The 72089-nt window shown below is 38.8% G+C and overlaps 1 protein-coding gene across 1 annotated transcript; it reads left to right on the top strand.

Moving 5' to 3' along the window:
• The first annotated feature begins 23800 nt into the window (after positions 1-23800).
• Positions 23801-71499, top strand: LOC139718732 (ADP-ribosylation factor 6). The gene is made up of 6 exons (XM_071630196.1): positions 23801-23925; positions 48821-48970; positions 49860-50201; positions 65871-65974; positions 68216-68414; positions 70108-71499. Exons 3-6 carry the CDS (start codon positions 50120-50122, stop codon positions 70248-70250), a joined length of 528 nt encoding a protein of 175 aa, XP_071486297.1. The 5' UTR covers positions 23801-23925; positions 48821-48970; positions 49860-50119; the 3' UTR covers positions 70251-71499.
• Positions 71500-72089: the final 590 nt, after the last annotated feature.

Raw genomic sequence — 72089 nt, 5'->3', positions numbered from 1 at the left:
CGAGCTTGAAATTGTTGACATTTTAAGTCCCCAAACTGCCGTTGGCAGCTATATTTTTTCGCTTTAGAAATTAAGGGGAGGGGGCGCACCGGGCGCAACTGCTGGTAATTACTGGCAGCAACATCAGGAGAATTGCATAACGATTAAATGCGAGCGAGCGAAGCGAGCGAGCTTGAAAATTGTGACATTTTACAGTCCCAAAACTGCCGTTTGCAGCTATATTTTTTCGCCTTAGAAATTAAGGGGAGGGGGCGCACCGGGCGCAACTGCTGGCAATTACTGACAGCAACATCAGGAGAATTGCATAACGATAAAATGCGAGCGAGCGAAGCGAGCGAGCTTGAAAATTTTGACATTTTACAGTCCCAAAACTGCCGTTTGTAGCTATATTTTTTCGCTTTAGAAATTAAGGGGAGGGGGCGCACCGGGCGCAACTGCTGGCAATTACTGACAGCAACATCAGGAGAATTGCATAACGATTAAATGCGAGCGAGCTTGAAAATTTTGACATTTTACAGTCCCCAAACTGCCGTTTGTAGCTATATTTTTTCGCTTTGGAAATTCGGGGGGGGGGTGGCGCACCGGGCGCAACTGCTGGCAATTACTTGCAGTAACATCAGGAGAATGGCATATAACGGTTAAATGCGAGCGAGCGAAGCGAGCGAACTTGAAATTTTTGACATTTTACAGTCCCAAAACTGCCGTTTGTAGCTATATTTTTTCGCTTTAGAAATTAAGGGGAGGGGGCGCACCAGGCGCAACTGCTGGCAATTACTGACAACAACATCAGGAGAATTGCATAACGATTAAATGCGAGCGAGCGAAGCGAGCGAGCTTGAAAATTGTGACATTTTACAGTCCCAAAACTGCCGTTTGTAGCTATATTTTTTCGCTTTAGAAATTAAGGGGAGGGGGCGCACCGGGCGCAACTGCTGGCAATTACTGACAGCAACATCAGGAGAATTGCATAACGATTATGCGAGCGAGCGAAGCGAGCGAGCTTGAAAATTTTGACATTTTACAGTCCCAAAACTGCCGTTTGTAGCTATATTTTTCGCTTTAGAAATTAAGGGGAGGGGGCGCACCGGGCGCAACTGCTGGCAATTACTGACAGCAACATCAGGAGAATTGCATAACGATTATGCGAGCGAGCGAAGCGAGCGAGCTTGAAAATTGTGACATTTTACAGTCCCAAAACTGCCGTTTGTAGCTATATTTTTTCGCTTTAGAAATTAAGGGGAGGGGGCGCACCGGGCGCAACTGCTGGCAATTACTGACAGCAACATCAGGAGAATTGCATAACGATTAAATGCGAGCGAGCGAAGCGAGCGAGCTTGAAAATTTTGACATTTTACAGTCCCCAAACTGCCGTTTGTAGCTATATTTTTTCGCTTTGGAAATTCGGGGGGGGGGGGGGCGCACCGGGCGCAACTGCTGGCAATTACTTGCAGTAACATCAGGAGAATGGCATATAACGGTTAAATGCGAGCGAGCGAAGCGAGCGAGCTTGAAATTTTTGACATTTTACAGTCCCAAAACTGCCGTTTGTAGCTATATTTTTTCGCTTTAGAAATTAAGGGGAGGGGGCACACCAGGCGCAACTGCTGGCAATTACTGACAGCAACATCAGGAGAATTGCATAACGATTAAATGCGAGCGAGCGAAGCGAGCGAGCTTGAAAATTTTGACATTTTACAGTCCCAAAACTGCCGTTTGTAGCTATATTTTTTCGCTTTAGAAATTAAGGGGAGGGGGCGCACCGGGCGCAACTGCTGGCAATTACTGACAGCAACATCAGGAGAATTGCATAACGATTAAATGCGAGCGAGCGAAGCGAGCGAGCTTGAAAATTTTGACATTTTACAGTCCCCAAACTGCCGTTTGTAGCTTTATTTTTTCGCTTTGGAAATTCGGGGGGGGGGGCGCACCGGGCGCAACTGCTGGTAATTACTGGCAGTAACATCAGGAGAATGGCATATTATAACGTTTAAATGCGAGCGAGCGAAGCGAGCGAGCTTGAAAATTTTGACATTTTACCGTCCAAAAACTGTCGTTTGTAGCTATATTTTTTTCGCATTGGAGGGAGGGGGCACCCGGTGCGCCCCCTGGATCCGCCACTGGTAGTCAAGGGTGTCAGTTAATGTTCATGATTGGGGGAGGTATGACCAGCGAGGGGGCGTCGAAGTGACCAAGCGGGAGAAGGATGTCCAAAATCTGCACTTTTAAGAGCATCCCCTAATTTGTTTGTGTTTGTGAGTGTGTGTGTTTCATATAGATGGAAAAGTTAGGAAATAGCCAAGGTCAAGTCTTATTATTGGCAATGCAAGGCATTTTAATATAGACTAGTATGTAAAGCAACACTGCAAAATCAATGATCAAGCTTTGATAGCAAATGATTGTGTACAACCTATCAAACATTGCGCAACATTGCAGCGACTCTTCTTGCCATTCCGATATTCTGAGTACACTGCGCACATCCTGCTTGTATTCAAAATGCCAACCAGGAATCACGCTGAATCACAATCTTTTGTCGTCTCCGGGCTTTTTGAACAATGTTATACCTCTTTAATTATATGGTTAAAAGAAATCTTAGAAAAATATCTTTTTTTCTTGATCATCCTTTCATGTCGATTACCAAGTCCATGTGTTATTACTAATTACATTGAGTATAGCAAGTAACTTGCTACTTCCAGAGCTTCCAGAGCTTGCTGCTTCCAGTAGGCTACTAATATACTGACTGTACTTGGTAGTCAGTGGCGTATCTAGGGAAAACGGCGCCCGTGGCAAGCGCGAAAATTGCGCCCCTAATTTCTGAAAAAGTGTTCAACCCCAACCCCATCCCGGTAGGGACTTTAAAAGAGTCCTCATGATATGGTTTTTGAAGCACTTAAGAGGGGTCTTTTGAGGGTGATTTAAATGTAATAGGCAACCCTAAATTTTGATATATTTTTGCGAGCGAGCGCAGCAAGCGAGCCGAATTTTTTTTTATTTCAGCTTCATACATAACATGGAATTCTTGTCATTTTTGGTTATTAAATCTTCGAATTACAATTCTAATCATAGTGACGGCCTTAACGATTTGTACCAACAGTGTCCTACCCCATCCCGGTAGGGACTTAAAAAAAAGTCCACATGATGTGCTTTTTCAAGCACTTATAGAAGGGGTCGTTTGAGGGTGTTTTAAATGTAATAGATATTGAAGAATTTTGGCCAGCGAGTGCAGCGAGCGAGCCGAAAATTTTTGTATTTCAGCTTACAAAACATGGAATTCTTGTCATTTTTGGTTATTAAATCTTCGAATGACAATTCTAATCAAGATGTAGTGACGGTCTTATAGATAACGATTTATACCAACAGTGTTCAACCCCAATCCCATCCCGGTAGGGACTTAAAAAAAGTCCCCTTGATATGCTTTTTCGAGCACTTAAAAGGGTTTTTTTTGAGGGTGATATAAAATCTGATAAATTTTGGCGAGCGAGCGCAGCGAGCGAGCCGACAATTTTTGTATTTCACCTTAAAAAACATGGAATTCTTGTCATTTTTTGGTTATTAAATCTTACAATTCTAATCAAGATATAGTGACGGTTTCATAGATAACGATTTATGCCAGCAAACTAAGGACTTGGAAAATTACTTACTACGAGTGAGTGAGCCGAAATGTTTATATTTCCACGTCATCATTACGTTTTGTTCTTCTTATTTTTTTTTTTTTTTTGATAAATTTTGGCGAGTGGGCGCAGCGAGCGAGCCGAAAATTTTTATATTTCAGCGTTACAAAACATGGAATTCATGGAATTCATGTTTTGTTTTTATCTTGTTGATTTGGTTTTCTGCCCCCCCCCCCCCCATTCTCCTTCCCCCCCGTCCGGGCGAGGTTTTTTTTTTTTCTTCTTCTTCTTCTTCTTCTTCTTCTTCTTTTTTCTCGTTTTTTTTTTTCACGTGCCCCCTTGCCCCCCCCCCCCAGATACGCCACTGTTGGTAGTTGATACTACCGACTTAGCATGCAATGTGCCTATAATAGGCTGCAGCGCAGCATGCATTGTACACACATAATATTATGCATCATACACAATTTACGGTACCGCGTACGGTATAACACCGGTAACAAAGAGATTGTAATCTCTTTGACCGGTAAACAGTGAACATTATGCGCAATGTATCTTCGCGATTCGGTCAGAAAGCAAAGCAGGGATCGGGAATGTCTACTGTTTGCGCGTCAGCTTCGCGCGCGGTGCAGTAACGTAGTATTAACACGTACTGTACACGAGTTCTTTAGTGCGTATGATATAATGTAATGTTCTCCATAATGTATCATCATCCACACAAACATTAAAACAAGGAAGAGAGAGAGAGAGAGAGAGAAAATGAACGCAAAAGAAATGAAAGGCGGAATTCAAAACGGAAATAAAAGCCGTAAAGACAGCTTTTGTTTCATTTGTCAACATCTAAGCATTGCTGAAGAGGGGTGTTGAATAGCTCAAACACATCCCTTTTGCCCAAGGGGGGTGTTTGAACACCTTAAACACCCCCCTTTTGGCAAAGGGGGGTGTTTGAACACCCAAAACACCCCCCCCCCCCCTCGGTACGCCCTTGGCCACAGATGCAATGTTTTCATTGTAACAGCAGTTCCGTTCTTCTCTCATGTTATCTTGACCTTTGTCTTTGTGTGTATAGTGCACAATGTGTCCATCCATACGTATCTACGAGGCAGATCGGAGAGACTCACATCTGCGTATATTCGAGGAAACGCTTCTACTCTTCACGAACTGATCTCTGGTAAGCATCTGCTGGCAAGCCAAAACATGCAAAAGGTTATTAACCGCATAAGTTCCTTAAGATGAACACTTTGAGCTAAGCTTATTAGTACTTATGACATGCTAAAAAACAGTAAAATAGCAAGGACTACACATGACTGGACAAGAATGCAGCATTGCATTTATCATCACGGTTCACATGATAATGTCATAGCACTCGCTGAACGTTGGTCACAGTGATGAGAGCTCGGTTTGTTGCGATTAGACAGAAGAGTAACACAAAGTATTATAAACTGATAGATGCATTTTTACCTCCATTAAGTAAATAAATCATCCAAACTATTAAGTTACTATTAGAGCATACCTGCCAACTGTTCAGTTTTAATCTGAATATTCAGATTCTTCACTGAAGGAAAACGCATTAATTTCAGTGTGCTTTGATTTTTTGGAAATACTTGTTAATAGTAAAGTATATTATGAAATTTATGAAAGTTCAGATTTTTAAATAATTTTTCTTTGTTCAGATTTATTAAGTCTCAGGGTTGGCAGGAATGTTAGAGAGTTCTAAAACTGGGGGGTTTTCAACCTGTTAGAAAAAAATAATGGGCGGGAAAGGTTATCACATTTTCCTGCTGAGCACCCATATTGTTGGACATTATTACCAAATTTTGACAATTTTTGATTGCATTTTTGCACTTATGCTGCTGAGAAGGCGACGGCTCGACTTCGGCTCTCGCCGACAACCGCTGGCAAAATATGACGAGCGACCCCTACGACGGGCCTGCGTACCTGGTTGCTGATATCATGCGTGAGATTCAGCCTGATTCAAAACACATCATTGTCTTACGAGATCCCGTTCCGAGGTGATTTTAGGGCCATTGCCCCCTATTCTATGACATTGCAAAGTAGCATAAAATGAAAAAGAAATATTCAACCTCCACACCATATCCAAGTCAACTTTTACAGAATGGTAGAATAATTCTCCAATTCATTTAAGTATAGATGAATCGCTATAAAAAAAATATATATATATGGACATTTGTGACATTATTGGAATCAAATCTGTTGTTTCCTTCCATTACTTGACTGTCGTAGAGGGCGTTAATAGGTCTGTACTAATTTTCTAAAATCTTTGAGAAATTCGCAGACCGTAAACATTCAGCGTTGTTTATCCAAATCAATCATGATCAAATTTGAAAGCATTGCTACTTTCGAGATTTTGGAAATGTAACCAAAAGGTTAAGATTGCCCAAACTGTCATTTATTATCTCCTTTCATATATTTTTTTTCAGTGTTCATCAAATCACTGGCCTTCGCCATTCTACATAAAAGTAGATGAACCTTGGAAAGTTATTCCATTCAATGTTGTGGCAATCGGGTGTTTAGCTCTGTATTGTTATGCGTTAAATTTTCGTGAGTTTATGATTGATTTATTGATCGGTGACTTCTTCCCTTCTCGCAGGACATACTCAGACTATTTGTTCTTCAACGTTTTGCCGCCAATATATGGATTGAGATCTTCGCCGGAGACTTTTCATCGCTACGTGTCAGACGACATCGAAAGATTCAACAACTGCACACTTCATCGCAGCAAACGCGCCTGCGCGTACATCCACGGAAAGGGCGGTGTTGTAAGAACAAATTTTAATCTTTCAATTTCAGCGAAGCACATATTGTCGACAATCTAATCTCCATAATCATAGTTGTCATTGCAAAAATTGAATTGCCCAAATTGAAGATTTAATAGATGGTTTGGTCATTCTATTTACACTACATATTAACAGAATGATTTGTTTGTGTCTTTCAAAGCTATATACTGCATTTTCCTGATAAAGGATTGAGCAGCAAGAATGTGAAGAAATGTATCTGTGGTTATAGTTCCATCATTGTTTGTGTCATTGTGCTTTGGGGAGAGATAAATAAAGTCCTTGCCAAGCTTTTACGACACATTTTTCTTTTTATTTTATTTTTTATATCATTGGGCCCTCTGACATTTTAAATAGTGTTTTTAATAGCTATCATGGTTTTATTTTATCACTCTTGTTGTGTACCTCTACAGCGAACTCTGTTTGGATATTATGCCATTTATATTCGTGATTGGCTACAGCGTTTCCCACGTGACCAGCTGTACATACTACGAACCGAAGATTGGCATGCTAACTGCACATTCTATCTTCGGGATATACATTACTTTCTCGGTCTTCGTAAGTGTCTTTTCTCTTTGTTATTTGAAGATATGATGAATTTGAATTACAAAAAAATGATAATGATAATAATGTAAATATCGTTGCTCTATTCTTCAAGAGATCAGTGTGTATTTAGTCTAAAGATGAGCCAATCTTTAGTTGCAAACACGTGATCAACGCTTTAATCACTATGATCAATGATAACGCTCCTTTAATGAATACATTTTGTATGTATAAATATTCTGAGATAATTGAGTTGAAAAGGATCTGTGGGGAATGCAATCAGTTCCCACCCCATAACGGTGCTGTACGTAATTTGTGAAGCTACTTAGTGTTAAAACCTGTGATATTTTGCACATTAATCATTTCAGATTTCTTGCTGAGGATTTCTCTATGTTGATGTACCGACACTAATTTTATCTTATATACCATCACTTTGTTCAAACTTGAGGCGAGCTTCCTGAAGCTAAGCTGCAGGAGACGTGTAATCAAACAAAGAAGTTAATGAATAATTGGAAAACACGTGTCGTTGGACCAATGCTGGCTGAAACGGAGAAACTTTTACGCGATTTCTTCCGAGATAAGAATCGTGAGCTTAGCGAACTTCTAGATGATGAACGGTTTCTATGGCAACAAGAAGAGATCCGGCCGAAGATGATGCGTGCTCAATCACCACAGGCGCAGACGAGATGAAGCTTACAGTACTCAAGAGAACTTTGGAATGTCTTCAAGACTTTTTTTTTTCTCCAAGAGAGAGATCAGAGAGTTTCTTTGTAAAGGATCTACACATTATGGACTTTACGTCTTGAAACAAGGCTGAGAAATGGCAGGGCAGTAATTCGCACTTTACAACTCATTCAACTGACATAGGGCCTATATGTCAAATGCTTTTAAAATGCCAAATATTTACGATGTAATTCATAATGCATCGATCAGGTTGTGATGTTTGGCACCTGAGAAATTTGACCAGTGTCCATCATAGAGAAACATGACATTATACGGTACTGGAAGCGAATATGGTATAATAATATTCCCTCAGAAGTGCATGAAACATTTTGTAACTTCAGTTAATGTACAAAATATAAGTGGAACAATCTCTTTGAGATCAATCGTCCAATTCGCTTAACCTATGATATACCTAGATTTTGATATCCTCATAGACGTTATAGACGACACCATCCGAATTCATTTTAGAAGTTTGAGGAATTTTGCTGTTTTATTTGTTGTTTTCTAGTGTTTTGATGCCTTTAATCTTGGTTTGGCACCGATTGGTTGTTCCTTTGTGCATTACTATAGGATCTGAGAGTTCATGCGTGCGCGTTTGTGTGTGTGTGAGAGAGAGAGAGAGAGAGAGAGAGAGAGAGAGAGAGAGATACATTGTATAATAGAGAGATAGGGAGAGAGAGAAAGAACCATACCGAGCATGTCGAGAGGACATGGGAAAAAAAGCATACTTATGTATTATTATTATGAAAGGTAGTTAACGATAGAGAAGAGGTGGCATTTAACATTTCAGTTAACAGCGACACATCTTGCTGTCGCATTCCGTTATGTAAATCGTTCAATTAAATATTCCTCTTTTACTTATGTAATTATAAAAATGCTCCATCTCTACGTTCATGACTATCGACTTAAAAAGGGACATTTCAGCCAATTCATATAATTTCACATTGTGTAGTACCCAAATCGATATCGCTATGATTTGTGGAATTTCTTATGGTCCTTGAGCAAATAAACCAATACTCTGAAAAAATCTTTGCCATTGTGGTTTTGCATATTTAGACCCCCAAAACATTGTTATTCTTAATCTAAATCATTATAGATTCTGAAACTTTGTACCCAGTACAACTAATGAACAGATATTCAAATGCAAAAGTCTAAAAAATGAAAAAAAAAAATCCGGCAAGCAATGTCTCATTTAACCTCACTGTTGGTTGCAGACTTTATACGTTTCACCATTCATGAATGTATCTGCGAATGAGATGTGATGTCATGAAGAGATCACGTAAAGAATTTGGAAATGCGATGTAGTTCTGACCAGTTATTTTTTTATGCCTCCGCCACGAAGTGGTGCCGGAGGCATTATGTTTTCGGGTTGTCCGTCCGTCCGTCCGTCCGTCCGTCCGTCTTTCCGTCCGTCCGTCCGTCCTTCCGTCCGTCCGTCCGTCCGTCCGTCCTTCCGTCCGTCCGTAATGAATTTTGTGGACAGGGTAACTACCAAATCCTTTTGAGGTATCCTAATGAAACTTGGCATGTATGTGTATTAGGGGGTGAAGTTGTGCCTATCAACTTTTGGGTGCACATGCTCAAGGTCAAAGGTCAAAAGGTCAAGGTCAAATGCTTAAAATTTTACTATTTCCCCCATATCTATGCAATGCCTGAAGATATTTTCTTGAAACTTAGTGTATACATGTACTACCCAATTAAGATTCTCTGGTGAAAGTTTGGGGTCATGAGGTCAAAAGGTCAAAGGTCAAAAGGTCAAGTAAAATGTTAATATTTCACTTTTTTCTCTGTATCTTGGAAATTGTTCAAGGTATCTTCATGGAACATAGTATATATGCATCCACTGACTGGCAGTGGTTATCTAGGGAAATTAGGGTTCATGGGGTCAAAGGTCAGGGGTCAAAGGTCAAGGGTAATACTTCAAAATTTTATTATTTTCCTTATATTTATGCAATGCCAGCAGGATTTTTTGTTTTAAAACTTGATGTATGCATGTATAACCCAATAGGGATTCTCTGGGATTTTTTTTTTTTTGCCAAGAAGGTCAAAGGTCAAAAGGTCAAAGATCAAGTGAAAGTGCTGAACTTACTTCTTTCTCCATATCTCGGAAGTGGCTCAAGTTATCTTGAAACTTAGTACATGCTGGATTTATGTATGTTCTGCCTGACAGTGATTCTGTTATGAATCAAAGGCCAGATGAAAATGATAACAATTTACTATTCAATACAGAAATTGCGCTTTTTCTCCATACCTTGAAAATTACTCAGTGCATAAACTTATGAAATGGTCAAAGTCAAGTTAAAGTTCTTAAATCCCCAAATACATGCTCTCTTATTCATCCAATTAAACATAGGTCAAGGAAGGTAAACATTCAATACATTTGTGACAAACATGTCATTTTAATATTTTGCCAATTTTGTGAAAATGTAATCACACATTGTCCACATGTACTATAGACCTATTAGGAGAACCATGCATTATGGCGGAGGCATACCAGTCGCCATAGCGACATTTCTAGTTTTTCTAAAAGTTTGTCCCGAGATGGTACTCCTATTACGTGACGTTACAAGATTGCTCACCCGAAGATGGTGTGATATCTTTTCCTCGTAATTACAATTTTTATGCCTCCGCCACGAAGTGGTGCCGGAGGCATTATGTTTTCGGGTTGTCCGTCCGTCCGTCCGTCCGTCCGTCCGTGCGTCCGTCCTTCCGTCCGTCCGTCCGTCCGTCCGTCCTTCCGTCCGTCCGTAATGAATTTTGTGGACAGGGTAACTACCAAAACCTTTTGAGGTATCCTAATGAAACTTGGCATGTATGTGTATTAGGGGGTGAAGTTGTGCCTATCAACTTTTGGGTGCACATGCTCAAGGTCAAAGGTCAAAAGGTCAAGGTCAATGCTTAAAATTTTACTATTTCCCCCATATCTATGCAATGCCTGAAGATATTTTCTTGAAACTTAGTGTATACATGTACTACCCAATTAAGATTCTCTGATGAAAGTTTGGGGTCATGAGGTCAAAAGGTCAAGTAAAATGTTAATATTTCACTTTTTTCTCTGTATCTTGGAAATTGTTCAAGGTATCTTCATGGAACATAGTATATATATGCATTTACTGACTGGCAGTGGTTATCTAGGGAATTTAGGGTTCATGGGGTCAAAGGTCAGGGGTCAAAGGTCAAGGGCAATACTTCAAAATTTTACTATTTTCCTTATATTTATGCAATGCCAGCAGGACTTTTCTTTTTTTTTTAACTTGATGTATGCATGTATAACCCAATAGAGATTCTCTGGGATTTTTTTTTTTGCCAAGAAGGTCAAAGGTCAAAAGGTCAAAGATCAAGTGAAAGTGCTGAACTTAATTCTTTCTCCATATCTCGGAAGTGGCTCAAGTTATCTTGAAACTTAGTACATGCTGAATTTATGTATGTTCTGCCTGACAGTGATTCTCTTATAAATCAAAGGCCAGATGAAAATGATAACAATTTACTGTTCAATACAGAAATTGCACTTTTTCTCCATACCTTGAAAATTACTCAGTGCATAAACTTAAGAAATGGTCAAAGTCAAGTTAAAGTTCTTAAATCCCCAAATACATGCTCTCCTATTCATCCAATTAAACATAGGTCAAGGAAGGTAAACATTCAATACATTTGTGACAAACATGTCATTTTAATATTTTGCCAATTTTTGTGAAAATGTAATCACACATTGTCCACATGTACTATAGACCTATTAGGAGAATCATGCATTATAGCGGAGGCATACCAGTCGCCATAGCGACATTTCTAGTTTCTTTTTAGTTTCTATGATATTACGACACCAATGTGTTACAAAATGAACGACGGGCACGTTACTTGATTCATAAATTATGTTTGTATACGTTGCCATTGTGATATTGTATTTTTGACTCCCCAAAAGTGCAGAAATCTGACCTCGCATATACATTCATGGTGTGTGAGTTCTAAAAAAATCTTGCAGACAAAGATTTTATCAATCTATCTACTTATTTATCTATCTTTTCATTTTTTGAAGCGCCATGAGCACCGAAAGGTGGACCTGTGCGCTATACAAGTAGACACTATTATTATGATTATTATTATGATCGTATTATTATTACAATTTTTATCAATATTTTTATAATTATTATTATAATTATCATTATCATTATTATTATTATTATTATCATTATTATTATTATTATTATTATTTTTTTTTTTTTTTTTTTTTTTTACAACTTAGATTGAGTCTCAAAAGATGTAATCAACATCTCAAAATGTTATCTTCTTACCGTTTACGAAAGCCTCAAGGATTCGGAGTTCTCTTCACGACGTCATTGCATCGGTTTATGGGTCAGGCAGCGATATTCGAATTAAAGCGAACATTTAAGGGCGTAATGACCGGAGTATTTAGAATACGATGTCATAACAAAGTCAAACAATGAGGTGTTTCATCTGTATGATAATGTGGACATGAAAAGAGAAATGCATAAAGAACAGTAAAAGTCTCTTGACGATAGAGCAAATTTTGTTTCTTGAAATCATTTTTTTTTCTGAAATGTTGAGAAAGTTGAAGGCTTTGCAATGAAACCGGTTTTCCTAGATTATCATTGTGATTATCACAGTCGATTTGTGGGAATAAGTCATGACAGTGATATCTTCGCTCGACAACTTTCACATTTGTTCGTTCAAATCATTTTGTTCATATAATCCCCACCCGGTTTGCAAAGACAATGCGCCGCTGGATTAGCAGCAATTAATAGGTTGTGCAATATGAGTTTATGAGAACTTGGTTCTCTTCATGTGTTGTGTTGATTTTAAGAAAAAAAAGTTAAAAACTTGAACTTTGAAAACAAAAAGATAAAATTGTAATACTTACTAAATGAAATTGTCTAAGCTGCATTATGTGTCAAGTGTGTGTAGAAGCTGCAGAACTCTCGTTTGATTTTGATAATTGCCTTGCATTCTCACCCAATTCGAGGTTAAGCAAACACGCGCACGCACGCACGCACGCATACACACATACGAATACACACAGACAACAACAAAAATACACAAATACACAAACATTCTGTCACACACGCGCGAGCACAAACAAACACATACATAATAAACACCCCACAGAATTCCACTTTCTAAGAATGGATTTACAACCATGGATTAATATGCCTTCGTGTATGCACGTTTTTAAACTCCGTAAAGAAAGTAAATTCGTAATAACACTGTTTTCCATTGTCCCTTCAACATTTCGCTTTTCCTTGCCTTGTAAGATTTTGTTTACTTATCTTCGCATTACATTTCAAAGATTTTCCCCAGTGAAAATGCAGGTAAAAGCAATCACGTCATACATTCTTTTATTCGGTCATAATACCGCTTTTCACTTTACGCGCACCACTTGCGCATTAACTATTATGACGTTTACAAGAACACGCGTTTGCATACCTTTACCATGGACACGCATACACAGCCATTCCATGTACACGGCATATTGTCTGATATCTTTGGATGTTTTACAATATCTTCCTATTGACTTTGCTTTTCCTGATAATTCCGGAAATTCAAAATGTCGATTGCGGAGACATTTCTGCTGGAAGTTATCCTTCTCATCTTCAAGAAGTTCTGTAAGAACGTTCTTGGAGAGGGGCGACTTGTGGAGGAAATTTGGTGAGTTTTTTTTTAATGAAGTCATCCTGTTTTTTACTTCCTAACAAATATCGGTTACTTAAACTCACCCGCGTATATCCACATGAGTACAGCGGTTGGAAGGTCTTACGTACGACGTGCACTCAAAGCCATATTCATCATTATACACCTCGTATGTATATACGTGCATAATTATGTATTATAGGGCTAGTTATCAGAATATTCGAATCATCACATTTATTTTTTCTATGTAGAATCTACATAGACATATGAGAAATCTATAAATTTGATGACTAATCGGGCATCTCTCTTCTATCAATCAATCTATCTATCTATCTATCTATCTAAAGTCTCTCTCTGTCTTGTCGATATGTCTTCCGTTTTAACGCTGTAACCTTAGTATTCATGAGACGGCTTTCAGAGCGTCCTATGTGTTGTACATCAACCAGCACCATCATGAACCATCTGTGTGTCACATTAATTACCTCTCCATAGGTTTGTGTGCTAAATCTGTGTACATTTGACTCATCGCCACAGAGAGGGTTAATTTTGTCCCAAATGAAAATGATGCAAAGACAGTTCATTGACGGTGTGGCGTTAGATTAAAAGTTTTCATCTCAACTTTCTAGACCGCTCTCCCCAAAAGCAAAGAAAAAAAGTTAAGCGCCACTCTCAACGCTCAAGTCATTTTGTGATTTAGATTACATTGTACACGAAATAAAGTTCTTCTTTTTTTTATTTGTCAAAAAAAAATCTGATTCGTGGGAGGCAGTAATAACGTATGAATAATATTGCTCTAACTTTGCTCAAAAATTATGGGATAACATTTAGGTTTTCACAACAAATAAAATACTCTAGGTTGCTGTTGAAAAAAAAACAACTGGCTGATACTTGCTCATTTGGGAACGTGACAGAGAAAGACAGAGAGGGAGATCTAGCACTTAATGGTCTTTAATGTTAAAGATTGTCAATGAGCAATATCTACATCACCTCACAATATAGCTGAATACATAGAAGTATTTTGCTTGTTTTGCTTGTTTTGCTTGTTATACCAAAGCAAACGTTTCCCGACCCTTGTGACCTTCGTCACCGGCTCACCCGACTTGGCTTACACAGAAAAGGAGATGAGAGTTCGGCAGGTAAGATACATAGAAAGACATGAAGAGCACGGGACAGTGATATATATGATTATAATTATATGTCAGGAGTGTGATATACTGAAGAGACTGGATTGGCGATATATATAATAATTTAACATAGATATAAGGGAGGGAGAGAGAGAGGAGGGAAATGAGAGAGAGAGAGATGACTTAGATTGCGTACATAAAGATGGATTGGCAGGTATAAGGTGAGCAAAAGAGAGATTTACAGGAAACGGGCACAGAAGCTAGAAGAGAGAGGGAGAGACGTGGGGAAAGCATTAGAGATGGAGAAGAGAGTCTGGTTCTGTTTTAAAAAAAAAATGGTACAAACTCACCAAAAAAAAAAAAAATACTCTTATGTCTTAATCAAGAGCAGTAAAATCACCAGTTGAAGATTTATTTTTTAACGAAATAACGAGTAGGAGGGAAGTGATATTGTAATCAGACACTGTTCCTTTTGGCGCACCACAGCAAACACAAACAAACAAACAAACAAAAACCGGACCGTTGCCGTTACCGTGCTTGGTGTGCGGAGGTCTTCAGAGAAATTGAAATGTAACGTTGATTGCAAAATCATGGGAGACTACCAGACTGGACCAGTCGTCAGAAGAGTTTGCAATGACTTTTTCAAGCGTTGACAGAAAAAGTAACATAATGATTTTAGCATTGTCTGCTTTCGCCCTGTCATTTCTTTACACTCAACTGTTCAATAGAAACTCTTGACAGTTCAGAAGAAGAGGCCAAAGCTTCTTGACCGAGCCAAGTCTTGGAGTGGGCAGTGGTTGTGGAAACTTCTTAGTTTCGAGGGTGTTGCGCCTGAGACCTGCGCTTCAGAAAGCTCGGGCTCGGATAAAGATGAACCATCAACGAGCAGCAGCAAAGGGTCAGCGACCTCTACAGACTCTTCATCCTGTACAGCGCCCTCAGGAGATCTCCTGCAGTCAGTGCGCCTGGAGATTTCTGTTCAGTCATCACTCATTCAGTCGTCAGAGAAACCCGTCCTGGCCGTCTCGGTGTCCTCCTGGCGTCACCGAAGAACTGCCTACGACTCTGACGATAGCGATACCGATGATGACTATGATCTCGGAGCACTAGGTCGACCTCAAGTGCCATGGAGATATTCCCCAAAGAGTGCCGCCAAGAGTGACATCAGCAAGGTGGCTGATCAGCTGCTGAAGTTCGACGTTTCTGAGAAACTCACCGACGGAGAACTGGAGAACAACGCAGCGTACTTTGCCACTCTGAAGCGATTGCAGCATTGCGATTACCCGATTCCAACGAGGGCAGATCGCAAACAGCAGCCAGGAGTGAAAAAAGGCGGCAAAGTGAAGCAGAAGACTGACCGAAGTATCGACGACTCAGATGCCAGAGAGACGAGGGCTGACAGCTGTCAACCAAAGACCTCTGGAACAGGACCAGCAAACCTGAAGACTGGCACCAAGACAGAGTTAAAGGGAATCCTGAAGATCACAGAGGGCGTCTATCTGAAAGGACACAGTACTACCACACGTCACGTGACCTTCTCCTTACGAGGAGATGCACCCAGCCGGAAGGGGGCGTCATGCAAGGTACAGCCAGCTCAGACCACTGCCGAGATTAAGCAGGTAAGACTTGCTTTCCGTTAAACAATAATGTTAAGCTTATACAAAGCTCTCACCAATTGTAGTTTTCATTCTGCCAAGGAGGTTTCACACCTCCTTGATTCTACTCGGTTGCTTACATTGCAACGTACTTTAAAAAAAAAAACATTGCCCTAATGTTGGCCTATACATAATATATACTATAGTACTCGTATGCAGGAATTATAAATTTGCTTTCATTTCCCGTCAGTCTTCATTGAAGATTGAATATTGCCAATCCTTAAAAATATGCTATCACCACTTGGCCCTTGACTATACGTCATGGATGGTATACGTAATCGATGGCTATTTATCAACTATTTGGGTTCGGTGGACACTCATGTGAAGTGGTCATCCAGCATGAGCCCTATTTGTAAAACAGCAAAGGTACATTAACCCTATTCATTGAACTTGGAAGTATTTTCCTTCTTCAATCTTCCCTTTAGACTGGTAGTGACAGTGACAAAGACCTCAAGGGGAAATCCCTGCCGTCTGAGACGAATACAAACCCTCCTCAGATCAACCCCGAGGAAGAAGTCAGCTGCCCACGTCCCGAATCGCAAGATGACAACCTTTGTCTAAAGAGGGCGTCCTGTAACATCTTGGCATCTCATGCGACTGATGTGAATGCCGAGGTATGTGACAACGTCATGATCTGTCCGCCTTTCTTTCTTCTTCTTCTTTGAAAGGAGATGTGTTGTGCTGCTATATTTTTCCATGTGGTATTGTTCTGAGTTATGCCGATGGTTGTGTTCAGCAAAGATTTTATATTCAAACGAACAAAAAAATTTCAAGGCAACTGTGCGTATTGCACTTATGTGATGAGTTAACACTCTCCTTTTCCTTGTGTCTCTTTGACCAGAGCAATCTCTGAAATCATCATTATTATCATTTTCATCATTCTTCTTGCCACCTTATCTACCATTAGTTTACGATGTTCGAGTGACATATGACAGTTTCCTTCTTAGTTCTTATCCAATTAGCTTTCAGATAATAATGCGACTGTACTATTTCACACACCTCTCTACTCCACAGCCGTGTATTCCAGCTCCTCTCACCAAAAGATATCGATCTTATCTCACACTGATCCCTCCGGCGGAAAAATCAACGACCGAACAACCACGTCATCTACCAACAGTGGGCGCACTTCAGGCAAAGTTCGCTAGACCAAGACGACGACCTTATGCAAGGTTGGTGTCAATCATCTCGATTGCCTGCAGAATAAAATCCTGGACATCTGTCTTGATTAAGTAATTTGTTTTATGATTTCACTTTTCTCGATTTCTTTGATTTTGATTCTTTGATTTTGCTTCTATAATTAGATTTTTAGCCTGCGATGTTTGGTCTGTGTTATTAGGGTTAATGTTGTTGTTTTCTTAACCTGTGCATGCACAACATAAGAAACTTTCCTTGATGTTTTTGGTCATCAATATTGATGTTTTACCTCAGATGAGAGATAAAACTTGTTCTATTGAAACTTTGAAATGTGTTGATATATTTTGCAAGTTGTCAGTACTGTATTTAATTTTATCTTCGTAGCCCTAAGTCTCAAACTCATGTCTTCAGTAGAATACTATTTTCTTCCCCTTTTATAATACTAAGTACATTCCTATTTAACGGAATGCAGTTGTAATGTATACTATGAAACGTTTCTTTCTTCTTTTGGTGAAATTTTGCAATAATCCATTTAGGCAGTCTTTGCTCGATGCGCTCGCCAAAATAAAACACATCATTCTTGTGACCAAAAGTTTAATAAAACTACACAACGTTTCTCAGGCGTATACTAAATTTACCTCGTGGTAAGTTTGCGTAGTAATATGAGTTTGGTATCACTTATGTACCTATGGTGAACAGGTCAAAGGCTAGAGCCGTCATCAAGCGGAAGTTCGTTGAAGACGATGGCGACGCTGATCCTCAAATATCCACCAAGAAGCAAAGACTTGAGGACAACGCACCAGAGAGTCATTCCACATTGAAGCAAGTGAGGACCAAGTCCCGATTGAGGAGGAACAGACGGCTGGCAAGGAAGCCTACTCGCCTTGATCATGTTGTCAGGGTGGGGCTACCAAGGGAGGGACACGCCCACTTGCAGACGGAGTGGGTGGACGTGAGGGCGCGGATGGATTGGGAAGTCAATGTGGTCAACACTCCACAGGTTCTGGAGTCGGACGAAATGGAATGGGAGAAAGTCGGCGCTTCAGCCATGGAATGGGAGACCACAATAGCGCCCTCTATGGGAATGGAATGGAGCAGTGTAGATGTCGCTACAGCTGCAGAGGAGATGCTTTGGGAGGGGGCCTCGGTGGGTAGCGGAGGAGGCTGGCTCGCTTCTTGGTAGGCGGCCAGCCTCAGGGGAGGGGAGGGGGAGAGTAATTAGAAGAAAGGAGATGCAGACTCCAGACGTCGTCTGCCATCCATCCATGACGTGCGTACTTAAAGTCTGCATCCGGGACAGTTGTCACCATGCACGCCCAAGACTTCGATCCAGACGACATTACGACCACATCGACTGGGAAAAGGAGACATACACGCCACCACGCAGAATAAAGATGCAGTGTACCGCTCTCTCAGAGTCATACAAAAGTTTTTCCTAAGCGGGAGAATGAAGCAGCCTGCTTCAGATTCACTTTATCTGTACACATTTTGGCCATAGAAAACACTGCATGGCTGCAAGATTCACCGTAACTATACAGTCTGTCTACACTTGCTCTAATTTTGCCGCAGTGCCAATCTGACACTCTCTGCAAATCAACGACAAGAAGGCCGGAGATACGAAGCATAACTCGTCACCATGGAAACTGGTCTTCTCCTTTTATCATCACACAACACCCATCAGTCACGGAATGACAAGAAGCATCTTCCCAATACTTATTGTAATTACGTGTAATCCCAGAGACGCGGACCATTAATATTCTAGATTGAAAGGTTTTCATCAAGAATTAAATTCCACATTCCTGAGTATCCAGCATTCCAGGAAAAGCACTCGTGCCTTGACCCTTCTAACGAAACGAAAATGTTCAAGTTCGGAGAAACTTGCACGTCTGCATTTATTGTACGTAACCGGATGAATGCTGAAGCGCTCTCACATTGCACATTGCGACACCTACTGAAATTCGAGTGATGGTATAAGAATTGTGGGTGCGATCGCTCTGGCATCACTGTTCGTCACCAGAATGGCAGTACGACAGAATAACGACACAGCAGACGTAGACTGTACTGAGCAGGAAGAAAAACATGTGCAAATGACGAGACAAGTCCTTACATCACGTGCTTGGCAGTGACTCCAAGCCTGCAATGGCAAAAGCAGGACAACAAGCTCTACCATCAGTGTCGTGACATTCATTTTGTGACAATCAGCTTTTGTGAACCAAAGGGAAAAATCAAGACGAGCGGCAGAAACCAATCACGTGAAAGATACAGTGACACAGTGAGATAGATGGGAAAGGAAGAGCATCAGTAATTAATTAAGTCGGGCAGATATAAGGTGGCAACAGGTTAAGGACGAACACAATGTGAGTGGGCCAGGAAAATGGGGTAATCCCCTCGGTGAAGATGACGAAACAAAATACAAAGATCAAAGCTTCGGTGAATGCAAACGAGGTGAAGAAATGGCGCCTGAATAACACATGCAGGATAATGCTCATGTTAACAGGAGGTGGACAATGAGAGGTGATGAAAAACAAAGATCACAAGATATCACATTACATTACATTAAAAACAACAGCAACAACGCAAAAGGAAGGAGACGTCAATATGAGAGAGTGACGACATAGTTACAGTCATGTGTAATGACAATAGTGGGTTTCCCTTTAAAGAAATATCTTATTTCTAATGATCTATGGGGCCGACGAGCACAATACATATTTAAAACACAATACAATAATGGATCGGGATAAAGGTCGGTTGATATCAAAACAAGGGAAGGTGAACCCAGGCTCAAGATAGAGCAACCTCCTATATAGATGAAGGACATCTTTTGTTCAGCATGACAAAGATTGTCATGTTGAATACAGTGAGAAGGGCCGAATTCAGTAGCAGATTCAACTCTTCAAGGAAGCAGAAGAAATCTCCGAAGTCGGCTAAACCATACAAAGAAAGGTATCAAAGGGATGAGAGAGAGAGAGGTCAAAAACAACAAGTAAACATCAATAACAACAAAGAAGATGAGGATGCACCTTGGAAGATTTCGATGGAGAACACACACACACACACACACACACACACACATACAAAGTGTAAGGGGTGGCTGCGGAAACATCTACAGCGACAAAAAGACCAGGAAGAATCACGTATTCATGTAGGCCCTAAGGTCGGAGCATGTAAGAAAAACAGAGGGGAAAAACCAGCTGACGCCCCCTTCAAACAGAGATGGAAGAGTCAACCGATGAAATTATGAACAAAACAATTAGAAATGCATTTGATTGTTCAAAGGGTATCTATGGAGAGATCTATCTACTTGCCAACTGTTCGTGCCAGAGAAAGCTGATCTCTCGGATGACAACGAAGAGCAAAACAGTGACTGCCAATCGTTTATAACATAACTCTGCACCAATATCCATCTATTGCGTGTATTATACTGAAGCCAGTGAATTGAATAATCGGCAGTACTTGAAACAGTTCAAGCTGGGACTGGCAGATGACGACGGATAGCACGCAGAGAAATGAACGGGGTGGTTAAACTGGACGCCGACGACAGAGGGCGTGAGGCTAGGAGGAGGGTGAGGGAGGAGTCGTATTCTCGAGAGAAATCGGCGGAATGAATTTCATCAAATTCCGGAATATTTCGATAGGGTTTAAAGGTACTTTGATTGTTCATTTTATGGTTTTGTCATGTTATGGTTTAGCTCCTTACATGTTTTTCTTGTGGACAGATTTTCTGACACCTTGCAATCAAAATTATTGATACAGGAAATATGCTGACGCATTGTATTTACTTCAACTTTACTTTTTTTCGAGGTTTCATTCGAAAGCATCCTTATAATGACATGGTGTATTTTAATTATCGTCTTCAAGTAACTTTGTTCACAAAATAATTCCTCTTCTGTGGCAGATTTATATGCTACTTTTCACATGCATTCGTACAGACTGCATATTGTTGTTGTTTTTATTTCCGTCTTCAAATAAAATATACACAATTTGCAAGAATATTAATTTCATAAGTCATTATTATTTGCAAAATACGACTGTTCTTCCAAGGGGTCCCATGCATGTTATTTTTAAACACTTCAATCACTGCAGCGCTATTGTTGATTTCTTCCCTCTTTTGCGGTTCTTTTTTTTTAATCGACAGGATATTGGTGAATTGGTGTTTGTGCCATTCCGTGACCAGTACTGTGTTGACGTTCAATAGAGCAGTGGAACGTCGCCCGCTATTGGCTATGGATGGGAATGACGCGGAAATGTCATGATTATTTTACATTTGATTATCTCTAATATGGCCTACCAGTCATGTTGCAGTTATGGTCATGGTTGATGATTATTCAACTCATCGTCATTTTAGAAGGAAAATGAGTTAGTCCAGATCGGGTGATTTTAATCAGCAAACACAAGTCTGCAATTATTCGAACTTTCCAAGACTACTTTAAAAATGCTCTCTGCGGACCGCATCGCGTAAGCGCAGATTTGTGCACTGTTTATACACACTAGCTATATGAAAAACAGAGTAATCAAATTTAATAATTGACTTTTGCAGAGTAATGTGCTCTAATAAATCATCGTGATAACAAATAAAAAAAGAAACAAATTGAAGTTTCGACCTTCCTGTATCATCATTTTCCTTTAAAAAAATCACTTGTCAGATACCTATGCCTTTCGGATGCGATGTAATGACAAAAGAAAGAAAAAAATATAGAAAGTTATAAAGAGAGGGGAAACCAATCCACCTATATGATGAAAAAAGAACAAAATAGTGTTGAATACAGACAGTTATAGTATGTAACCTCTAGTAGTCTCCTCATCCAGCGGTTCCAACACCAAAACTTTAAAAATTCATAACTTTTGCATCGATTGTCCAATTTTCCTCAAACTTTTACTGATGTGTTCTACTAATGTTGCTGCTTTCACTCAGTCCACATTTCTCTTGGGGTTTTGGTTTCCTTTAAGTAGAAGATTTTCATCGTAAGCCTCGACAACCAAAGTTACGCAACAACCAATCAAGACGTCCAGCAATGTCCTTTCGATAATTGTCCTTTAGGCCTAAAATAGTTTCCAACCCTCGGCTCTACTGAAAATAGTAGGCCGTGGCCCTAGGCATAATCTATCACGTATATAGCTATGACATGGGAAGCAATGAGACTCGGGATTGTCACAGGGCCGGAACCGGGGCGCGGGGCGGGCCCCCCTCTCCCACTTTTTTTTTTTTTTTTTTGCACCCGGTACAAAGGAATACATAAGGTGTCACCACTTCGGGCCCCCCCCCCCCCCATTTTTTAAAACCCCGGAAGTGCGTAAGTGGCACTAGAAAGAAATAGATAGAAACCTTGAAGTGAAGGCTATGTTGCGGTAAAGATCTATAACAAAAAAGCTATAACAAAAATGTTTTGAAGAATGTGTCTCAACCATGTGAAGCACGTATCCCATTAATTAGCAGGCTTATAGCTAGGCTGTATGTTATAGAAATCATGTACCGTACTGTGTTTCCGAAATTACGTGACAACAACTTATAGCAACCCCTTTCCCCTTTAAAGTCACCAGTTAATTGGTTATTGCAGCATCTTTTTAACTCCATGTAGGCATGCATTTTTTTTTCATTTAAAAATAAAAAATACGAAACTATGGTGCATATTTAGTTGTTTGCTGGTCAATGGGATACTAAAAAATGAGAGAGAGATACAGTATTTAGCATCTTTTCAATTTCATTGTGGCACTTAAAAAAAAGAAGAATAGACTAGGCCTATAGGCCCAACTGCATTTTGCTTACTGATTCACATGATTTGAAATACGCCTATTGGAACTATAGGGCTTACCATGTTTCATTTATATTCTATTGAAGTACAATATATCGAAAACAAATGCTAAAATTGTGTGTGGGAGAGGGAGGGGGAGGTGGAAGTGGTTTTACGGCCATCCTTTCGTCGGAAATAACTGCGTCAGACCCAGAGTTTGCCCGCACCCGCTAACTTGTCCTCTAAGTATGGATTCCCGTCCGCGACTGAAGATCAGGCCAGTTTGTAGCGATTTATTATTCGTCAAAATATGATAGTCGACTCTTTCAGGCCTATTATCACTGATCTCGTATAGAATTCAGTGCCTATAACGAACGATCAATGAATAAAAAAATAAAGATAATCACAACGTTCTGCCTTCGCATTTTTCATATTCGCATCGAACGTACTTCACAATCCACAGGTAGGTATAATCTCTTTGATTAAAACGTTCATTACTTGGACTATGTGAACGGTTTTTGTTAATTTTCGTGACTACACTAAATTCGATAGCATGGGACTATTCATAATAGAACAAGCAGCGAACGAGCCTACCAATAACGTCACCACACCCAGGGCGTTTCACATTGAAAAAACGAAAGTATCCATCTACTTTCATAATAATGCCTATAATGTGAAGTCAAGTCGCGAAATACGGATGTAAACTAAATTCCATAACTTTAAATGTGAAGAAGTTTTACCAACTGTGACATTTAAACGTAAAACGTGGGGTTCATGACATATATTTGTTGCCCTCTATTTTTTTCAGCGTAGTGTTTCACGTCGTGATGTGGCATCGTGCAACCGCGCATAATTGCTTGAATGTAGGCGACTAGAATTAACGTTTCCCGTGTGACCATTGAAGCGCAAATTGCTCTTCTTCAGTCGTTGTCAGTGGTATGAGGGACAAAATGTTGCGTTTTTCACCTATCTAGGTAAATATTTCATCTCCTGTGCTCTTTTTCTAACAATAGGTTTCGTTATATTTCACAAACGTTGATCTTATGTTACCCCGGAAGTTTGATTTACCGAGTGTGTCAATGAGTGAACGGTGCATAACCACGCACTGCGATGTGGAGCTGTGTGGAGTGGATGCCGTGATCCGTAGATTATTCTTTTACTGAGGTCTGTACTGACTGTGCTGTGCATGTGCTATATATGTGCTGTGCTGTTCGCCTGGCTGTATACTGAGTGTAGTAGTGCAGTGTAGTGGGATGGGAGGTACATTTTTAACGAGTGATACCGTGCACTGTGTGGAAAATGGCTCGCCCCTGAACTCCTTTACTATAAACATGACAAGCACATATTCTATACATTGTAAGTTAAATCACTAAGAACGAGGGGCAAGGCCAGGGCCAACAATCATTGTCAGCTCGTCAGATAGTATACAAATGACGCACAGGTCTGAGTGCGTCAGTTGGAATTGTGTGCATGCCATAACCATAAGGTAACTATGGAATGCTTAACCCACTGGGCTTCGCCTCGTGGGTTAAGCATTCCATAGTTACCGCATGCACACTATATTCCGACTGCCGCACGAAAAGACATGTGCGTCATCCGTTTTATAGAAATAAGAATGGGTAATCTTGCCAAAAACCCAATTTTCTATCGTTACCCGATGACAAATTTACTGGATGCATTTCCTTTTGGCTTGTCATAGACGAGAGACCGAAAACCATGCATCAGTTTTTACTGGACGCGTGATTTCTCCTCAGAAAAAACTGATGCATGGTTGTTTTAGCCAATAGGCGTCTCGTACTGAGTGCGCGAACCTTTGTTACAAGTGCGCGTGCTCTTGCTACAAGTGTGCGATAACATGTTTACCACTGTGACTCGGCGTGCGGCCAGTATAAATAAATACATAGCTCTCGACCAATGAGATCACAGGATTCTCGCTACCCATAGTAAAATATCCCAAATTACAATAGTGAATGGCCGCGCGTCGTTTGCGATGGTTCAAGATAAAAGTTAGAGGCGCTCTATTCTACGAGGCGAAGCGGAGTTGAATTGTGCGCCTCATCTTTCACCGAGTGCAAAATCGTGGTCCATTGCAAACGACGCGCGGCCATTCACTATTGTAATTCACTATTGTAAAGACCATACACTAGGTACCGGTACTAGACTGGCTATTTGTTTTGTACAACACCTTGTTTGAACATCAACAGATGTGGTCCACACAGCACAAATTCTTGAATTTAGCATAGAAATGGCAACTATTTTCCATGAAAGACGAATGAGTAGCTGCACAGTCACAGTCACCATGTACGCACTAACATGAAGCCGATCGGTTGAAGTTGTTTACAAAAATGAGTGACAAAATAACGCGCTTGTAAGTGGGCTTGTAATTGTTGAGTGCACGGGGCAAATGTTTGTTGATTGTGACCTCAGATCCATGCGATGGAGCAAAAACTTCGAGTCAATCGCGAGTTTTAACACGGGAGTCAATGGAAATGGTTGACATCAGCCATGCGCTATCCATTTTTGCTCAAACAAAATTACAAGGCTGACAGCCAAAGGCACAGCGTGCGATGGAACTTTTAACTAAATGTTGATTGTCATGTGATGGGCAATCGACCAATTGGATAGCTATGTTCTGACTTCTAATTAGGTGTTGTATAATAAGTAGGGCTGTAGGCTTTTTACTGCAGGTTATCAACTGCTGCACCAGCATGCGCAGCAGTGGTTTCGACAGCTACCTGGTGCAAATCCAAATGTACACTACAGGTGAATGTGATGCCAATGACAAATGACCAATCAATGATATATTTGCATGCCTGCCAACTGTTCAGTTTTAATCTGAATATTCATATTGTTTGTTTAGATTTATTAAGTCTCAGGGTTGGAAAGTATGTATTTGTGAAATGTAGTACTTAATCAGTGAGTAGTAGGAATAGTGTGTATTCTATAGGATGTAGAGTTTGCGACAGGGTGCCTATTTCTGACAGGGGCACTTTCATTCATCAATAAAACAGCCCATGAACAGCTGTACTTACACCTGTAGTCCTACTTAGTTTTAAGAATACAAGCAGTCCTGAGTTACTTGCAAGTGTTATGGAAAGTGACACATAATTGGGCCTTTTCATCAATGAATGAAGCTGCCCCTGCCGCAAATAGGCACCCTGTACAAGGCCTGCCGCTGCCGCAAACAGGGTTGTTCACTCTAGGCCATCGTCAGTTAAAAAAAAAAAAAATGCACACACACACACACCAAGCAAGGTTAGGCCTTTCGTTCCAAAATTCTATTGCGCACAAAAGCACAGGTTTCTAATTAATGTAGCCGGCGATCGAACCTTGGAAAGGACAGTGTTAAACTATGGTTGAATTAAAGGTGGCTTGCTTCTTCAACCACGTCATTGGATCGGGCATTTATATAATCCTATCCCTTCTTTGACAGAAATGTCAGTGTAGATTGTACTTTACATTAATCTATCTATTACTACAGTGTATCAGCTCCAGTTAAGGCAAGCACGCCATATGCGTCACCTTTGATTTTTCTACAATGTTGTGCGTGCTGCTTGAGTGTACCACTGCACGGCCAACAGTCTGACCTAATGAAGTACACTGATGACCATTTGTTATGGGTAATTTCTGCCTTTTTCCAAGGAAATAACCGACCATGTGGAGGGAAGTGAGAAACAATAGGACCCAGAAAAAGTTGCGGTATTCGGTACAAGGCATACGTGTAGATGATGTGTGAAGATGCACTGATTGTATTTTGCGGCAGAAATTTTGAAGGATTGCTGTGATACATTGTACTTTGTATAACTTAGTCTAGAATCCATTTATACATTTACTTTATCTTGTATTCCCATGTACAATGTGTAAGTTTTGCTGTGTGGCAACAAAAGCAATTTTTGACGTATCACACGGTGTTGTACCTTCTCATACCAGCTGCTGAGCAGTGACTGACTGTTGAAGTTCTTCTTCCCAAAATTATATTCCTTCTGTGTCCCAACTACAGATATGTGATCATTTGTAGCCGTTTGTGTATTAGCATTGTGCATGTGTGTACATTAATTATTGCAGTAATGTTGTTTACCTGGTGAATGCAATATATTGATTGGCAAGGACCAGGCTGTGGCTACATCGTAACGAAATGTTCCATGCAACACACCAGATACTATTTTGTCTTTCTGTTTCCAGTAAATCAGGATTGGATATGGTGTAATGCCATCAGATTTTATCCTGCTCATTTGCGGACAAAACTTTTCATGTAAAGTACTGTACAGTGCAACCATAATTCAAATGAAATTAGCAACCAGTTATCATGGCCAGTAGTACCAATGTCTGACTTTTTTACAACACTATGATGATATATATATTACAATGTATGTGTGCATACATAAGTACAGTTCATGTATAATTAAGTAATTTTTTTTTCAGCATCCATCGGTGTTATTGAAGACAAATCAATCAGTATTTTTTAACACACTATGCACACTGTTTGTATGGAGACTTGCTACAGATATCACTGACATCCAACTGATCAATTTAGGAGGATTGAGGTTCCATTGATGAAGCAATTCAGTGACATGGTTCTTTCAGAACACACAGCATACTCGTTAAAAAAACCCTAAACAAACAAACAAACAAAAGCAAAAAACAAAACAAAACAAACTCATAATCATTTATCAGAATAGTGAGAGTCATTGTTGTTTAATTGAGATGAAAGCTTCACTTAAAATGTAAGAAGAACTCTGGAAAGCACACAGTATGGAGTACAGGTGTTTTGTGAGGTGGGTGCAGCAGTAAATTGCATACCGGTAATTGTCACATTCGTGCTTTCATGTGTGCACTGTTAAATCTCACAGGAAATTTAGTTTCTGACAGTACTGCACACACACACTTTGCTGATGTGAAAGTCTGCAGATAAACTCTGTTGTACCTCGTCAAATTGCATGAAAACTTCAGGGTGAGGAGTGGCGCCATTGCAGTGCTGACTACAAGTGTTTATGTACAGTGCACTGTAAAAATAGCTTGGGTACCGGTATTAACCCTCTCTCTGCCAATGAGTAAGTGTGCACAAATTTCACATACTGGAGTTGCCCATGGACAGGAAATACTAAGTGTGGTACTCAGAGGGTTAATGAAGTTCTTTTGTGACTTCCATGGTAGTCCTGTTTTAATTTAGGCTCAATGGCCCGAATTCACGAAGGTGGTACAAATGAAACCATGGTTTAAACCATGGACAAAAACCATGGAGCGTCAAGTGTCGCACGGAATATTTCGTTACGAAATTGGTCATTTCATCGACAAAATTACCGTTTCGTTAACGAAATAATCATTTCGTGGATGAAATGTTCATTTAGTTTACACAAAATGTTGTCATTTCGTTACAAGATAATTATTTCATCGACGAAATGACTGATTTCGTAATGAAATATTCCATGCAACACTTGGCGCTCCATGGTTTTTGTCCATAGTTTAAACCATGGTTTCATTTGTACCACCTTCGTGAATTCGGGCCATAGGGTTGACATACATGTAGAGATGGTTCTTGCAGTCAACTCTTTGCAAGCAGACTGCACTGTGCTGTAACAGTAGACATTTACCCACACTTTTTTTTTTCCTTCTTATACATTACAATTGTAGGTTCTTGTTTACAATGTCGTTCGTGCTGAGTCAATCTTTGATAACTGCACTTCTTTGTAGATTCAGGGATGAGGGCAAGTCTGTACTTAAATATCTCCCAAAAATGTTGGCATGCTATTTGTGTGCAAGATCAGCAGGCCCAGAATATTGTGAACATCTCTGCACTACAGACTATTCCATATTGACAGTAGCCCAGCAATGAGGGTGTGCATATGGCACATCCAGTGACATTTCTGCTTCTAATAAGTGTATCCCATTTTGATGTTCTAAAGGAAAATGAAAAAGAAGCTTTAGTACCTGTAATGATATTACACCAATTATGCACATGTAGTTCATCTCCTGTACTATGGAATTTAGATTTTTAGTAACAGGAAGAAAATGTCTGTCAGATCATTAATGGCCCTCGTCTGTTTTGACTAGCATTGTGTTAGAGTGCATGTTTGAATTGGTCATGGGGGGACCAAATGAGACTTTTTTTATCTTTTTTTAGCAGTTTCCTTCAATTCAGTACCATTTAATTTCCTACATCTGGAGTTTCAATTAATTTATGAATGAGTAGCCTATGTGTCTGACTGTGAGTTGTCAAACACACTTGTTGTATTAGCCCGTCCCCCTGCTAAAAGAGAAAAAGAAAAAAAAAAAACCCTTGCTAAAGAAAGAGAAAAAATCCATTACAATTGAAACAGTAGACTCTACAGCAAACTGCAAATTCTAGGGATTCCAACAGAATGATTCACGCACCATGGTACACTTTGTACAGCAAGGCGGAACAGTCACAAGTCACATAGTGCATCATGGGATACCATCTATATGTTTTAATACATAGGATCATGTTTTACAGTGTATGACAAGCATTGGATTATAAAATGTATCATAGTTCCAGTTCCTTGGAACATGTGACAATACCATGAAATTTTTAGGAGAGAAGTTTACTGTATGATGTTTTGATTTACCGTATATTTTAGATGATCAGTGCGTCAGATGCATCCATTCACACACATTCAAAATTAAACAGGTTTTGAAATTTATGTAATATTTCTTCTTTTTTAATGCATGTTATCGGAGGCTAAGGAAAACTGATTTTTACATCAAGATGCAAAAATCGATCGAACTCTTGTCTGTATTAAAGGAATGTGACTCATACAGTGTTATAAATGTCAAAGAGGTGGCTTCAGGCAGTAGACTGCCATGCCCACTTTGGTGGAAAAAAAAAAAAAAAAAACTTTCTTGAAATTACTGTACCATTGTTATCACACTTTTTTGTTTCATTCTGTTTGATTTGTGTCATAATCATAGGCGTTTTCACATCAGCCCGATGTTTGGAAATAGCGCGCTATTTTCTGACTTGGGAAATTTTCCCGACAGCGAAATAGCGCGCTATTTGATAATGTGAACACAAAGTAGCGCGCTAATTGTATCGCTCTGATCGAGAAAATTTCTCGAGTCCAACTCGGGAAATTTCTGAAATAGCGGGATAGTAGCGCGCTATTTGATAATGTGAAAACGACTCGAGAAATTAGCGCGATGAATCCCATCATGCCTAGCGTGTGTGACTCGATCGATCGAGGCAAACTGCACACAAATCATGAGGAATTTTTGAGAGGGCACACACATTACTGATGCTGTTTGCACATACTCAGCTGTCGAATTAGCTCGACAAAAATTCGGGCTAATTCTCTTCGGGCTGATGTGAATAAGAAATGAAATGGCGCGCTAATTCGCAATCGCGAAAAATTTCTCGAGCTTGGATTTTTATCGGGCTGATGTGAAAACGCCTAATGATTGTACATTTAATAACTTAGGGATGGCACAACAGTATTGATTGAGGTGAGGCTTCAGGTTTCCAACGTTTTTCAGTTATGATTTTTTGAGATACATGTAATTAGAAACCTCTCCTGAAATATGACAGAAAATAATTCTAAGAGGTACGGTATTCAAAGTTTATTTGATAAAAACTGGTTTTGAAAGAGCTCAGGCTGAGATATCCAAAATAAAGCGATCTTAATAAAAGGTGGGACCCACCTTGTAATAGTGATCACTTTGCTTTACTTTGTTTTTGGACATCAGCCATTTCAAAACCAATTTTCATCAAATAAACTTTTAATTCCTCTTTATACTACATGCTCTTGAAATAACATTTCATAGAGTGGTTTTATAGTATATTTTTGCAGAAAGTTAAAAGCTGTATACTCACCGCAACCAACAGTTAAAGGGATCGTACAGTTTTGGTTGAGACCTAATTTCAGGTTTCTAACATTTTTTGGTGAGATAATGAGAAACCTCCTATAAAATATGAAAGAGCATGTAATTCTATGAGGAATTCAACGTTTATTTGATGAAAATTGGTTTTGAAATGGCTGAGATATCCAAAAAAGAGTGATTCTAATAAAGTGTGGGACCCACACTTTATTACGATCGCTTTGTTTTACTTTGTTTTTGGATGTTTCAGTCATTCCAAACCCGATTTTCATCAAATAAACTTTGAATTCCTCTTAAAATGGTATGCTCTGTACTATATCATAAGCGTTTTCTTGGTATTTCGCAAAAAGTTAAAAGCCCAATTCTCATCTCCACCAATACTGTACTATCCCTTTAAAGACCTAATAAAATGGTTTAGGCATTTTTTTCTCAATGATGTAATAATATTAAATGTTAAATTCTAAGTAATTCTATGGTTGTGCGGGGTTTTTTACTGTTCTGAATTTTGTTCTATATTTGTTAACATAATGGATGCAATTTCCTCGGTTTTGGAAAACTTGCTATACTTTCGCCGCATGCGGCGCACTATCACTTCTAAATTGTGATGACGTCTAAGAACGGAGTCGTTCACGACCAGTCTAGCCGTACCCTTAGCCAGCGAGCTGGCAAGGCTATGCTAGTGCTAGCGCAGCGCAGCGACAGCCGGCCGGCGGCTGCACTGGCTAGCGCTGGCGGGGGAGCGAGCTAGCGAGCGCATAGCAGGTACTGCGCTGCACTATTGCCATTGGCTAAGCCTTTAGACAAAACAATATTTAATGAACTGTATCGGATTTAATACTGCCAGTAATACAGATTACAACTGTGGTACGCTTGGATATCCATTATTTTCGGCAAACTCGTGAAATAGGCCCCACCACTGCGTGTCTGTACTAATAGTAATACTACGGCGACTCGCCTGTTTCAGCCCCACCGTGTGGCGTTCATCTCGGTAGGTAAGCACGGCGGTGGGGCTGCCTTCCACAGTGAATACTCGTGAATGCGGCGAAAATGACTTCATAATATGGCCCTCGACTAATTTAACGGCCAATTTAACCATAAATACAACCCTACCTAACCCTAAACCCTAGGAGGACCTACCCTTGCTTGCTATAAACGCACGGGTACGGTGCACGCGCACTGCGGTGGGGCCTATTTCACGATAGCCCCACGCGGACACCACCACTGCGTGTCTGTAGTAATACTACGGCGACTCGCCTGCTTAGGCCTAGACCTACGCGTGAATCCAGCCCCACCGTGGCATTCATCGGTAGATAAGCACGGCGTTTGGGCTTCCTTCCACATTATGATTTTTAGCATAAAACAAAAACTACTCGACCAAAATTGACGATAATTCTTGGTATCGTTTTTCTTAGAAAATGGCGCATCTAAATTATACTGATAACAAATGTTGCAGAAACTGACTATGGGAAACTGGTTAGGCCTTCTTTTTTTTTTTTTTTTTTTTTTTTTTTTTAGCCACGACCCACCCTGTAACAACATATCCCCCTAACCGTTAGGCGTTAGAGTGTAGCCTCTGTACTACTACCAAAGATTCTGCTATTACTACTTACTAGTCTACTAGACCTAGTGCCGTAGTGGTTTAGTACTACTACTAGTAGTAGTACTAGTAGACTACTACTACTAGTAGACTACTATAACTACTAGTAGACTGCTACTAGATCTACTACTAGACTACTAATGGTAGTTTAACTTGTAAGCGCCGGCCGACGGGCCAGGCCACGGCCGGGACGCTCCCGCTTGCTTGCTGCGGCCGGAGTAGCCGTTCACTTTGTGAGCGAGCTGGGCCTATTCTTCTAATCTACTTACTAGACAAACAGTTACAACTTACAATGTCAATCATGTAGAATACAGTATATCCTTTCTAACGTTAAACTATATGGGGGCATACCAGACATACCACTCTGTATTTCCCAGGCGATCGTTTCCGTGAGGTCTATTCTCGGGCTTGGTGCCATGTTCATACGCTCTTGTACTGGCAGCGGGGGAGATGCAGCCCCACGATACTGGTTCATCGGCTGCCTCTCCCTCCCCATCTTCCCCTTCAACTTCATGTGCCTCCTCTTCTTCTCCGCTATCGTCAGAGCTGCAGTCTTCATCATCATCATCAATGTCGAAGTTTACCCATATAGGGGAAGACATTATGCTCGAGGTACCAGGTATCTGTGCAAGCTAACTTAGTGATAATGTACGTGGTAATGCGTACATGTCGACAGTCAGTGGGTCGACCGGGAGCGCACATCCCGCGGGGCCCGGGCCTGGCCGGGCTAGCTATCGTGTACGCGCGTGTACCAAGCTAGTAATCTGAGTGCTTGTGCTGAGCGGCGTCTGCTAAACTGAGCACAACTCCGTGCTTATACGTCATCAATCGGTTCAGGGGTGTTGGTCACGTGACTATCTTTTTCGCAAAAGCTGCAACGGGGTCCTCCAAAAATGTGATATTTGGGGGAGTTTCTAGAAGCGATAAAAACCGGAACGACACTGACAACCTATTTACATTGATAATCATTACATATATTTTACATTTCTTTTACATATTAAAACATTTTGCAAGCATTTTATTAGGTCTTTAATACTGTACCATCCCTTTGTAATTCAAATGAAGCTGAACATGATGCTTGTGTCGTGGTAATGATGGCCTTTCCGCAAAGGGAACATACATGTACGTATGTGCTTTTACATTTCTATAGTAAATAGTTCCCACATACAAAAATGTGCAATGCATGCAGCATGGCAGTTGTTTGGGAAAAAACACATACAAGTACAATTGTATACATGTGGTTATGCTGTACTCGCTACTAGTACAAGTATGTGTTCCATTCTCTTTTGTATTGTTCATTTTGTTCCTATTCACTTTCGAGCTCATTCATGGTATGTGTCAGAATAGTGCAGTAATGAGTAATTCTGCTTCAAAGGTGGCTTCCACAGTGAATCTACAACTGTTACATGCCTTGAAATCTCTCTCTACTACAGTCATAATACAATTTGTCCACCTGAGGTGTGTGTGTATAGACACAATGTGCTATGGTATTGTGGCCATATTCAATGAGAAGTTTCAATGTGTTTGCTGTGTGGTTTTTCTGGAATGCCACTGCTTTGAGCATCGGATGCGCCTGAGTGACACAACCCTTATGAACCGGAGTGGGAGGGGAACATCTAAAGGAAGCGATTGATACAGGAATTCTGTGAGTGTCCCAGATAATCGTCAGTGCGACAGAACTACATGTCAGGATGGATTAGGATACTGCATGTCTATGTACAATGCACAGTATGTGTTCGCCTTTCAAAAGTCCTTGAGAACAGCCATTATTAAAATGTTTTGGTATTCAATGAATTTTTAGAATAGGAAGAAGAGAGGATATTTGGGACTACTAGTAGTTTGTACTTGTTTTCCTGTACTTCAGTGCTTCTTCGTTTATCACTTTTATGGCTGTACATACAGACGTAATACTGTACATGTAAACCGTACGTGTGTGCCTGGGCCACATTGTTCTGAGCACACTCTGAAAACTCTTTGTATAGACTGTAATCCTCACACTCTGAAAACTCTTTGTACAGACTGTAATCCTCATAAAGTTTTCTAAATTTGTAACAAGTCACAGATAAGTCAGACTGTGGAACTGTTTTTTATTTTATTATCAACAAATGAAAAAGGTTAGGGTTAAACACTAACCCACCAAGTACTTTTTTTAAAACCACTTTGCTAGACCAGTGGAAGGTCATTTTTCTGCAATGATACTGTAATACATAAATGGTCAATTCCATTGTGACTTATGGGACAAAGTGACAATTTTCAGCAATTTCAAACTAGTATTTTGAGAAAATAGTTGCATCAAATGCATTTTTCTCAGTTCATGGTTAGATCCATCATATCACAGTTTATGAAAACACCATACTTAGTTTGAAAAGTATCATTGCATTACGTACAGCAATGAAAAATTGCTGTCGTGACTTATGGGACATCTGAGGACCACCGTTTTTCACATGGGAAAGTAAGTTCTGAAATATTCTTACACACAGAGTCTCTGGAAAGATATTTTCTTTCCTGAATGTAGCAAAGGGTTGGTGCTTACCCTGAGCCAAGTGGTATGAATATCTACTCATTGGTACAGTAGCAGGATAGGGAAAACCAGTGTGACTGATGGGACACAAAAACGTGACTTATGGGACGCTATCAACTACCACATTTTGAGATTGACAGAATAATATTTACTCATGCCGGAACAAGTTCTAGAACATCATAAAACCAATCTATGACCTAAGAACATTCAGAAAATAAGCCTTCTGAGAATTACACAAGCTGTATTATGGTCATAATAGTGTATCAGAAATGATACATAAATTCTGCAAAAATTGGCAATTTTCATGAAAAATGAAGGTTTTTCGGACATAACTCCACTCCACGTTCACCGATGTTCACAAATGAGGTATCAAAATATCCATTGTGAAAGGTTGCTTTGAGTAAACAGTACCAGATCATCTAATTAAGCTTCATTAATCATCTATACTCAATAGTTTGATTTTCATAAAATGCAACCTTTCGGTGGAATTGACCAAATGTGATTTTCTCTTTGAGAGAGTCCTCAATGTTTATGTATGATGTTTGCTCGAAATTGTAAGTGAGTCAGTTTAGCAGCCATAGCACTGCGGAAGAGCCACTTCTTAAAGGGATGGTATAGTTTTGGTTGAGACCTGGCTTTTGTAGGTCTCTTTTTTTTTTGTGGGATAATTAGAAACCTCAAATATGAAAGAGTGTGTAATTCCAACAGGAATTCATTGTTCATTTGATGAAAATTGGTTTTGAAATGGCTGAGATATCCAAAACAAAGTGATACTAATAGAAGGTGGGACCCACCTTTTATTAGGATCACTTTGTTGTTCACATTTTCCATCTGTGAGGATGGCTGGATAGCCCATATTCAGCTACACTAAGCTGGTCTTCCATGGGGTCCAGTTGGATGTGGGGTGGGACCACTTCACCGGGTTAGACACCCTGCTCTTTTCGATGAATGAATGAAGCGGGATCTTTTACGTGCATGAGCTGTGACTCTCTCATACACGGGACCTCCATTTTATGTCCTATCCGAGGGACAGAGTGTTTTGCCTCTTGCTAGAGGGGACGGTATGTTTACACACAACATTGCTCAGTCCAGACTCGGGTTCGAACCCGGGCCGCGTGATCGTGAGGCAGACGCGCTACCGACTGAGCCAACTCACCGCCCTTGTTTTACTTTGTTTTTGGATATCCCAGCCATTTCAAAAACTATTTTCATAAAACAACCTTTGAATTCCTCTTGTAATGGTACATATGCTCTTTAACATTTCATAATGTGGTTTCTAAAGTACAGCTGTATTTTGTAAAAAGTTAAAAGCTCAATCTTCATCTCTACCAATACTGTACCATCCCTTTCAGTGTAATGTCACTGAGCTTTTAAGGTCATTGACATGAAATAGGAAACTATTTGTCACATGATACTATCTTATGTCTAGATTTCACTGGAATTTCATGCTAATTGATTTGTATACACTTCAACCTTGAATACCATGTAGTTTATCATCTAGGCGTAACAAGAGGAAATGGCAATTTGTTAACATAGTACTTGGATTTCACAATGTACAAACATGTAGAATTGTTCTGTAAATATCATATTGATATGACTGTGCATTATATTGATGTACACTGTTATGATACATACTTTTTATATCATTTTATTTCATTCTGTTATTTTAAAATGCATTTAAACATTTAATGACACTGTAAACATCACTGTTACTACACAGTACAAGTTTAGTACAGTATGTCACACAACACATGTAGGCCACTACTACACTGTACATACACTGTACAATTGTACATGTACTGTATTATGTACACTGTACAATGTACATAATGTACTTTGCTCATATATTTCAATCATTGTATCTGCAATGATTAAAAGAGGTTTTAATTGTGTATAATGGAAGCCTCTGTGATATTATAGCCCACAAACCAGTTCTGGAAGAGATTAAAAAAGTATATAAAAAGACCAAGGAATACAGTTGTACAGAAAGTGTACACGTACAATAAGTATATTACAAATGTACAATTTATCTACACTGTAAACGATATGGTACGAACAGTAATGCTAAATATAAAGCTGACAGCAAGTCCACTTATTGTACACAGTATTACATGTATGTATACAAATGTACTCGCGTGCCTGTATACATCATACAGTATGTATGATGTTCAATGTACTTGTGATGTGGGGTGGATGTGGATATGAGGTGATATAATCACACAAAAGGACACTCGTCTTTTCCTGAACCCTCCCCTCAGTAGCGAGTCATCGCTCAGTGACTGAATTAGCCTGTATCCTGTCTTACCAATCTTGTACAGCTGTGTGTGTGTGTGTGTGTGTGTGTGTGTGTGTATGTGTGTGTGTGTGTGTGTGTAGACAGAGAGATACAGTATGATGTAAAGAGGGATCCATTGGTACTGTATATCATACATTATTGTTTCTGAATGCTTCTTACACTGTATATTGATGAGCTGTTCATTTTGTCATACCATGGACTGTACTCATTTTTTATAAATATATTGACTGCATTTTTCATACAGCATTTTACATACAGTGTATGCTGTACGTGTACAGGCTCTGTATTTTGTACAGGGTTAGGAAGCAGTTTTTTGCTTGATGTTTTCTTCAACATGTAGTGTACAGTATGTGGGTTACACTGTATGTTATTGTGTTATTCTTTTTAAGATAGCTTACAACTTTTTTGTGTGTGTTTTTCATGAAAATATTTTTATCATGATTATCAACCCTATTTATAGTTTCCATCACGATAGAGTCCATTTTTGTACCGAGCTGAGTCAGACATACAGAATTGTGTGTCAACCGAGTCAGAGAAGAACAATGGGTACGTTCGAGCGCTCTCTTAAAGCGAACTGTACCGTACCGTACCCGCGCCAGAGGAGCGCTCGAACGCTCCTAAAGTGTACCGTACCGTACTGTACCGAGCCAAAAGTGGACCACCTCCCGAAATGCTTGACCTTTTCTAAAGATAACTCGTGAGGTACGCTTTAGTTCAGTTCGCTTTGGTTCGCTTTAGAGCGTTCAAACGCACCCAATGATCCTTGGTCGTAATGTTTTAATGATATGATGTATTGTGACAAAGAGCACACCATGAAAATACTGCAAATGATATCGGAAACACTACACGTATGACTACTACTGTTGGCTAGAAGCATGTATGAATATGTATGTACAAAATACCACAGCCACAGACAAATCTATGTACAGTCAAACCTGTCTATAGCGGCCACCCAAGGGATACGGAAAAAGTGGCCGTTATAGACAGGTGGCCGCTATAGACAGGTAATCCAACTTTGTGTGCATAGCCTACATGTACATGTATCATCGTTGTTATATATACGTGTACATGTACATTTATGTGTGTACGTATGCACACGTGTGTATCATTCATAGAACAATGCCGGTGTTTATGAAATTGTTGCACAGTACACTAGATGTAGCATGTGCACAGTCATGAATTAGTGCATTATTGTGACTGAATAAGTGGTGAATGCAACGGTGGCGATCACTGAATGTTGCCCAGAAATGACTGGCACGAATAAAAAGCAGAAAAACACCCTGAATTATCAGCTCGGCTACGGCTCCATCGGGTTTTTGGCCGCTATAGACAGGTTAAAATCTATCGCGGGAAACAAAATTTGTGGCCGCTGGCCGCGTTAGACAGGTGGCCGCTATACACAGGGTCTTTAACATGGCCATTTTTACAATCAGTGGTGTAAAACACGGTTTTGGCACTAATTGGTGTATAACTTTCTTATACACTGACAGATATGCATTATTTTTTCTCATAAACTTACCACCCACAGTGTCTACCTTGGGTACCTTAATGAACTTTCCTCTCTTTTTCTTTCAGATGTGGCATGCACTTACATGCTTGAAATCCAACACTTTTGGTGTATGCACTCTGACATGGTTTTTTTGTCAGACCTAGCATATTAAATTGTTCATTCCTTTTCATTATTTTTGTTGTTGTGGTGATAGACAGGTATCCAACATTAAGAACTATTATGTTTACCAGGTTCTGCTTTGTCTTCTTTAAAGACTGAAATTGTCCAAACTTTATGTTTCGGAGGTGACATTTTCCGTTAACAATTAACCCCTCTTTTGATTTAGCTCTTGCTCACAATTATAAAATTCAACTTTGCTAATTTCCATCAAAACAGAATAGTAATCAATCTGACTTAACTTTGATCCAAAGATTATTTGATTCAAAAAGCTTATCATTTTTTGGTGAGTGTTTATAAATTTATGCAACTTTTCCGTTAACTTTTCTGTCACCTCCGAGACAACAGATTTATGTATTTGATTTTTTTATTCTTGACATCAGTTATACATTACATTTACAAAAATGTAACATATCCCCTCACATTATCTCTGAAGGAAGGTAGTAGAAATATAGCCTGTTGTTTTCATTTCGGAGCAATTTACAATTTTCCGTTAACACTTGTCACCTCCGAAACAGTCGTCACCTCCGAAACAACAAGCGTATTATATTTGATAATTTCTCGAAGACAAAGCAATTTTGTTTGATTCTGTCCAATTGACAGGAATCTCTTTTGGATAAAAATAGTAATATAGCAACAGGAAGTGAGAATTTTCTAGAGATTAATAAAAGATCTAATAAAAACTAAGAATTACTGTTTCGGAGGTGACAAAACACTGTTAACAAGAGTTTTTGCTCATTTCTATTGAAGAGAAACCATATCATGTACACCAATGGTTTCATTTATTTTAGTAACATAAGTCTCAAAGTGGAGAAATCAACTAACACACTCTCACTCTTATTTTTATTACTATACTGTACGTTTTAGGGCAAATTTACATTTTTCCCCTTTTTTAACAAAGAGAATGCACAAAAGACACCCATCTGTTGTATACATAATATTGTAATCAAGATCAATTCTCCTGCTTTAGTTAAGTAAACATATAGATGCTTTCATCTTAGAAGCTTGATTTCCAATTTAAGCAATTTAGTTGTGAAGATTTACCAATCACAGCTTTCCATGTAGGTTGCTTTTTCTTGTGTTTCGGAGGTGACATTGTTTGTTAACACCATACTGTTATGTGATAGTGAAAGGCAAGACTTCAGTTCCTTTTCACTATCTATTAACATTTTCAAATACATTCAATATCTACAAAATCATCACAATAGAAGTGACTTTTGTATACCTAGCTCACCAGAATTCCCTTGATGCCAAAGTGATACATGTGGCAGTTCATGCATGCCCTAGTCCACAATCTTTAAAAAAAATTCATAAAATAATCAAACTCCACAAAAAGGCCACATGCCTATAGCTGGTGCACAACTTGTTCTTGAATTCTTAGTTGTTGTTTTTCCATGTACAACGTGGTAATCATTTATAAACAAAATTATGTGATTTTTTTTTTAAATATGACAAAAATTATTACATTTTTCAAGTTGAACCAACTGTTTATGACATTGTATTTTTTAAGATTATTGAAGTTATCTGACAACTAAAATGAACAGAGGAACAAGTCCCCAGGACTGGAAAGGGAAAGATCCAAAAACAAGATTTGTAATTCTATCTCAATATAATTTTGATGACGTGTTTACCTTGTTTTGTTATTATGTTTTATCTTAGAATTTGGCTTTAAGTACTGGAATTTCAAGGAAAAGAAAATGGTTTCTTAAAGGACAAGTCCACCTTCATATACAAACATGTGGATTGAGTGAATGCAACAACATTAGTAGAACACATTATTGAAAGTTTGGGAAATTGGACAATCCATTCAAAAGTTATGGGGTTTTTTTAAGTATCTATGCAATAACTGCTGGATGAGACGACTACGACAGTGTATGATGTCACATACATGCAACGATATAAAGAAAATATAAGTGAATTTCACAAAATTTTACTTTTTGAAAAAAGTGCACATTTCTTCAACTTGCTACTGATGTATGTTAGGGCAATATAATTCACCCTGCCTTCCAAAAGAGAGAAGTCAAGTGTTCTTTTGTTATGCTAGAAAAGTGAAAATATGTTGAATTTTCTTGATACTTTCTCTATATCCTTGTACACGTGTGACATCACAAGCTATAGAAGTCTTCTCATTCAGCTTTGACTGAGCAGAAACTTCAAAAATTCATAACTCTGGAACGGATTGCCTTATTTTCCTCAAACTCTCACTGATGTGTTTTACTAATATTGCTGTATTTACTCAACCCTCGTGTCTATTGAGGTGAACTTGTCCTTTTTCGGTCCCTTATAGGGTTATTTGAGACCAGTTTGTGTCCGGGACCTTCTGTGAAGTTGATAGGTAAAATTACTGAACAAAAAAAAAATTTCCCCATAAGTTCACACAAAAGCATTATGCTGCTCTCTTCAGCTGGGAAACACAAACTGTTGTCTTAATAACCAAACTGTAAAAACTTGCTAAAGATTAGTATGAATTACAATCTAAAACAAAATATGAGCTGGTATCCACTATCATGAAAGAGAATAACTAAACAAAATAAAAAGTAAGAACTGAAAGAAAGAGCTTATATTTGAAAATTAAAGCCATGAGGAAAGACATGAATGTTCACAATATATTAGTTACATTGTAACACCTGAGAAGTTGGGTTGTCTCTGTGTTGTGTCACCTCCAAAACAATAAAATGATTTTTTCTTATCTTATACTTTTTACTCTCAAAAGTGACTAATATATATGATTTGCTGGTAATTTTCAAGCAATTCAGAAAGATACATAAAATATATTTTAGTAATGTCAACAGTTTAAATGAATCTGGTATATAGAAAATTTATCCCAGATGAACCAAACACCTTTCACCAGTATTATAACATTTGTATGGTGGCTATAAAGAATGATGAAGAATTCATGAACATCCTTGAATTAATCTATTTATAATACTATGTGCAAACAAAAACATAATACAAGTCAAATAAGAATTTTTGCTTTTGGCATTCATAACCTATGTCCCCACCAAAAAATTACAATGGTACCCTCCGCAACGATAACTTTAAAGATAGTGAATCAATCTAAAATACAATTTGAGGGATTGAAACTATAACTCATTGCCCACACCTTACAGAAAACCCCGTTCAATTTGCTTCAGAGGTCAAAGAGAAATGAGGATTTTTGTAGAGCATGTCAGGAATCCCTTCCCTCCAAGTTCTGTATACTAGTATTGTGTTTACACATTAATATGCAGTTCCAAGAGCATCCAAGTGCTAAACTTGGAAGAATCAGACTCCTGACATCCTTTATAACAATCCACATTTCTTTGAGACCACTTAACCAAATTGACTGGGGCTTTCTGCAAAATAGAGCTAAGATGTTATAATTCAAGACCCCAAAGTAGATTTTAGCTGATTTAATCATATTGGGTGCTATCAATGCAAAAGTCAAATTGTATTTTTTTTTTTTTTTTTTTTTTTTTTTGGTTGGGGGGGGGGGGCATACTATATGAATACTTGAACACAATGTTAACATTGAATGTCACCTCCGAAACAAAGTTATTCTTTTCTGGTGTTGTGGAATAAAATGTTCTGAGAGCAAAGAAACATTACTAAAATGATCTTACACCCTCATTTCAATTTAAGGTAGAAAATGGAATGCCAATTTTCTTCAGGTTACAATATCTAGCTTATGTCTGTCATATTCTTACTGTAAATGAATATTTCAACACAATGTTAACATTGAATGTCACCTCCGAAACGAAGTGATTCTTCCCTGGTGTTGTGGAATAAAATGTTCTGAGAGCAAAGAAACATTACTAAAATGATCTCACACCCTCATCTCAATTTAAGGTAGAAAATGGAATGCCATGTTTCTTCAGATTACAATATTTAGCTTACAACCTTCGTCCAAATGGAAGGCAAATTACTGGTGCCCGTGCTAATTAATGAAGTGTAAAAAAACACTCGTTCTGTGTGGTTTATCTTCTTGAAACAGGAGTTAATTTCTTGTTCTCGAGTTATGATTATTAAAAACATTGATCAAAAGAAGAAGTTTTGTGTTATTGTCACTTATTCTCAAAAAAACTGAGTGTTGATATTAATGTCACCTCCGAAACATTCTATTATGTTAACTGTCACCTCCGAAACATCCATGTGTGAAAAATCCAAGATTTAAAGAAATGATTGGAATTTCATTTAACCTACATAGGAAGGTAGCCCTTCTTAAAGACTTGTTATAGTATAGAGTTTTACCTGGCTTGCCCTCCAATAAATAGTTAAAATCTTAAAAATTGCATGTCAATTGGTATTTTTACCAAAAATTTATAAATCTCATGTATTTTTTTTTAAATTCAATTTATATTCAACCCCCAAATTGTTTTGATTCACAAACTACATATTGTTGTTAACCATATAAACTTTGCATGGTGAAGTTTGACTACAGAGTTTTGTCATTATGGTGCAATTCATGAAAACAAAATTTTGCTTAAATTTACTTCAGGTGCCAGGGTTTTCCTTAAATTACACCAATAACTCTTCAGCTTTAAGGTCTGAAATATTATTTTTTCAAAAATTTGAATACTTTCCAACAGGAATCAAACAGAATAATGAAAAAATATTTTGTTTGAAATTTTGACCCTCTGAGTACAAAAGTTACACCACTGATCGTAAAAAAGGCCACATGGCTTTTCTCTCGGGGGGATTTTTCAGTGGCCGCTATAGACAGGTGGCCGCTATAGAGAGGTGGCCGCTAAGGCAGGTTTGACTGTACTGTATACACCAAGTTTTTATTTACAGCTGTACACTAATGACCTTTGCAAGTCAGGTACTACAAAGTATTCGCGAATTTAAAAACAACTAGAAATATCAACTCTGATCTCGACATGAATGTGACATGCACGCATTCTCCAGTCAGTACACTGTGCTCAACAACCACAAATTTAACCGAGCTCGCAATATTGTCGGAAAGTCCTGATTCGCGAAAAATTAGACTCGCTAATTATATAATGCCGTATACAGTATCGTACCTGCAGTCATTCAGTCAATCCCACGAATCTGCACGCAAGCACTTGCATGATATATTATAGATTTTATTTTTAGTCTGGTGCAATTGCATATTTTATGGCACTTTGACAGTGCTTTGTATGAACCTTTTTTTAAGACCAAGTACACGTGTACCGTACATGTACTGTGGTACATTATAAGGACTACATGTACATGGAAAATACATGATTGTCAAAACTATCAGGATCATGTAAAATAAGATACAATAGTGTACATTGTATTGCAGCAGCTACAGTGTATATTTTTCATTTCAAAACTCATTTTTAACTGAACAAGAACACATCAAGGTGCTACACACGTAACAGTATGCAATGTACATGTACGTACATTGTACATTGTACATTATACAGTACATGTACCAAATGGGGTAGTATGGGTGCAGGAATGCATTTTACCTACATTTGTACATGTACATGTATATCTCAAGATGTCTGAGGTTCTACAAAGTACACTGCTTGCAGCAAGTTCTAACTTTTTTTTTTTTTCAAACATTTACTTTCAATACATTGTTGACAAAAGCTGATGATACACACTTTGTACATTGTACATGTAGGGTCTCCTGTGTATAGTGCAATTTTTTTGAAGAAAAGAATTCAGCCTCTTGCCCTTTACATACAGGGCAATATATCCCCATAACCTGACATATAAAATGTGAACAATATGCATGTTGCCCATTTTTTACAATTTTAATTTTATTCAGAATGAATGACAAGAGATGTGATTGTCCATGCACACATTGTTCCTGTGTTTGTGGTGTATTCAAGGTCTTATGCAATGAATTCTTCAGAATCTGCTGTCCTTATTTGTCGATCTTCCAGGATTGTGCAATATTGAAACTGATATGCTGCTCAGATCGTCAGATGTGATACGATATGTGAATACATATCCATGCATTGCACAGAAAATATTTTACTATTTAATATCTACATTTGTATGAACATGAAGACAGCTCGTTGAGATGCTCATGGCTCGCATAGACACGACATGACTAATTTGGCAGCGTGACTAATGCAGTGCACATCTTTTGATTCCAAGCCAATTCTTGGTGGAAGAAAATTGTGGAGTATGTTGTGAGTTATCTATTATTCGTGGTTATTTTAGGGTTTTTTTTTTTTGGGGGGGGGGGATCCCTGGGGAGGTGGAGAAGATTTTTTTTTTTTAAGTACGGGAGTTACTTCTTTCTGTTAAAGAAATATGACACAGAGTTTCTTGATGTCACATTATAAAAGTAGAATAGCATTGGGGCATGATAAAGGATTTTGATTGATTATGAAAATTGTAATTCAGAAGTCTCAGTGATGGCAACAGGGAAATCTCTTGCTTTGGATGATAACAGTGTGATATTGTACCCTTAATAGTCAAATTGTACAATGTTCATGTACAATGTACATTGTAAGTGCGCTGCTGTCGAGGCTAGGCCAAAAAAGACAAATTATGACATTACAATGAAAGTATTCAAATGGTAATACATCGATGACATCACTCGCTTTTAAATAGAAACTGAATGTGAGGCCCAGGTTTTCTGAAGGTCCTCCTCCTGTTGTAGTCAAGGCCGTGTCACACCATAACGCGGGCTTGTGGGGAGGGGGAGAAGGTAGTTTCCAGCACGTAGAAGATTTTCAGTGGGCGAACAAGAATGTTTGCAATTTTCATTCATGCCTTGTCATACCGTACGGGGGAACTTCTGCGGCTTGACTTGCGGGGAAACAAATTTACTCCAAGGAGCTCTCCGCAGTTGGTCCGCACCTGACAGTATCTATCGCGTAGTTGCCCGGAGGTGCTCACGCAAGTCCGATTTAACCGCAGCCAAGTTTTGAGCATGACCAAAACTTTTTCCGGGTGAGTCACAGGAATGCCCGTAGAGGTCCACGCAGAACGCCAGTAGGAGACCCTTAGCGGCAGTACTTCCCAGGCAATTCCCACGCAGGTACTTCGCAGTCCCGTATGCAGCCAAGATAATGAAATTCTGTGAGATTTCAGCCATTCCATTAGAGGAATTCCTTCACTAAGTTGTCAGCCCCCACGCGACTGGTACAAAGGTCACACAGTATACTCGCAAGTATAACGCGTCCAGCAAGTAAGACACATGCGCTGACTCGCACAAATCCTTTTCCGCCCTCATGAATGTCCGGTATGCTAGAAAATCCCTACACGTAACAAGCCCGAGTAGCTTGCCCGGAAAGGTGTGACAGGGCCTAAACACGGTTGCGGGTAAAAAAATATGCGTGCGCACCTCCGGGCGACTACTTTTGAGATACATGCTTGGTACTGTCGTGTGCGGATATCTACGGGGACCTCCGGGTAGTCAAAATTGTTCTTTGCAAGTCGCACGCAAGGCTGGTGTGACACGGCCTTCAGAAATACATTGGCCCGAATTCACGAAGGTGGTACAAGTAAAACCATGGTTTAAACCATGGACAAAAACCATGGAGCGCCAAGTGTCGCACAGAATATTTCGTACGAAATTGGTCATTTCGTGGACAAAATGACCGTTTCGTTAACGAAGTTATCATTTCGTGAACGAAATGTTCATTTAGTTACAAAATAATAATTTCATCGATGAAATGACTGATTTCGTAACGAAATATTCCATGAGACACTTGGCGCTCCATGGTTTTTGTCCATAGTTTAAACCATGGTTTCATTTGTACCACCTTTGTGAATTCGGGCCATTGTGTACAAATATGTAGGCCGACACTGTATTGCCCTTGACTACTGCGTGTACATGTACCACCTGTATCTTTCGGTCAAATATAGAATTTGAAAATGAAGAGAAGAAGCAGGATAATTTCATACTAGAAATACACAGGACCCTCAACATGTGCTGAATGTCACATATGTATAATTTGCATTTCGACTGTCGCTTTGATACTGATTTATTGAGGGGATTCAGATGCAAGAATTTTTATGATTGTTGAACATTACGTTTTTGATTTTCAAACTTCCTATACATTGTTGTGTTGTACTTTGCACACACTATGTATACATTGTAATACAAGTTTTATATGAAAGGAGACTTTGCCATTCAACTGTGTCCGTAGTCCTCGTTTCCAAAAATGGTTTAATATTCAAGCCAATAGAAAGAGATATTGCTCCCACTTGCCCAACTGGGCATGCTGGCAAGAACCCCATACTCTGTGGAAGAGAAGAAGGCAAGTTCCCATTTATGCTCCTTGCCAGATAGTGAGTTTTACCGGTAGTTGCCCCTGGCCGGGCCATTATAAAGCAAGTGTGTTTGTAGCCCCCTGCCCCCTGTGCTGGCATAGAGCTGAATACTCTATAATACTTTGAAGTTTACTTTATATAATATGTTTATGTATCTCAGTGAAATAGTGAGGGATACATTGTACATGTTCTGTACAATGTGCACTGTTGTACTTGACTCGTTCTACAGCGAACAGCAACTGCAGTGCTGTACCACACAGCACAGCATACTGTTTTAGTACAACATTTTTTTTTGTCTGATTCACTGAACATGCTGCTGTGAATAATTCAACTGTCACAGTAATCGCTTCCAATGTGGTTCACATTCAGACTTCTCTCAGTGTAAAATGGAAGTGGACATGGTGACACACCTACATCCCACTTGTTAACTTCCTCAAATAAACATTGAGTTGGTTGAATAAAGGCCATTGTACTTCCACAGGAGATGTACCTACAGTCTGTACGTACAGTTGTACACTGTACATGTATGCCCAGCATACAGTGTACAGTGTGCAGTGTTCGTGTGTGCTTCTAAAAATGTGCATTTACCTGTTCCAAAGTACAGTTGTACATGTGCAACATGTACTATTAAAACGTACAGTGGATGTTAACTGCAGTCGTATTGAGAGTACCATACTGTATAGTGGACCATGTGCATGTACAATAGTACTGTAGGATACAAATGAAGACCGTGTGTGAAATTCCTAGTGGTACTGTTGAAGTATAAGGTACTGGTAGATACAGCTTTAGATACAACTCTCATAATTGAATACAAATTACTAATTGAAATAAAAGCACACATGAGTAGGTGCTTACTGAGATAATGAAAAAAAAATAGGAACGTCACCAATGATAGGAACATGTACAATTATTGTACTTGCACTCGCAGGAAGAAGTACAGTACATGTGAGATGTCTACTGAACTTGTAAACTAATGCAAGTGTGACTACTACACTGTACATCCATGCTTCACAGACTTTTATTAGTTCATTAACTTGCAATACATGTATTAACCTCTAGTGTAAGCCTGTACATGTACAACGTAGGTCTTTAATGTATTTCATGTTAATCACTCATGGTTTCATTCAAAAAGAACCTCTTTCTTTATATGAATATTCTCTCTTTGATATGCCTTTTTACATTTTTGTGCACTGACGGCTGTATGAAGGGAGTGATTTATTGTACAATGTATGTCTCTGTATGCACCATATATCACCCATCAAACCCAATCCAGGAAGCCATTTATTTGTGTGGTTAATGGTGTATCTCTTTGTTCAATGATTTCATCTTCCAGTACCAGTAAATTGATAAACTTTGGTAAGAACTTTGCAGCCATATTGTTCATTAAATGAAGATACAATTGTTTGTCTTAGGTGCACAATCATCAAAAGCCTTTGATGAACTACGAAGTCTAAACTTGATGTACACCCTGTGCATGCACAATTGATTTTAAAATAAATGGCATGTTATCTTCCCTCAATGAACTCTGTAGGATACCAAGTATACTGCAGAGGTGCTCACTTTTTAATGAGGACAAGATTATAATTTCTTCAGCGCGAAATTATGCCGGGAGTACATGTAGATGTGTGGTAAAGGCCACAAGGCTTGCGTGGTATGCCGGGCTGTGATATCATTATGTGCAATTATTAAAGTGATGTTGTCACTTTGACAGGATGTCACAGTCTAAATGACGTGTCCGTTCATTGAACACACAGGTCGTCTGGCACTGCTGGTGACACGGTCTTTTTGACGAGCCCTTTCCAAGGCGAGGGATCCCCCCCACGGAGTGTGACCAGTTTGTTTTCTCTGTCTTCCCTACCTTGGAAGGCTGCTTTTAGCTGTGGACAGCCAGCCATAAACCAGAGGTAACCTGTCAATGTAGACTTTTCCTCTTGTTCATCATTGTACTATTGTTTACGTATTGACAAGTGTAGAGTTCTCTGCAGGCATTTTATGCGTGCATTTTATTTTTATAATCAAAATTTGATGAGCATGATGATTTGTGCCTTTGAATGTGTAGGGCAATTTCAAGAGTTGTTGAATTCACCATTTACTATCCCTTTTGTAGAATCTATGTTAGCAATACGCCAAGGTGGAGATGATGTATGTTTTCCTTTGACACTGTACAGGAAGTGATTGAGAAGTTTCAGTGGGCTCCTGAAATAGAACAAATAGCATCATGTAATGTTTATGTTATAAAATAGGCTACACTGTACACATGTATGTGTTGTACTGTGTACAGTGCATGAAAATGTTCAAAGTTCACTGGTAATCGAAGTCTAAAATCCAGAGGCCAAAATATTACTTCGATTAGACTTGAGCAATCATTTGAGCCATTGAAGAGATTCAGTCAAAGTACAGTGAATGATATTGTATGAAGTACATTTCTAAATTAAGTTGCAAGTTTCACTTTGGGGTAAGCTCATGCTTGAATTATTCAGAAAGTGCCAAATTTTGGTTGGCATTTGATCATGTTAATAAGGCACATTATGTGGAAGGTGAATTTTTTGTGCATACATACAGTATGTAGCTCCTTACAGATAGTATCAATCTTATTGTATGTGGTGGCATACAAATTATGATGTGTAATCTTGCAAAGCCAGTTCCAAGCATTGATTTCTTGATAGAATTGTCAAAGTCAGTATGTACCATATGTACTGTAATATTTACCATTTTATGTACAGTTGCTCTAGTCCCATAAATAGAGTTTGATGTGCAGTTTGATTTTCTTTTATTCCATTCTTTACCATGCAGCAAATAGGGTAGTTGCAGAGGACCCTATCGAGGGCCGTCGAAGCGCTCAAGGAAGACAGGTGGCCCAGTGTAGGGAGGCGGTCTGCAAAGGACGTGTCACGCCCAGGGCCAACCTTGGGAAACTACACTGTGCAGGAAGGAGAGAGGACGCCCTTTTCCCTCTTCTTCAACTGGGAATCCCTCGTTCACACACCAGTGGATTCCAGTGTATATCACTGAACTCATTCTACTAAAAAGAAAAGGACTTTGAAGATATCACCATGGGGAAGATTATGTCAAAAATCTTTGGCAAGAAGGATATGAGGATACTCATGCTGGGGCTGGACGCTGCTGGAAAAACCAGTATCCTTTTTCTGTCTTTGCTGCATGACTGTTGAGCAGTTCGGCTTTTCATTTCAAAACATGCATTCACTGTGGAATTTATGTGGTAGCACAGTAATTTTTAGTCACTAATATGTCATTGAAGAAATACCACGGTTATGGCACGGTATTTCAGTTGGCATGGTTCTTATTCAAGTAATACTGTGATATTTCTGGCCCGAAAGTACACAGGTCTCTCCGAGGTGTCATTTAAACACCTTGCATACTGTAAAACACGATATTTTCGCGGCATGAAATTTTCGTGGATGGGAGCCGACGGCCTTGTTAGCAGCTTGAAATTTTCAAGAGTTACCTCTTACATTCAATGCATATAGTGTAGACAACATCTTTAGCGTGCATTTTAATTTTGCAAAACTTGGCTCTCGCAAAATTTGCAAAAGTAAAATGCGTGTGAATATTCCTCGTTTTACAGTATATTTCCCATGCTGAAAAGATAGGGGAGTATGTCAGGGCATGTGGGGAATGCACCCGCTGTCCGAAGTGTGGTATTTCACAACAGGATTCACACACAGTTGTAGCAGGCATTATTCGCGGGAACTTTGAATTACTATCCTAAATACCAAGGTATTTGAGGTATTGTAGTTGTGTTCACATTACGAAATACTAATACTACATGAATCACCGTATAGTGACCAATGCATCACTCTTTCTTGTAAACATGCAAAGCTTTTGAAGTTCTGTGATACTGTCAAGATGACAAAACCTTGTATCTCAATGATGTCAAATGTTCAGGAAGGGGCAGTCAAAGCACTGTGACAAATGGGATTTCCTTTTCCTTTAAATGCAATGGTGGCTTCATTTTGGGGGTAAGACAGCTAGGATTTAGACAAGACATCACTTTAATACCCGATTATCTGGCAATTAATCTAAAAAGTAATTTTAACAAAAATTCGAGATACATATGTACATTGTAAGGTTTTGTGACCCCAGCGCGATTATCTACTTTATACTTTCCCATTTCAATGTAGCTTCATCCACTCTGTTCATTTGATTTAAATGGTCGTACAGTGCATTGATTTCAAGCCAGTTGGGATATGACTTGCCTTTCAGGGCTCAGAACTAATGTTTTTCTCTCATGGCCTATTTGAGCCTCTAAGATATTTTAATATGATATTTTGATGGCCTGAGAAAGAAATGTAGCAGCCCAAAATAAAGGGAAATATAAAAAGTCATCTTTCACTTTAGCAGCGCAATCGGGCCACCATTAATGTTGAGCCCTACTTATGAAATATTGGTGATGAATATTGGCAAAAATTACAGTAATGATACAGAACGTCAATCCACAAATAGAAAGTAGATTCTGGGACTTTGTGGGTTGAAGAAGAGACTGCAACACTGTAGGTAGGGTACTTTTATGGTATGTATCACATCAGCACTCTTTGATAAAATTTCTCTTTTTAATAGTCACTCTGAAACTGATAGGGAAATGAAGGTACTTTCCATTGTGTTTGGTCACAAGACAGATACAATGTACATACCTGTACCTGTAAATAGTATGATTTTATATTTGTCCGTAGTACACTGTAGTACCTGTGGCCATTCTTGTGTGTGTGTGTGTGTGTGTGTGTGTGTGTGTGTGTGTGTGTGTGCGTGTGTTAGAATAGTTCAGGCATGTCAGGTGGAAAATATGTGTGTCATTTCAAAAGTGCCCACGTATTATTCTTGGCTTGTCATAAATTGTGTGCATCTCAAGTGCATTTGCATCTGTTTGTTTGTATAATGAGTATTTGCCTCTGCCTTGCATGCCTACAAACACAAATTAGTGTATAGTGCTGTTGAATAAACAAATAATACACAAAAACTACTTGATTATTGTACTGCCAGCTGATCGCAGAAACCACAACATTTTTTTTGCAAGTTTATGTGTATACTGTAAATGCAGAAACTGTCGCAGTACACTAATTTTCGCGTATTTGGTGCTACTTCTGGCTATGTACAGTAAGAATATATCTAAAGTTACAATTTTCTCCCCATATTGTGAATGGGTCAACAATCGCGCAGCACGAATTCAACAACCCACGAATATGTTTTTGAGCCACTCAGCCACTCAGCATGAAAAATTAATCATAGTAAAATATTGATGTTTACAGTACTGTTGTACATGAAAATGTTCAAAGGTTTAGTAATATTTGCAGTAACATCTATCCAATGTATTCAACTGACTTGCTGTAAGGAAAGGTCAAAGGTGATGGGCCAATTGGGTCATGGTCTGTCCAGTGCAAGTGTCGAAAACGTTGAAAAAAAAAAAGTTTTGAAAAAAAAATGAAACTAAATGAAATTCATGTACATCATTTTTCATCTCTAATCAAAACAGTGTGTGGAATTACTAACTTTTATGTGATGGTGCTCATAGTAGTGTCCTTGAATTTAACTGTCTACTATTGAAGGTTTGCTGTGTCAAAAGTCATCTAAGTAAAGGTTAGAACTAAAGAGGAAAACTGGTATGGAATGACATATTTCTTTACCAGAGTATTCTTCATTCTTACTATGAAAAGTGAAGTAGTGCTTATCGCTATTTTTTGTCAACCAAGTAAACAAGCTTTGTGTCAATGTTGTTTTTTAAGTATTCTTCTTTAGCATTAGTAAAGTATGTTGGTTTTTACCTGCACACGTACATACCATACACAGTGTAGTTCCTGTACTCTTCAGAGTTTTCAAACAAAACACACCAGTTCCATTACCAAATTGGGCGATACAAATGTATTCAACACCAATGACCTAGCTATACTGTGGCAATTGTCACGCTATATATACGTGACTGAAACTTCCCCCCTCCCCCCACCCTCAGGTTGACTATTAACTCACCATGTATGATGTTGATGTCACCATGGACCTAGATCAATAATATCTAAGTCCATGCTGTCACCAAGAGCTGTACTGTAAAGCATGTTGAAATGATGGACAGCAGTTGTACGTCAAAAAGGCAAAATGCCGTCTGTTATTTAGCTGGATATACTGGCTACCTTGTTGTAGTTAATGCTCATTTAAAATGCTAATATCTGGTTTCTGCAGCAGGGTGGTCCACGAGGGGTTTTAGCATGTCGCTGCAACATGCTAACATTCTTGTGCAACATCCTAAAAAGCCAGCAACATGCTATGCAACATCCTCAAGAATTTGCAACAAGCTTCAAGTAAAAGTATTCAGAAATGTGCAAAACATGTGCATAACATAAGAAACATCAAACTACCAGGTACTTTAGATATTTGTGTGCAAAATATGAGAAAGAACATTGGAATGTAAGCAGCACAAAGAGAGATAAGCAGCAAAATATTGCGTACTATGTACTCATCGTGTGCGCTCCGCGCATATTCAATTTCTGCAATATTCTCAGATTCTGAGCTTGCAACATGCTAAAATTTCAAGTTGTGGACCACCCTGCTGCAGTGTGACAAGTAATGGAATAGCCCAATAGTTTGTAATGTCATAGCAAACAGTAATACACCAGGTATGAGGAGTACAGTGTACATGTCTGCGATAAAATTCGCAGAAGAGCTTGACAAGCAGTGCTGGACAAATGAACCATAATCTACGTCACTCTCAGTTTCATTTTATTCTGTGAGACTGAAACAATGTTAGTTTACGGACGATATGAGTGTGTGTTCAGAATCTGTTGTTACGTTGTACTAGTACATTAGCACGACAGTTGACCAGTTGTTCAGTTGTGAAATCGTATAGCACTATTGAGTGTGCACAATATTCAGTCATGACATAAAACAAGGTGACGGGTTAGTTCATTTTCACTCTCACACATTATTACCATAACAGCCCTTACTGTTGAGTCTAACATACACTGTATACTGTAGAAATAACATTGATATTAATTGAATAAAACGTTCAGAGGGAGAGCAATGCACAAAAAGCTTGTCTGAATGCTGACATCATTTGGAAGCTCCTACAAGTAATGCAATAACTGTCGGGTCATCTGAATAAACAAACAAACAGTACTTGTAGGAGACTTCATTCACTAGCACTTTGAGTAAAAATGTGGGGTGCCTCCAGATAAATTGTGCTACAGTACATACATGTGCTACATGCTGTTCTTCATTGTACAGTCCCTCTAATCAATTTCTGTAAATTTTATTGTACCATGGTATTCAGGAAGAATACGTATTCTTGAATGTATTGTTGGCTATACACTGTAGGGCTCTGTTTCACTAACTATCCAGTGTATTGTGCTATACAATAAACCCACATTGTGTGTGTGTAGACTGTAGCTCTATAGACCTACTGTATATTTCAAAAGGGGATTTCCCTGATTAGAGATCAGACTAAATTACCAATGAAAAGACACACCATGTGAAATGGACCATGCAGAGCACTGACCCCTTTCCCTTTCCACAATTGTCTCACTACCGGAAATCAGGCATACAGTCCATAAACGTGTACTGACTGTGTACACTGTACGGTATTGCACAGTATCCTGTACAGTGTACACCATTACTGTACATGAAGTAGACAGCTTCTTCAAGAGGTACAATTGTATTGAAACCATGAATATTTCTGTATTTTAATATTAAAGTGTGATTATGTTCAAGTTGTGTGCACAGTACTCTAGTTTTTGAGGGCTTTTCTCACAACACTCATGAATACATGTGATATTAGCATACTTCCATTACCGTTTACAATATCAAATACCTGTAATGTGAAAATTTGCTCGAAAACCCACAGCAGTCACACCCGCACTACAAGGAAGCATAGAAAGTCTTGGTGTATCTCAGTGATGTGATGTGTACCAAGCAATGCTTGCAATGTTAAATAAACACTGTCTATCGCTGTCAGTGTACACCATGTATTTTTAACCCATCATTCAAATAATTATGCTAACAATAGGACAAAGCGATTTATTTGTGCACACTTCATGACGTGTCTAATTTGTAGTACAGCAACTGCAAGGAAGCTCTGCTACAGACTGTGCTGACACACCGGCTGAAGACATACATGTAGATATTTCATGTTGCCTCTAATTCTGGCAGGACCTCCTCAATGATATCATTTTATCAATTTGAAAACCATGTCGAGAGAATGCATTGTGCCTCTAGTATACGTAGATTGGAGGTAATTAGGAGCCAAGGGAGTGTATAAGAATACACATCAAGGATGAGATATATTGATGGAAAGGGGAAGGGGGAAGAAGGAGGGGGATTGGTAGGGGAGGGGAAAAGATCATTTGGGCACGGACACGTGTGTGACTGAAATACCGTGTAGCTTAAAGGAGGCGGTGTGACTCACCGCTCCTTGTCCCCCATCCCTAACCCCCAAGGCTGTGTGCTGCAAGTGGCTTTGGCGGAGCCATGCAGGCAGGGGGAAGCCTGAGCAGCGAGGAAGAGTACACAGCCCACAGCAGGAAATTGTTCATAACTTTCAAATCCCCCAAACTGTGCTGTTCTACAGTGAATGAATCCTGAAACTGCATCTTTCCTTGCTCTCATTGCTGATACATTCTGATGCATCCTGTTATGATTTTTTTTCTGTTTGTTTGTTTGCTGTGGTTTTCTGTTTCTGTTTCTTGAAGTGCATACAACAGGAAACTATTTTTACACCAACTGAGCCTGAATGGGGAAATATTGTATTCCATGTGGCACGTTAAAGGGATGGTACAGTATTGGTGGAGATGAGAATTGGGCTTTTTACTTTTTGCGAGGTACACTGTACCAAGAAAACACTTATGAAATAGTACAGAGCATACCATTCTAAGAGGAATTCAAAGTGTATTTGATGAAAATCGGGTTTGGAATGACTGAAACATCCAAAAACATAGTGAAACAAAGCAATCGTCAAAAAAGTGTGGGTCCCACACTTTATTAGAATCGCTCTGTTTTGGATATCTCAGCTATTTCAAAACCAATTTCCATCAAATAAACATTGAATTCTTCATGGAATTACATGCATGCTCTTTCATATTTCATAAGAGATTTCTCATTATCTCACCTAAAATTGTTAGAAACCTGAAATTAGGTCTCAAACAAAACTATATAATCCCTTTAAGGCTTTGTTTAAATCTAAAAATTTTCTGAGGCAGAATCACAATCCTAAACATGTTGTAGGCATTTTGATAGAAATGCCAATATGAATTCAATGAAACACCATTCAAAGGGCAATTTGAATCGTTTGAGACAACGATCACCTTTCTGCGAGTAGATAAATGCAAAGCTATTGAAACGTGTTTTATATCTCCAAGCTGCAAAGGTCAACTTCCAGTATACACGCCGTCTGTTAAAAAAAACAAACAAACGAACATGCCTCTACTTCCGGGGTCGACAGCACAAAGTAGTTCTGCAGTGACAATGCTCAAATCCCGATTATGATGTTTAGATAAATGCGGCACCCAGAGAATCACGTTTCAAACCACGTTTGCAAAGGAAATGCCATTCAAAAGGAGTTTTGAAGCGTGATTCTCTCTCATGTTAAATGCAGCCTTAGTCTCATTGGGATTTTCACTTTCAATTTCAGTGGACTCTCTGCTATACTCTTTCTTTTCGTGGATTTTGTTTTAATAGCAAATCAGTGATAAAGGGAATGAGAAGATTTCATAGTTTGTCTTTCTGTTTCTTGTTTTCTCCTCATGTACTGTATACAATGTATCTTTGATATTGCAGGGTAATAGGAATATTATTTAAAATTGTATTATTTACATTATTTATACAGTTAAACATTCATGAACATAGAAAATCATAGTATGGGAATGGTACCCTTTAATGTTTGTAGCCTTTATAATAACATTATGTCATTGTCTATATTCATATAACTCTATCAAACTTATTAGTATTTTGTGTGTGTGTATGTGTGGGTGCGTGCATCATGCACTTAATAGTTACAAATTTAAATGATACATACTGCATACAAATTATACATACTGTAGGCAAGCGCACATCTGCGAACAGTTGTATACAATTACGCATGTCAATGAGTGTGTTTATGTGGGTGGATATGGGTGTTTGCTTGTATGTGGTTTTGGGAGGAGGGTAGTTTCCTCTTGTACATTGTCACTTCCATGAAGACTCGAAGACTTCCGTTCCTATCTCTCCGTGGCAGTGTGCCCCGTTCTCCTTGTGACGTTTATAGACCAAAGTCCAGCTACAGTTGTAGGAAGCACGAGGGGTTAAATCCTAGCCGCAACTCTTCCTAGTTAGCCTTCCTTCCGTGTTCCTCCCTTCCTTGGCATGTGATGCAGCACATACAGGTAGAAGCTTTCAAATAGATTCCCTCTGGCATTTCAACTGGCACTTTACCACATCTGTGGAAACTCGATATAAAGGGATCTGGGCCCTGTTTTATCAAAAGAATTGATTAAATTTCCTTACCACACAGGCTGCCATAGACTTTGATAGCATAGAAATCAAAATTCTATATAATTAATTATAGGGCAAGTCCAAGATAACACGCGCGTTACGTATGGGACATTCAGAGACTTTTATGACCTGAAAAATAGTGTTAATGGCCTTTGATCATATTGAACTTTATCATGGTGATGGATATCTAGGAGAAGTATAATCATGTAAAAAATTGAGAAAAATGACCTTGACAATTATATTCTAGAAGAGAAAATATGTGCCGTTACGTATGGGACCAGAAAAATTTTGTTTTTTTGAACATTTTTTTCAACCTCAAAACTCTCTGAAAGTATTTCATTCTACAACTTGTAACTCACTGTGATGAAAGTCACAACACTCAAGATTATCACAGGTAAGTTTCATGTCATTAGGCAAAAAGCTCTAATTACAGGTTCTAATTAAAGACAGACATGACGTGTTACGTATGGGACAGTTACGTATGGGACACTTTGTCCCCCATTCATTTAGTGTGTGGAGAACCATGTTTATGGGTATTTTGCATAATTATTGAAGTAAAATCAGTTGAAGCTACTCAAATACTGATCCAGATTGTCAAGGAAACAATATTCCCCAAATATTCACCATCATAGTCATATTCAATCATATTTTCATATTTTTATGACCAATCTGAGTATGCATGCCCTTTGTCCCCCATTCGTTTAGTGTGTGGAGAACCATGTTTATGGGTATTTTGCAAAATAATTCTGCAAAATACCCATAAACAAATTTTTGCATAATTATTGAGGTGGAATCAGTTGAAATTACTCAAATACTGATCCAGATTGTCAAGGGAACAATATCCCCCAAATATCTACCATCATAATCATATTCAATCATATTCTATATTTTTCATGACTAACCTGAGTATGTATGCCCTATTTTTTATCAGGATAGTTACTACTAAAAAATTGAATAGTTTAAAGTGTTTACTTCCATTGAAGAAGGGCAGTTTGCCATTTAGTTTCAATAAAAAACAACTTGACACAAGAAATATTAATTTCAATAGATAAGCAATACCTGCTGCGTGGAATTCCAGTAATCGAGTAGATGTATGATGTCTGTCTAGCAGTCAGGTCATTGATTTGATTCACACCTCAGTATGTATGTACCCATTAATTTTGTTGTGGCTGCTATTGAAAACTGAATAAGGACAATTTGTGTATTACTTGCAATTAAAAAAAAAATCATTTTACTTTATTTTTTTTTTTGATATCACAACCGTTTCAATTTGGATCTCCATCAAATTAACTTTGAATTCCTATAGTCTTACAATTGTATGCTCTTTAGTAATTCATATTATTGGTTTCCAGTCATCTCATAAAATGTTGAAAACTGAATCCCCATTTCTACAAAAACTATACCATCCCTTTAATGCTGATTTTCATTGTGTATTTTGCCATCTTCCCCTATCTTCCCCTAAATCAAAACTTCAACTCATAAGCTTCAAAATGATACCAAATATGTCAATATTGAGCAAAGATGAAATTTTGCCTTCTGAGGGGACCTTATCTTGGACTTGCCCTATAACTCTTCGTAAAACAGAGCCCAGATTTAACAAAACTATTGTACCTGATGTAACAAACTAATTTCTATGGCCCCCATGAATTTGTTTCTTTTGTTTCGTATTGTTTATTGACTACTGATATAACAAAATACCTGGTATAAAGAACAAATTATCTTGGTCCCAAGGATCTAAATACTGAGTTTCCACTGTATTGTCAAGTGTACGCACAGTAGTCACTCACTTTCTTTTTATCATAAAGATATTTATGCAATGTTTACAAGTACACTGTATCTTCTTTCTCTTGTATTGTACGATGATACTGTATTCCCTACAGTGTACAATGTACTTCAATTTTTGGTTTACATTTGGGTCATGTCTTATTTTTTTCTTTCCAGAACAGTTTGATTTCTGAACAAGAATGTTTATCTGTTTGTTTGTTTGTTTGTTTTGTGTGTGTGTGGGGGGGGGGGGGGGGGAGAGGTGCTTTTGTTTGTTTTTTTGGGGGATGTAATGAGCATACAACTGTACACAGAATAATTGTACTTTATTAGGTACCGTAATGGATATTGCTGAGTCCAAAGTTTACCATGTCTGACTTGTCCACGTCATTGGAACTACGAAAACTCATTGTCCAGCAAGTAATGTATGCAGGTAAATGGGCACTTCAACTTAAAATCAGAAATTATTTGACCTTTTGTCCAAATGTCTGTTGAGACTGCACAGTTTTTAATAGCGAGAGAAATATTGTGATACAGAACTGTACTTCACCCTGTCAAGGTCCATTGACAGCATACTCATTGTACAATGAGATGAACCATGTTTGATGCATGGAATATTAGCACATCAATCTACCATAGAATTCTTCTCTTTCTCTCCCCCTTATTATCTCATTCTAAGTATGACAGCTGTAGAATCAAAAGTATGAAGGGAAACCGTGTTCTCTGAACCTGGCACTCGAGCGACTACTTTTCCACTCTGTAAAGAATGCATGTACTGTGTGTTGCCTTTTTTGACAGCGTTGACGTTTTGTACATGTACCCAACATGATTAGGATGGTTATTTGTCTAAGTACTGTAACACAAGGAATGCTTGCGTGCATTCTAATTTCACGAATATCACGAGAGCCAAGGTACGCGAAATCCAAATCATATGCATGCGGGAGTTCTTGTCTACACTACATCATTGAATGGTAGTGACAAAAGGCCATTGGCTCCAGTTTGCAAAAATTCCATGCCCCGAAAATACTTTGTATTTTGCTTTACAGTAGCGGTTCTGCCTTCTTTTGAGTCCTGTTGAGCAAAGCTGAGCAATGCTGTGTGTACAATCATGCCGTTCCCTTCAGTATTTGATATAAAGGAAAAACACTGTCCTTTGAAGGACATGCAGTTGTAAAATTGTGCAGTGTAGATGGGGTGCATGAACACCTTTAGTCCCAGTCGTACATTGTGAAATAAAGAATACTGTCACCACCATCTTATCAGGATGGCTTGGTCAAAGTGCGCAACTTTGGTCTTTTGTCCTAATAAAGCAACTGTCCCAATTACTTTTAATTGAACAAAGTAAAAATTTGGTTAATTGTACAATGTGAACTTAGTATGAATCTAGACATGGGCCTTTAAATCATTCTTTAACTTGCGTAGACTATCACTGTCAAGTTTAGAGTGCTTGCGTGTAAAATCATTTCTGCATTATTAGTATCAAAGTATTTTTTTAATCAGTTTTTGGGGCAAAGAGTGGATTGTTTGTTGTTTAAAAGGAATTTGTAGCTGGGATTGATTACCAAGTGATTTTGAAACTATTAAAGCAGGGCCCAGTGAAGTCAATGGACCATCAATGGATTGCCTGCCATACAGTAAATTTAAACTACTGTTGAATATTCCTTCATACCAGTCATTTCCGTGACTGGTAAAGAGTAGGGTGTTTCTTGTATTGTTTTGTGTTTATCTTGTTTTGTTCTCTTTTGTGTTTGGTTGGTTGATTTTTTTTTTACACCCATAGTTATGACATACATATATTGAATGTCCTTGTACAGTTCTGTTCAAATTAGATATTAAACTTAATACAAAGTGTCTGATTTCCAGGAATATCTGATGAAGATAATCCTGATAGCAATGTTTCATCCTGTTGAATTAGTCATAACATGTGTCCCTTGGAAATGGTACAATAACATTGCCATGTATTGTACCCATTTATCCGAGTCCTCATCTAACAGTATCCACTGTGCATTATGTGTAATCTTGCTGTCATGTCCCTCTGTGAGGAAGTGGGCTCTAGATACCAAAAACACAAGAGATCCTGTTGCCCTCAACATGGCATTGATCCTCATGCTCTGCTCTGGGAAATATAATTAGGTACAGGGCATAACAAGAGCTACAATTGTATTTTCACCTGTACTTGCCTCAAATAAGGGTGTATAGGCTAGGACCCCCATACTCCTATAGGTAAATGTCTATCAATACACAAAAATTGGTGCCATTCCTAGGTGGGACGAAGGGTTATCCGTGACCTTGAATTTGGCACATTTTTCATTTTTGTCAACTTTGAGGGCGCTCTCCGTAAAAACGGTGGGCATGAATGCGCCGATTTTTTTCAAAATTACTGAGCAAGTCAAAGCCTTCAACAGCATAATATATTAGAACCTAAGGTGCTAAAATGTGGAAGATACTAGCCTCTAAATATGCATCAAAATTTTGGAAATTAATATTTAACACCATTTTCGGTGACCTCGTGCGCGTTAACGAAAAGTCAATTTCGCGTCACAGTCAGTTTTTCTTGCAAAGACTATAAAGTTCTCTCAATTTCCTGAAAATGAACACTTTTGCATAAATATCCATGCCACCACAATCAATCAAAAATGCCTAATTTTCTTTTAACTAATTTTTCTGAATGCGCACCGGTTGCTATGTGAGGCTGTATCTTAGCAACCAATTGACCTTGGGGCAAAATATTTTGGGATTTTCCGTCAGACACTTTGGGGAACATTTGGTGCGATTTTAAAGAAAATCGGAGGGGGTCGGGTGACAACTTTTCCGAAAATTGGATGATTTGACGTGGATTGACCCAATAGGCAAACTCCCACTATGTACTTGGATTTCAGTAGCCCCGGTCAAGTACAGCAATCCCATAATACAGAGTATTTATGACATCTCATGGGCCTGTTTTATAAAGAGTTGCGATCGATCTTACGTGTGATTTATTGAGTGTAACTCAGTGAATTGAGCGTAACTCAGTGAATTGAGCGTACAGTAAGTTCAATATTGAGCAAAGTCCTTTTCCATAACGACACGCTTGATTTTAAGAAAAATCAAGAGTAACTTTCAATAGATTGAGAATTACTTGCGATTAATCGCAAAGTTGTTTATGAAACGCAATTTGCGATTGATTGCAACTTACACTCAATCTTTATGAAACAGGCCCCAGTTCTCCTTCATTGTACAAAAATGCCATCAATTACATGACACTACTGTTGTACAGTGTAGGTCTGGTGTACCTATTGACCGATTCGGGTTCGTTGAGGGCAGCAGACAATTTGTGGCATTAGCAGCCATTAGCTCAAATTGCGGTGTCCCAGCCGACCCCCCTCCTCTCCCCCACCCCCCAGGCAACATGTTTATCGCGCACTTGTAGCAGGAGTACGCACACTTTAATATGTAACAAAGGTTCGCACACTAAGCAAGCGTTCTTGCACTCAGTACGAGACGCCTATTGGCTAAAACTACCATGCATTAGTTTTTCATTCCGTGCGCATGCTAATGTAGGGAGGGGGGTGGAGGAGTGGGAGGGGGGGTTGGCCGGGACACCGCAGTAATGGCGCTGCCCATGCTGATTATACACAAACCGCCTCACAGAATCGGTCAATACACAGGGCTTGACATTGGTGGTCCCCGGTGGCCCAGTGGCCCAGGGCCACCAGGAATTGATGTCAGGTCACCGAACTTCCATGAAAGCTATCTATTGGTGGCCCAAATGGGCAGCTAATTTTTTTTATGATTATTTTTTTTTTATATCGGGCCACCACATTTCTTTTCAGACCACTACAACTCGCGAAAATTTCATGCCGCGAAAGTATTGTGTTTTACAGTTTACATTGTATTGTCAAGCCTTGCCATACATTGTATAACAGATTGGATACCATACGATATAAATAAACCAGCCGTAGAGCAAGTGTCAAGTAGAAGAAATATTGGTTTCATTTAGCTGTGCATTGCATAGTTAATTCAAGTCAGCCTCATTTTGCATTGCAAAACCATTTCCTGTCATTAGGTTATAGAGCCACATAATAGCTACACGTGTAAGCTATTATTAGTTATTATTCTAATAGAGCATACTGTACATGTACCTGGCAAAAATGAACAGTCACCTCTGCTTACGGTAATTAATGGCATGGGAGTGAGACCTAGCCCTGAATGGGCAACTGTCCTGATTATACAAGGTTAGATACTGAACCATCCATTATGCTCTTGAGTTCAATGCAATACATCACACCACAGCTGGAACACACTTGAATATTATAGCTATCAAGCTTTAGACTACACTTGTATTTTTCAGTCCCTGAATGCAGTGTACATGTACCTTCTCCAAAGACAAATTACATTTGAGAGAAATTCTGTAGTAATAAACTTTATGATGAGGATATCATGTGAATGGCATCGTGAAGAGGATGAGCGGAGAGTGACGGAATGTAGGAAGGAGGAAGAATTTCACGATCAAGTAATAAATCTCTAGCGAGTGGCGAACACTCTCATTTAGTTTCTATGACTATTGAGTGGTTATTCAGTACCATGAATGTGTTTCTTTTATTCTCTCTTCCTATTTCAGTGAGATATGAATCCTGTAGATACGGTGGCTTCTATTTGAAACAAATATCTGATGAAAATATGTCCTGTTGTTAAAACCAATGTCCTATCCCCTTTTTCGCAGTGAAAATAACATGCCTTTCAAATGTCACTGGTCCTGTTTCAGTACATTGTAGGAGTGTACTCACTTTATCCGAGTCCTGGTTAAACAGTGGTGACTGTTACATTTTGTTAGTACAGTGTATCGGTATTCGAACATGTACAATGTAGTGCACTAAACATGAAGTGCTTGCCACTCAAAATAGATGTGCCCTTGATACACAACAGTTGCTCGGCTATTTTTGATTAAACCCATGCACTCATGTAGGCCTACTACGTGTACAATATGCTGCTCACGTGTGTACTGTGTGTACCTGGGCTTATTAACGTAGCTGCAGTGAGTTCTGCCTTTATTAACGTACATTCATGACAAAACCAGTCCTTTGGGCATACACACTGCACATTATCTCTATTGTACTATTTTGAGTACCATGCATTGAATATCATGTGATTCCAACACAGTCAGATGGACAGTAGTACTGTAACTCTTGTGAGATTATTACAATCTTCTCAAGTTTAATTTTCATCTTACATTTGTTTGTGATATTATTAGAATACTGAATGTATACAAAGCATGTACATATATTCTGATTATTAGTAGTAGTTAGTAGTGGAGTGGACTTTATACAAAATTACAATTATCTGTAGATTATTGATATCTTGTTAACTTTTTAATCAATATTTTTAAACTACATTTTATATCATATATATGTATATATATATATATTTTTTTTTTTTTTTTTTTTTTTTTGGGGGGGGGGGGGTGGTGATTTGATAGCACACAAGTAGGTGTACATATCTTCAGCATCCCTGTATGATTAATTCATCTATTTTCATTTTTCATCATACATGTAATTGGTGTCATCCCAGTCTCAACACATGACGCTACAGGAACTTTTGATATGACTCATTAATTTTGCCAAGTGACTTTTATTGTCGTGTTAACTCACAGAATGATTTCCTGCATTCATAATCTTGTATGTAAAAGCCGCGTTCTGCCACAAATTGTTACTTCAGCCATTTTGTATTGTTCAGTGGGAAACTGGAGGGACAAGTTGACTTTTAATGATAATGATAATCATTGCAATTGCTATTTGTGTAGTGCTGTAGCCACAGAAGTGCTCAAAGGGCTTAGAAGTGAAAATGAAATAAAGATAAAAAGCAGGAAACAATACACAAACAAACTAGAAAAGTGCTCACAGAGCACAGACCTCCGCCAAGCCAGCAACTCATTTTCACCCATGCAATTTCCCAAAAGAGAAGCCTTTTGTTTACATCATTGCACGGCGCCTTGCCCACGCAGAGTACGCTCTGTAGTGCCCGTACATTGTATGAGCCTCCAGTACGCACAGCTTGAACTCCAAGTTTTTTTACCTTATATGCCAAAAGATGAAAAATCCTTCTAAAATCCATTAAAATTCCTGGATCACTACCAACATTGAATGACGTGTTCCTTGTGTCAATATCAACTTCTTATGCAAGTTTCGTTCTAATCCGTACACAACTTTTTGAATTATTTTGCAAACAGACAAACCAATGCTGATGATCACTTAACCTCCTCCTTCCTTGGCGGAGGTAACAATATAAAATGAACAGCTACTTAAAATATGATATGCAAATTTACAGAGATGTGTGATAATAGAGTGAAATATGAAGTGGAATGGTGGAAGTTTCTTGAAAAGTGGACATAAAGACAGAAATCCTGACGTTTCATGGATTTCAGGAAAGTACTGGCCACGAGTGCAAAATCAAACCAGATAAAGATGTTGATATCATTGCCTTTTACAGGACTCTAATTGACCTTGATTGAACTCACAGGTGGCTCAGATAATTTGTATAGTATTGTGCAATCATATGGAATGTTGCAATGTTTTCCTTGACTGTTTTTTTCTCCCACAGCCATTTTATACAAGCTGAAGCTAGGCCAATCAGTGACAACAATACCTACTGTAGGTTTCAATGTAGAAACTGTCACATTCAAGAACGTCAAATTCAATGTATGGGTGAGTATTTCTGGTAAAATCCATAACAGCTTTTAGCCCCCAAACCAAAAGTAGCTGCTTGAAGTAAATGTGGATGTAAGTGGATAAGGAGATCCCAAAATGACTGTAATTCTTGTTTCACAAACTTAACCCATTGAGGGCAAGCTGGTAATGCTATAATATTTCCCACAGACACCTTCCTGAGTATACTCAATCTTTAACGGGTTAACCCTATTCCCACTTGGGGGGGGGGGGGGCATTTTGGCGGCGCCACCCCCCCCCCCCCCAACGTTTCACGTGATCATTCTGCAACGCGTGATGCTCTCGCCGCGACATTTTATGACTTTTTTCTTTCAAGTATCGCGCAACTTTTGAGACCAAATTTGTCGCTCCCGGGCATACCGTTTTGAAGCCACGCCCCTTTGAAGAAAATTCGTCGACCCAAAGATTGCTCAAAAACATGATTTTTTTTTTACAAATCCAATATAAATTGTGTTTTTGCAATGAATTCATATAAGAATAAATATTTTTACTTTCAATGGCTGATGATGATTTATTTTAGCCTGATTATGCTTTAAAAAGTTTCTGCGACAAATTTTGGCAAAAAAAAAAACAAAAACAAAGTAAAAAACAAAGAAATACACAAGAAATTCAATAAACAATAAAATACATAAGAAATAATTATGAAGCCGAATTTTTGCTTTAATATTATTGTTGAGGATATTGAAAAGAATATGTTCACCAAAAATTAGAAGTCTTGGAGCTTTATTTTTTGATTTATAGGCAAAAAAAAAATTGTAGAAATTAGCATAAATTAATTGATATAAAATACATGAATTAAAATTTGAAAAATCTAACTATACCGTCTTGTAGATTACATTGACCTCTACCTTAGTGCAAATTTTCGCGAGAATCGCGCGATCCACGACCGAGATCTGAAGGGGGGCCAAAAAGGCCCCCCCTGGTGGTTTCAAGTCTCTCAAAAAACCCGATGGGATTTGTAGGGTTAAGGGAGTTTTGATGTTTTTTTGTGATACATGCTATTGAAATTGTAGCATACATGTACGTAGGCCTATACTTAAAATAGTTGAAATGCTAATGACAATAATAGTGACAATGATAATATGAAGATGATGATGAAAAAGAAGAACAAAAAAAGAGGAAGTGGAGGGAAGAAGTGATGGTAACAGAGAATGATAGTAGTTGATGATAAATAATGATAGTTGACTATTAAATGATAATGACAGTGATCCAATGATTACCAATAATGATTAGCAACTTGGTTGCTTCCAAGACAGTGCTAGCCATTCATAAGCAAACCCCGAAGACCGAAACCATTTTGTGCCATACAGCCTTTCAGTTTCCATGAACTTCATGAATACATCATTTTGCAGTACATTATTTTTTTTTTTCATTCAGCATGTAACTTCCTGATATTCACTCTTGAAAGTAAAGTGATCAACCATAGTTAATTTTCACTCCTCTTCAATGTCTATGTTATCTTCCCAGTAGCCTTTGGTGTTATGAAAGTTATTTTTGATTTGTCATGTTCCTGAGCTATTAAAGATATTGATCCGGTAAAAGCCCGGGTTCTAATCCTAACTTTGCTTGAATAACCGTGGTACAATTTAAACAGGAAGTCATGTCATGTCATGTTGGAAGAATTACAATGTATGATGTGCAATGTAAAATACAGTCATCAGCACACCAGACAAGTCCAGCAATGTGGTTTGATACTGTACTGTACATTAAAGGGGTGGTATAGTTTTGGTTGAGACCTAACTTCAGATTTCTAACAGTTTTGGATGAGATAACGAGGAACCTCTCATGAAATATGAAAGGGCATGTAATTCCAAGAGGAATTCAGCATTTATTTTATAAGAATTGGTTTTGAAATGACTGAGATATATCCAAAGATAGCGATCCCAATAAAAGATGGGACCCACCTTTTTTACGATTGCTTTGTTTTACTTTGTTTTCGGATGTCTCAGCCATTCCAAAACCGATTTTCGTCAAATAAACTTTGAATTCCTCTTAGAATGGGTATGCTCTGTCCTATTTCATAAGTTGTTTCTTGGTATCTCGCAAAAACTTAAAAGCCCAATTCTCATCTCCAGCAATACTATACCATCCCTTTAACGTTGTCTAAATACACTAATCAGTTGCCTGACAAGTCCAGCCATTTACATGTAGTTTGCTTTTTAATGTGCACACCTGGTCACTCCATGGTCTCTCTTGATGCTTGATCTACTAACACTACAGGATGTGGGTGGTCAAGACAAAATCCGACCGCTCTGGAGGCACTACTACACGGGGACACAGGGACTGATTTTTGTAGTGGACTGCGCTGACCGGGATAGGATAGATGAAGCGAGACAGGAGCTGCATCGGATAATTAACGACCGTGAGATGAAAGAGGCCCTCATCCTCATCTTTGCAAACAAACAAGACCTTCCAGATGGTGAGGCAATGCATAACAACAACAAAAACAAAAATACCCATGAAAGTTGGGGGGTGGGGGGAAGAGACATGGAATGCTACATGTAGAAAGATGTAATAAGAATACAATAATGATAAGTATGATAATAATAATAATAATAATAATAATAATAATAATAATAATAACAATAATGATTATAATAATAACAATAATAATGATAATAATGATAATAATAATAATAATAACAATAATAATAATATTGATAATAATGATAATAACAACAATAATGATAATAATAGTAATAATAATAATAATAATAATAATAATAATAATAATAATAATAGTGATGTCGTATTCATCCAGGGTATTCTCTTCAGTGTTGCCAGGTACCCATTTATACACTTGGGTCAAGAGGGACATGATGGGTAAAAATATCTTGTCCAAGGACGTATGCACTGGGGCGGGAATGGAACTCGGGTCCACCGATTGGGTGGAGTCTTATCCACGATCCTCCCCCCCCCCCCCCCCCCCCCCTTCCCCTTGAATAAAGGGTGATGTGACATGAAACCTCTTCCATCCGTGATATTGAGCAGTTAAAGTTTTGAGGTTTTGTTTTTGTTTGTTTGTTTGTTTGTTTGTTTGTTTTGCATTTCAATACTTTTAAATGGGCACCATGCCCCACTTGCCCAACCCATCCCCCCGGGACATTATGGAATCTTGAAAGTGGGGATAACTCGGCTTCGCTTTGACGGCGGGATGAGTTGTAATGGTTGTCCCTCTGATTGTACAGTGTTGTCCTGTGGGAGCCGCCTGTATAAACTAGCGCTTCGTGTTCTGGCTTCTCGCAGTAATGGTCCGAGTTGCTACAACGCGCGCATCCAAAACCTCTTTTGCGCGCAAGCAAAATTAGTGTGCGCCTATCAAGCACCTCTAAAACAATCAAAGGCCCTTGATAAACAACAACAAAAACTCCAAAGACCGCGCGTCTCAGCAACTGAGGACCGCGCGCTGTCATTTTTGTTTCAAGTGTTTTGTACAGGATTACGTTAGCACGCACTTTCCTGTCCATTCAGTTAGGCCTCATTTGGTACTTTGCAGTGGCCAGTAGAATGTGGCGGTCACTTACTGCGTGTGAATTGTCTGAAGTAGGGTCGAATTTTTCCCGAGACCGAGTTAGTCTGGAGCCTTCTGGAATAAAAGTCGGTTTTCCTACTATTATTATTTTAAGAGTATGCAAGAAAGCATGGTTGGTGAACTTGCGATACTCTGAGCGCGAGACCCCCAGGTTGTTCATTGTCTCAAAATTCATCATCAAAAACATTGGAAACCTGAAGCCCCATCTCAACGGAAACTGTACCATCCCTTAAACAGTATCTAGTGACAGTCCCACTATATTTTTGGATGATTTTGCTGAAGAGAGAGATTGTAGTTGCCAGATTATCAGAGTCTGGAAAGCTTAGTTAACATTCTCTCTTCCAACCTAGCTGAGGAGTTGGTTAAAGGTACCAGATACCTTGTAAAAAGAAACAATAGAGGTACAAAATTAAATCAATTCATCTGGACTTGTTTTAATTCAGAGAACGATTTCGTGTCTGATCCTGGACGTTTCATCAGCTCGTCTGATAAAAAGAAACCTTATTTCATGTTGATGTGTGTACAGTGAAAGTGTACAGTGAAAGTAAACCGAATGCATGTTTTTCGCTTCTCCTATTAGCCATGAAACCTGCCGATATCCAAGAATTACTCGGGCTCACCAAGATTCGAGACAGGAACTGGTACGTCCAGCCCGCATGCGCCACGTCCGGGGACGGCCTAGTAGAAGGGCTAACGTGGTTGATGACCAACAGTAAAGCCTAACGTAGCATCTCTGTTTGGAGGGCCTGTTCACACTGTACTGTCGGTGGGAGGACAACGCGCCAAGCTATGAAAAGCCAGCACCAGTCCACCTGAATGCATCTGTTTGCGCCGCCTTAATCCTGGTGGAGCGGTGCCAGGGATCCACATCGTTCTCTCTCTGTGCAGAAAGTGTCGGTGCGGTGATGGTGTTCAGTAGATACTGGAAGTGATCAAAGTCAAGTTAATCATTCCGTGTGCATTCTGGCCTAGGTGGCTTTTCATAGCATGCTAGCGTAGAGACGGTACTGTGTGAATGTGCCTTAACTCTTCATCTTATATTATATATAATACAAAATAATCATTTTTTTAATGAACCTATTTGTTTACTTGGAATCTGCACCAAGGCATCTTCTACATGTTTTTCTTTATTCTTTCTTTCTTTCTTTCTTTCTTTCCTTCTCTCTTTCTTGTAGAAATCTTGCTCAAGTCTGTGTGAGTGGTATGACATATTTGTTATAAAGGTAAAACTGCGACACAAAGAAATTGAGCGAGAGTGAGTTATGTTTGCTGGTCTTTTTAAAGATTTTTATATTGTTGTGACATGTCTGAGATACCATGTTTTTTCTACCTGGTTGTAGGTTTTCCAGAGCGGAGTAGAAATAATGCAAACTGTGCCTCCTTATTATTAAGCACGAAACCACCAGCGTTCAGTATCACCTGACCCCAAAGCTAAATCTCCAAGAACTCCACTGCATGCTACGTAATAGACACTTATGTTGGAAATTGTAAGAATCAATTGCAGCGAGAAATATAGAGTATTTCCATGATTAGGTGCACAAGGAAATGTGTCAAAAAGTGCTTGAGTTGTCTGTAACAGTCTGGAAAGGTGTACCAGTGAAATGACCAAATCTTATGGAATAATGATAACATGTTGTAATGTGAACACATCCATACTATCTCTGTGGTTGAGAGAAAGCTTGCATACAGCAAAATGTGAAAAGAGTGTGTACAAAACATATGTATGATAACATCAGTAATGGTGGTCATGGTTGCTGTTATTTGCAATACTCAGTAGTGTGATTATTTTTTTATTGCTGAACATGATTCAAAATATGAGCACAATTTGTTTTCTTTGATGATAAGAGAAAGAAAAAGTGAAAAAAATTCTTTTTGTAGCTCAGTATGCCAGCATCTAGAGTGATGTGGTGTGTTCCATTGTGTCATGCCTCATGTTCCATTTTTTAAATCTGTCTTGCTGAGAGGGTGGGGGGGGGGGGGGGGAGTTTCAACAGTTATGTAACTCCGAGGGCGCCCTACCATTCCTTGCAGAGATTCATGCGTATTGGTGCTTACTGGGTATAAATGTTCTGCAAATGCAAGTGTGCAAATTGCTTCAGCAGGTTGCTTTAAATCAGTCGTAGTAAAAAGTTTCATTAGAGAGTTAGTGGGTTTGAAAAGGGTCAGGGTGGGGAGGGATTTGCAGTGAATTGCACCGAATTGCATTTTTGGTGTGCTGCCTGAGGGGATTAGATTTCAACGGCAATTTTGGCTGCGAGATTGTGAAATACTCTATTGTAAAATACTATTTGCAGCAGCAAAATCATTTATGTCACATGCCTGCCATGGAGCATCTTCATTTCCTTTTTATGGAAAAATCAAAATGAAAGAAAACAGAGAGTCACAAAAGACTGAATTTTGAGAGAGGGTACGTGGCTTTTGAATGATTGAAAATTTATATGGCACATTATTTCCAAATGTTGCCCAAAGTGCCATTGTTTTATACACTTTCCATAAATTGTGTGAGTGTTACGCTTGGAGGAAAACCAGAGCGGAGAGAGGCTGGCATGTATGTTTTATGTT

The sequence above is a fragment of the Diadema antillarum genome, unplaced genomic scaffold (genome assembly GCF_040938485.1).
Source record: "Diadema antillarum isolate AM-2024a unplaced genomic scaffold, OU_Dant_1.0 scf00000099, whole genome shotgun sequence".
Lineage (NCBI taxonomy): Eukaryota > Metazoa > Echinodermata > Echinoidea > Diadematoida > Diadematidae > Diadema > Diadema antillarum.
Note: the sequence above shows the minus strand (reverse complement) of the source record. Positions and strands in the feature narration are given on the sequence as shown.

Excerpts from the sequence above, each read along its gene's own strand:
- LOC139718732 (XM_071630196.1), top strand. The coding sequence starts at position 50,120 with ATGGGGAAGATTATGTCAAAAATCTTTGGCAAGAAGGATATGAGGATA. Across the intron at positions 50,202-65,870 it reads GGACGCTGCTGGAAAAACCA|CCATTTTATACAAGCTGAAG; the intron begins GTATCCTTTTTC and ends TTTCTCCCACAG. Across the intron at positions 68,415-70,107 it reads CAAACAAGACCTTCCAGATG|CCATGAAACCTGCCGATATC; the intron begins GTGAGGCAATGC and ends TTCTCCTATTAG.